The sequence below is a fragment of the Aplidium turbinatum genome, chromosome 5 (assembly GCF_918807975.1).
Source record: "Aplidium turbinatum chromosome 5, kaAplTurb1.1, whole genome shotgun sequence".
In the NCBI taxonomy this organism is placed as follows: Eukaryota; Metazoa; Chordata; class Ascidiacea; order Aplousobranchia; family Polyclinidae; genus Aplidium; species Aplidium turbinatum.
In genome coordinates this window covers 32,446,675-32,509,284 of record NC_137476.1, presented here as the reverse complement: position 1 = coordinate 32,509,284, position 62,610 = coordinate 32,446,675, and the positions used below count along the sequence as shown (strand labels likewise).

General features: G+C 37.3%; 3 protein-coding genes across 3 annotated transcripts; 2 read left to right on the top strand and 1 right to left on the bottom strand.

The window, feature by feature from the left end:
* The first annotated feature begins 1,982 nt into the window (after positions 1 to 1,982).
* Positions 1,983 to 9,607, top strand: LOC145771142 (microfibril-associated glycoprotein 4-like). Its single transcript, XM_082582879.1, has 7 exons — positions 1,983 to 2,166; positions 4,088 to 4,198; positions 5,113 to 5,252; positions 6,516 to 6,612; positions 7,448 to 7,544; positions 7,890 to 7,957; positions 9,357 to 9,607. The coding sequence occupies exons 1-7, from the start codon at positions 1,983 to 1,985 to the stop codon at positions 9,605 to 9,607; spliced, it is 948 nt and encodes a 315-aa protein (XP_082439005.1).
* Positions 9,608 to 15,647: 6,040 nt separating this feature from the next.
* LOC145771140 (microfibril-associated glycoprotein 4-like) lies at positions 15,648 to 23,854 on the bottom strand. The gene is made up of 6 exons (XM_082582878.1): positions 23,674 to 23,854; positions 21,317 to 21,456; positions 19,486 to 19,582; positions 19,304 to 19,400; positions 16,267 to 16,334; positions 15,648 to 15,895 (listed from the first exon to the last, which is right to left on the bottom strand). Exons 1-6 carry the CDS (start codon positions 23,852 to 23,854, stop codon positions 15,648 to 15,650), a joined length of 831 nt encoding a protein of 276 aa, XP_082439004.1.
* A 9,482-nt stretch (positions 23,855 to 33,336) lies between these two features.
* On the top strand, positions 33,337 to 44,104 carry LOC145770191 (fibrinogen-like protein A). The gene is made up of 7 exons (XM_082581779.1): positions 33,337 to 33,566; positions 35,929 to 36,039; positions 37,781 to 37,920; positions 39,920 to 40,016; positions 40,761 to 40,857; positions 41,183 to 41,250; positions 42,324 to 44,104. The coding sequence occupies exons 1-7, from the start codon at positions 33,383 to 33,385 to the stop codon at positions 42,569 to 42,571; spliced, it is 945 nt and encodes a 314-aa protein (XP_082437905.1). The 5' UTR covers positions 33,337 to 33,382; the 3' UTR covers positions 42,572 to 44,104.
* Positions 44,105 to 62,610: the final 18,506 nt, after the last annotated feature.

Below are 62,610 nucleotides of genomic sequence, written 5' to 3'. Positions count from 1 at the left end.
ATCTGACATTTTGAGAGGTTAAAAATTTATTTATTTTTCAAAACAAAATTAAATAAAATTTAAATGAAATATTTGGCAACTCTTGTAACTTTTGGCATGCAGTAACTCTTGGACTGCTACACCGAGAATGGAGAGCAAAGTGAGAAATTGATTGTAAATGTTAAAGTCTGGCTTAACTCTCCCTGTAAACTCAATTAAATGCTCTGTATCCGTAGTGTAGGAAAACGTTATTATGAGGCACTTTTTGCTAACACTTACGTTATGTAATGACCTCGTTTTCTCGCTGATTGGGGCAGCTATTCTGAAGGCCGCAAGAAGAATAGTTGAGGGCGCATGCAGCCCAATGGGCAGCGGTAAAGTATCGTCGCTTCCACTGAAAAAGGTTCTAGAATTTCGCATCGAGATAACCGTTTGGCCGTGAATTTCCTGCCTTAAAACAAGCTGAATTTTTATTTAAATATTTTTTAATTTTAAATAATTTTTTATAAAAAAAATAACCTCTTCACTTAAGTTATAAAATAGAGAATAAGCTACCACATTAAATTGATTCAAGGGTATTGTACAGCTTTTGTCACACAATTACAAGTTTGGATTTTCTGGCACACCCATCATTCTTACAAAAGTAGAACTTTAAACCTTCTTTGATCAAATAGATATGTAGGCACTAAAGAAGCCACAATTGTGTGACGAAAGCTTTGCAATACACTTGAATTTATCAATTTAGTGCGGTAGCCTACTCTCTGTTTCTTTGATTAGTATTGATCGCCGTGAGCATCCATTTGGATTATTGATAAATTTAGAAGAAGATTGAAAAGTTGATTCACAAAATTTTAGTTTCAAATTTTGTATTGTGCTGACTAAACAAATAAAGTAAATGTAACCATATCCACTTAAAATCTATTTCAAAGCTTTACAGGCTTTTTGCTCTTTCTTATAGTCTATGGATATTTCTGTAGGCTTATATTATTTTTTATAGTTTCATACCAACTAGCACATAATCATGTAAATTGGCGTGAAACGGGGAAGGCTTACGCTCTGCAGTAGGCTCTCACAGGCTGAAAATGATGAATGATGATATTATTTTTGTGCGAATAAGCTACATGTAAAAATCTACTCCAGATCAAAGTTCCTGATGGTAGCCTAACATGTGTATAATAGGCAGAGCCTATGTAGCTTTTTCTCCAGCCATAGAAATAACCCTTTCGGGTCCCAAATAATTTTTCGTACAACTTCATCGGATTTTCCATGGAAACATTTACGAGGAGATTTTTTTAAAAAACTACAGTCCTTTAATTATGTTATACATTATATATATTATTGTATATGTTATATATTGTATCATAGAATTACTTTTTTAGACGCAGTGAAAAGTTTAATGACAAGATCCGCCGTATGTCATGTCCAGGAGTAGGCCTAATGTATGTGAATTATAGTGATGGTTGCTACAATTGCCAGGACATAGAGTGATGGCAATCGCCTACTTATCATTATGAAACAAGTGAAATGTGTATTCTATAGATATACGTCGTAGGCAATATCCATGGATGACTGAGCTATAGATGCACATTTCACTTCACCTCAGTACAGGTGGCAGATGACCAAAATCACTTTGAAAGAGGATTTAGGCCTAAACGCCACTTTTAAGACACCTGGTTTTTTAAATGAAAAAAGAATTTGTTTTTCATTCCACTTCCACCCAAATAGGCAAACTGAAATTTATTGAAAAAAAATTGGACCTCTCCGAACCAAAACCGGAAAAAATTTGGACCTTAAAAGGTTGTTTGAAGTTTGTCAGGGTAAATTTGAAGACAATTTGCCAAAACTCAATTTCAGGTTTTTTGTATTTTTTTTGATATGAGCAATAAATAGTCTTTACTGAATCAGACGATAATTGCAATATTTTTAACAGTTATAATCCTATGGCAGGAGCAAAAGCAGGGTTTGAATTTTATTGTTTTTACTACTTTGATTTCAAAACAAACATGGACAAAGCAGTAATCTTAATCATCCTGAGCATTTTTGCCATGTCATGGTCGATTGCGGACACTTCACGTGAAATGACTTGTTGTTCTTGTGGTGCTACTCCTAATATTGATGATGTCAATGAAAGGGGTTTGCCTGGCCCCCCTGGCAAGAGGGGTGTGACGGGTTTGCAGGGAGTCAAAGGTTTGATTGTTTGTTATTTGATGTGTGTAGTTTTCTGTAGCCATTCAATCAGCTTGTTTGAATATCTGTGAGTGGCAAGCCTGCACTGCTTTACGTTTATAAAAAAAGCATTGCCTAAAAAAACTTCCGGGTTCCGACACGCAAGAGACGCAGCATTTTACTTATTTCTCATAAAACTAACATAACGTGTTGTATATACGTCAATGCAACACAATTCGATATAAACGATGCGGTTAAGTAAACATATGCAAAAATACATCTAATAAAATTTCGGAACTAAGAATCAGGGCTGTGAACTGTGAAGTCGGAGATTAGGGATTTTAGCTTGTCAGGAGTCGGCCAGTTATAAACTGAGGAGTCGGAGTCGTATATTTTTGTGTCAGATTTCCAATTAAGCATAACAAGCATGTGCAGTTGTGTACCGCTTTTAAAAAGAGACACAAGTGTTTGTCATGTCACTTGTCACATGTTTGTCAGTTTTGATTCAAAAAAAGACGTTTACTGGCAAAGTAACGCCAACTTAATCCATCACATTTGAAGTGTACGTCAAAGTGTAAAGAGACAATTTAAACCAGTGATGAGCAACCTTTTTGTGACTGTGGACCATAATTTTTTTTTTAGAAATCTCTGTGGACCATAGCCTTTTTTGTATATCAGATTTATAATTGTGGCTTAAGTTTAGAAAAACAACATATTTATAAGTAATAAATTTAACCAAATATTTATAAGTAACAATTAACCAAATAAGTTTCTGGGCAACCGATTGTAGCATCGAATAGACAGCGATAGACACGTGTTTCGCCTATGAGGCTGGGCTCATCAGTATCGCACAGTATTCTTGCCACTTGGGTAATCGACCGCCGCTTTGTGGCAAGCCGCCGCCGACCGCCGCTTTTACCCAAGTGGCAAGAATACGGTGCGATACTGATGAGCCCAGCCTCATGGGAGAAACACGTGTCTATCGCTCTCTATTCGATGCTACAATTGGCTGCCCAGAAACTTATCGTTTATTGGAGGTCTTAATGGCTAGCGTGGAAGCTACACCGTTATGGTTAGCGAAGCGTTACTGCTGCTCGCTGTACTAGCGAGTGAGCACCCTTGTGCTGATGGCCGGGAAGAACACCCCTTCTTCACAATTGACCAAATATCATAAAATTTTACGTCAGTGACTGCCTTATTCTTGCTGTTTGTCACACATTAAGTCATAATTACAAGTAAAAGTTTGATTCAATCTTAATCTTACTGTAGCCAATGGTATGTCACAAGCACATTGAATACGGAGTTAAATTGCTAATAACTTAGCATTGGTACAATACCATAACAATATGGAAATAACTTTACCGAAAGTGTGTGTGTCTTGAATTATTTTATCCGTGGACCACAGAAAATTCTCTGTGGACCACTTGTGGTCCACCTGGACCACGTTGCTCTTCACTGATTTAAACAGTCACTGATTACTTTTTGCGTTGATCCATTCTGTCGCATGCAGTTTGTGCTGATTTTATTAAGGGAGACGACACATGCGTAGGTTCAACGAAAGGATACGTAACTATAGAACAGTTTAATCACCCCTGATTCCACCGAATCAAACCGAATCATATGAAATGGCGTGTCACATAAAAGTTTTGTGGCCAAAATCCATATATCCATTATCTGGATGATTTTAACTATTTGTTTGGTCACAACTGGACATGAACTTAAACTTTTACAAAATCTTTCTATACTAGTCATTAGTAGGTCTAATGCTTTTTAAAGTAAGTCAGTGACCGTTGTAGGTATAACGATAAATATTCGCCAATTTTACTTACAGCATCATCTCAAAACGTTTTTCTGTTAATGTTGATGTGATAATGTAGCGTTTAAAAACGTATAGTCTCACTAAAAACATAAAAAAGCCGATTGTATTTTTTTACCAATACAGGTGACCAAGGTATGAAAGGTGAAAAAGGACGAGCTGATGACACCAGTGCTGAGTTGGAGAGGCTGCAGAACAAGTTGTCTGCACTGGAACAGAAATTAGAAAAATATTCAGGTAAAAAAGACCATGACTTTATTCAGAAATTCAATGCTATATTATCCATCGCGATGTTAATATTGACCAAAATTTTTAAAAGACGATTTTTTTCTTTAAAGTATATTTTCATCGTTGGGATTAAAAGCAGCACACAACACTGATACATTTTAAGATCACCATTATTGGATTTAAAACGTATTCTAAAGATAGCGCATGACTAAGCCAGTTTCAAATTTCTATAATTGGATTTAAAAATGTATACTATGTGCACTATTAAATATTAAGCTATTTGAAAAATTTTGTTTGAGCAAGTTCCGCTATTGAATAACCTTTTTATTAATGCTTCACCTTGTAATATCAATGTTCGATCTACACTCGTTTTGCAAAAATATTTTTAAAACTGAGATAGGGTTAATATTGAGTGCTGAATCCGAAATGTCGAACTTCTTTTAACACGCAAGAAAAAGATATGATAACAAATAGCAATTATTTTTAGCAAAGTAATTCATTGATGTATTGTTTATTAAATATGCATATAGCAGCGTATGGAATACTTTGTACCAAGGGCGAAAAAAGACCGAACAAGCTTTTGTGAATACAGATTTGATGCCAATATGTTCTTGATGCAAATTATTAATAAAGAAGAAGTGAAAGCTTGAAAGAAGTAATAGTCACTTTCTTACTGTTTTGCTTCAAAATTACAAAGTTTGCATCAAAATTAGAACCAGTGAGCATATCTTAAAACTACCTTCCTCGATTAACACTTTGCGAAGCCTTCATGAGCAAAAAAAACATCGTAAATTATTTATTTACTTTGTGATATAACTGTAACATAACTAAGTATTAATTAATTACCACAAGTGATTTCCAATAGCCCATGCTTTAACACAAGCAGTTTTTGTTTCTTATTGAGTGTGTTTTGATTTTATCAGAAACGAATTTCCAGCAAACAAGTGACTGCAATTATGTTGCCAAACAAGGACACAACAGTAATGGAATTTATCCAATTTTCATAAAAGAAAAATTTCTTGACGTGTACTGCGATTTAGAGTCTGGTGATGGCAGTTGGTTGGTAAGTTAAACTTTCATACGTTTATGTCAGTAAATTTTTGATACTTTGCTTTGCCTTGTAGACGCTTATTGTATGCTCAGTAGTTTTTGCATGGCACGAGCAAACGCTTTATTTGGATCACATGCGATGCTACGTGCTGTGTTAGATAAACCGTAAAAGTTTGCTAAGCAATTCCATAACTAGCCTATGCTAAAGATCTAGCTTTCTATTAATACAATGATCTAATACTCATGTCCATCATAATGCGGTGATTGAAACTTCATCTTGTTGGTATGACGTGTATAAACAATATTGTGAATGAGTTATATCTAGATGCTATTTCAATTGTCTTAGAGTGCCACTATAATGTTTTAATGGAACAATCGTTTCCAAAAGAAATTCTGAATTTTAAGTGATGTTACTTGAATTTCATCATCTTAAATGTAATAATTTCCTTTTAAACAAGAAATAATGTGTTTGCATTTAGTCTTTTTGTTATGTATTTTCTAATTGAATTGAATCACTTTTATGCTAGTTTTTCAAACCATGTTTATGATTTGCTTTGGTGAAATTGTTTAGCTTCAACTTGGTCTCTTTGTTTAATGTTGTGATGTGCAGTTTTAGTCAAAGTATCATTTGCCAAACAAAAGAAATTTCTAACTGTTTCTTCTTTATGTGTAGTTGAAATGTTTTGTTCTAACGTAAGCGTAGTATTGCAACAAAAATGTTCGATTTATATCTTGGTTGTATTTGTGTGTTTCAGTAAATTAACGTTACATTCAATTTTATTAATTAATTTTCTACAGTATGTTTTGAGCTCAAATTTCTAAAATTTGAAAAAAATAATTTTTATACCTTGGCTATTTTGTTGTTCAATATTACAAACGAAGATCAGAAATTCAATTTTTAAATGACTTATATTTTTAACATAATTCAACAGAGCCTATAAAACTATTTTTATTCTGTCAATACTTTAATTCTGCAGTTATATTAAGCCCAGTTAGACCGTTCAAGGTAAGCTGTTTCATCTTGGCAAAACTTGTACATAACATGTCTAATACCTATAAAATCACCAAATTGTTTATTGATAAACACTACCTTTATATCCCGTTTTTGTAAATTCAACCAATATCAATTGCAGCGGGTTTACTCTATTTAGGCATGCCCGAAAGTTTCCCAATATTTTCAAATCTACTTTTGTCGTGCTGGAAGCATTTTTGTTATTTGAGCAATTAATTAAAAGACATGAACAATAGACAAGTGCTCACATCTCCACTATTCCAGGTGTTTCAAAGAAGAAACTCAGGAGAAGTTGATTTCTATTTGGGCTGGTCTGATTATCAAACAGGATTTGGAAACAAAAGTGGCGAATTCTGGTTGGGTAGGCCTATGTCACATGAATATGACATAAGCATGAGTTGTGATTCACCAGTTTACGTGTTAGGCTTCTTACATCATACCGAACCTTTGTGGTGGCTTGAAGCAACAATCATTTGGCAAGAGAATAAAGTATTTCCACATCACAACCTTTCAAAACCAGAGTTGATAAAAACATTCGTTGAGCATCAATACCCTTGTAATATCTAGCTGCAAATTTGTTTTCCCAAAAATTCTAAAGCAACACGAGTGCCGAACTAGACAAAATCTTAACAGCAACCTATTGGTGTGGCTACTGTAGTTTGCTCTGTGGCTTATCAGGACAATAATAGGAAAATTACAATAGTTTAAAACAAAATCGGCAGTTAAAAAACCCCACGTAACCATGTTTAGATGTTCCTATTATTCAATATCTTATACACTGTTTTTGTGCATTGTGAAAGTGAAAAATTTGAGAAAACTTTTAATAACACATCTTTTACAATTTTTATCTCAAGTAAAAACTCTCAATCTTCACTGAGTGATGTGTTTTTTACAAATTGCAAACTGATCTCTATAAACAAAGGTATTTAGTTTTTATCACTCCAATGTTGCCACGATTTTTTAAAACAAGCGTTGTCTATATTTTCCTTCTTCAGAAGTTTGAATATTTTTTAGACGCAAATTTGTTTTTTCATGAACCTTAACGACCTTCTAATTTTTCCAAATAGACAGAATTCTATATCCGGCAACACTGCGTGGATGAGACTTTGAGATCGAAGCGGTGTAGCATTATCTGCAGTGGTATTTTATAATTTATATTTTGATTTGTCATGCATTTTGAGTTTTTTGTTTTTCAGGCTTAGATAATCTCCATGCCATTACCAGTTCTGGTTCATATAAACTTCGTATTGATCTTGAAGACTGGGAAGGAAACACTGCGTATGCTGAGTACAGGCGAGTACTTAATTTTTCATCACATATTGTTTGTTCAACGTATAGTCTGGTTGTTTCAAATGAAATCTTTATGCATTCTGCTTTTGAAAATCTAACTTTGAGGTTTACCGAATAATTACAATCAAAACTACAATCGCTGAGAAGTTTTATTCATCGAAGAATTCAACTAAATTTCGTTTGGGCGTCTATATCTCAGTTAACGAGTTTTTAAACCAGTTGTTGGTTTACGTATTATTTCTATGCCATTCCAATGCAATTGAAACGTATCTTGTGATATATATAATGTATTTTTTCATTGTACACGCCAACTATTAACGGTTTATCCGAAGTTAAATATTTTTTCAGCAACATGACTGTAGGAGATGAAACATCCAACTATCGATTGAATATTGGAAGTGAGAGCGGAACAGCAGGTGAGTTAGTGACTGGTTGAACTAATCGTTTTGAACAGAAACAAGTTTGACAAAAGTGAGGATTGCATCTAAACTAAACCTAAATAACTACAAGGACCGTTTTTTTTTTTGGGAAATTGATTCATTCATTTTCGAACAATCGAATAAAATCACGTTATCCATTCAATATTTGGAAAAGAAGGACGCGGACATCAACATCACATACAGAGAGTGATGGAGATATTTTCATTATTTGTTTGGAAGCTTTACTTCTACGTTGGAAAGAATATCAGCCTAGTTATTTTCATAAAATAAATTTATAAAGTTTGAATCTTGACGCCACCTTAAAAAAGTGACTTACGATTTCAATTTTTTTTATGAAGATCTACTTAGCTTACCTCTTATCAAATTAAATGATAGTTTACGTATTTACAATAATTACATGAATGTTCTAGCTACAACTTGGTGCTTCAGTGTACATTAGGCTACTGTATTTTAAAAATTTCAATATTCGCTTTATGAGTTAGATTATTTGGTAATCCAATGCCTCAAAAGTTTTTTTTTAAATCTTTTCTTTTTTTGATAGTTCTGTTTTTTCTTGTGTAGTTTCCTCCTTTTCTGAACCTAAATAAAGTAAGAAAAGATTTCTTTGTTTTGTCAGTCATGTTCCATTTACTCTGAAAAGAAACTTTAAAACTTGAGCAACTATTCAGCAAGGTTTCACTGCTGCAATGTACATTGCTGTTTAAAAAGTTTAAAGCATGTCAGGTTGATCAAGTTGCAATACCGATAAAATAGTAATTGTGACATCATTGACAACCTCATATTCATGACAACTCTATCTAGAATCATTAGAAAGTGTAAAATCATAAACTACGTTTAATAATCAACAATTTTGCTATGCATTGTTTTCCGCTAGCTCCAACAGGTAAAGCGCTGGAGTGAATTGAAATTAATCAATCTAAGTGCCGAGGAACGCGCTTTCGATAATTGACGTCGCACGCAACGGGTTAACGCCATGAACATCTGGCAATTTCATTAGGCTAATCTGTGGATTATTATCAAGATTATTAAGTAAAAACAAAACAATTGCGTGAATAATTAAGCAAAGTATATGAGACAATGCACCCATCCAACTTCTAAGCTTGATCTATTTCTAAAATTTGAAACCTTAAATGTCATTTTTACACTTTTACAATGGAACGCTTACGGTTTTTGATTGCAGACCGGGTACTATTAAAATTGTATACAATACATAATCAATATTCACGAAAATGATGTTGAAAACGAAATTTAATCTCTCTCAATAATAATTCAAATATTTTTGAAAAGGTTACAGCAGTTGAGGGCTTTTGAACATGAATTGAATATTTACTGACAAGTCAAGTCGTTTGCGTAAGAAAAATCATTTTTATTGAAGGTGATTCATTGTCCTACCACAATGGTCGGCCATTCACCACAAAAGACAACGATAATGACGTGTCGGTGAGCAGGAATTGTGCAGTGACATATCCTGGTGGGTGGTGGTTTGGTGATTGTCATCATTCAAACCTGAATGGGGAATACATCGATGGATGGCGTACGAGTGGTAGGAGAGGAATCATATGGCGTCATTGGAAGGGAGACAGATATTCGATGAAAAAGGCAGAAATGAAGATCCAGCGGATTTGATTTAATTTAAAAAACAAATTTGTTAAATCCACAAATCTGTAGAAAAAAATAGTTTAAAATTTTCTTGTAGTGTTTTTCTAAATCTGAACTTTGTGATCCATGTGGCACAAAAAGCATTTTTGATGGAACTCAAACAGATTTAAAACCATCAACGACACCGTATCACAGGGTCATTGATATGTATATTATCATTGTAACATTAATTAACAATCGACTTTGCAATACTATCACGCAACATTGCATTGCCATCATGCAACGATATATTTTCTACTTTAAACTTGTGAAAACCTTGATCCACTAGAACATCTACTTTCAAACAAAGTGCGTGGGTCAGTAGGCGACTTAAGCCGAGACAATTTTAATTTTCGCTTCAAAAGTACTAACTAATGTTTGTATTTTTATAAAGTTGATGAGTGTGAATTCAATGCAGCCATTTTTTCTGCTGACTGCCAGTCCAAAGAGGTAGCTTAATTGACTTACCTTCCTGGACTGAATTACTGGGAAGCTTAAGGTGGCTGCATGAACATTTGTCGCGATGAACATTAACCTCACAATAATTTCTGACAAAGTGTGGCCCTCGGTTCATCGTTACAAGTATTTATTTGGACAGTGCGGCAAGTTTGCACACCTCTTTTTTATACTACTCGCTGTTAAATCAATAAACAGTTGAAGTACATTAGGAAATATGATCTACTGTAAGCACAGCCTTTAGAGTTTGATAAACTTTTGAGACAAGTAGCCTAGTAGACAAGTGAGACAAGTAGGCTACATTCTATATCCACAAGAAAGAATACTTCATTACCATCATTAACTACTTCATTCTTCTTCTTCAATTGCCTTGCCTGAACCAGGCATCGATGGCCTCAGATGAATAATTAGACCAAATATTCCTATTATTTGTTGCATAGATGATTGTTTCTGCCTTGTTGGTAAATTCTTTCAGATGTGATTATCTTTGTCTGCCAAGTGCCCTCTTTCCAAAAAATTTACCAGTTGAAGAGAGATACTCCAGTTTTTGCTTTCTCATTACATGGCCGAGAAATATATTTTGTCTGGTTTTCATACTTTTTAACCGAGATCTGGTTTGGTTCACTTGGTGTAAAATTTCTTTATTTGTTTTCTTTGCCAGCCATGAAGTGCGTTGCATTCTACGGAAACACCACATTTCAAAAGCATTAATCTTTTCTGCCATTTTTGTTGAGATATTCCACGTTTCAGAGTTGTAATGAAAAACAGGATAAATGTATCATTTTAAAACTCTAGACCTTGTCTTAAAGGAGATATTTTCATTGCAAAGAATTGGTTTCATTTGTTGGAAGCTTGCCTTTGCTTGGCTGTTCTTATGTTGAGCTCTGTTTCGTCCCTTGCATCCCAATTCACCATAGTACCGAGGTATTTGAATTTTTGGACCTGCTTAAGAATCGTTCCATTAACTGATAAATTACAAATAGGAGTTTCGGTTGCTTTTTTATTTGTTATGACCATTGTCTCTGTTTTCTTTTTATTTAATTCCATGCCAAATAACTTGTTTTTCGTACACGCAATATCTAAGACGTTCTGCAGTTTTGCAGTTTTACGTCCGAGTCGGCTATTTCACTACTTCATTAAGTTCTCCAAAAATCTGAATCCAACTCTGGTTGCATTGTGGTAATGCCTAAATAGAACATTTCGACAACAGTAATTCAGGTGAACTCATTTGATTCGTGGCAATCCATGCAAAATGAATGATTTGTGTAACGTTTAGTGAAAATTGGTGTTTTGATAGAAAATCATTGTTAATTTTAAGGTGGACTGTTTCTCGGCAGCCGATTTGTAGAAAGAATTGACAGCGATAGACACGTTTTTCGCCCATGAGGCTGGGCTCATCAGTATCGCACCGTATTGTTGCCACATGGTATTCGACAGCCGCTTTGCTTAAAGGTGGACTGTACGTCACTGCATGAAAACAGCCGTATTCAAAGCCTTTTAAAAATTTCGAGACTCATTGGTTTAGATACTGAGAAACAATTGGTTGTACATATTCGCTGAAGTTTTTTTGCGCATATAAACAGTTGCATGCGATAACGCTATTTCGTTGTTTTCTGGTTTCGCAGTTAGCTGGTAGGTTTTACATAAAAAGGCATCGCAATTACAAAAAAGTAGGCCTGACAGGTCTAGATACTAGCTTTTTGAGAGAGAGAGAGCAGTGAAAGTATCTTAATTGCTATCAAGGGCATTTGATTGGGTTAAACTGTTTAACCCTATTGTTTATAACTGATATATTTGTAGCTTCTTGCAGAAAATTAGATTTTGCTTTGTTTTTTAAGATATCAGTTAAAGTGTTATATTCTAATACTGAGGATCAAGTATCTTACACAATTGCAAAACGATTTTACGGTAATTCGTTTAAGAACTCCTGGCTGCGTTACTTGTATAATCCACAAACTCTGGATTAAACTGTCAGGAAAAATTTCGTGATATTATGATGCTGACATGTTATTTGATTTCAGTTAGTGGTTAGCGCGTGACTTCGTGAACGAAGAAGCTTCAAGATTAAGCGGCACTGGTTCGACTCTCGAGGTGTGCGCTTGAGCAACGCATTCTAAGGACTGCTCTCTATTCAGCGACACCTAATGGATGGAATAATTCCCTGGCAATAGCACTTCAACAATCGGAAACTTCACCCTGTCGATCTCGGTCCTGCGTCAAAAGCCTCTATAAGTATATGAAACTTCCAGGAATAACCAATCAAAGCTTTGTCAGTCTGAAGATAAAGATTTAAAACCAACTAACCAAGTGCTGTTATTCTGAATTATATTCAACCCGAACAGCCGCTTAATCTTTTTCAAATATTAATCAAATTGAGTTAAAGAGTTGCAAAGCTTGTGGTGATAAAAATCGTGATCAGACCAACTGGCTGCCGAGTTTTGTTGCAGTTAAAAATGAGAAATTTGCACCTATTTTTAAGGAATGTTGTAATAAACTGTTGCGTAACCAAAGTTTGCGTAACCAAATGTACAACGCAGTAGCCTGCTTTGTACATTTGGTTTATCTACAAAAACCTTTTGGATGTATCTGAACGTTTTGCGTCGAAAAACGCTGGAAAAATATTTGATTTGGACATTTCTGCGATCGCTATTAGGCTATACGTCTTTATTTCGCTAAAGCAGATGATACTAATGTAGTCTTATCCCAACTTGATTTTGTAAAATTCAAAACAAAACATTTTCGTTATTGCTTTTTGTTTGTGCACAATTCTTAGAAAAGTTGCAGTTAAAAAAATGCAAAAAAATTTACATTATAAAACTCTTGAACATAATTCAAAATAAGTGCAGTTCATTTAGGGAGCTGTTTGAAGCTATAAAAAATTACAAGTTGCTAAAATCTGCTCTAGTTATTGATGTACATGACTGGATCAAGGCGGAGGCTGACAGAGTAACAGCCCCAAGTTCAAAACATAGACTCACGTCATATTAGATTAATTAAGTAATGTGAAGATTTGTTAAGTCATTACGACCCCGATTGAATGAAAATGGAAGATGTCATATTCGAGTTTCACCTTTGTTTGTGATCATCAGTGGTGGATATCCATGTGTCTTAAGATGGAATCGAACTTCTAACTTGATAGGAATTGTGGACTTCACCGACCTGAGTGAGAATCTAACCTACGTGATATTAAACTACAAGAAAAACTATGGGGCTGAGAGCCTGGGAAATCTAGGAACTTTAATCCGTTTTTTTTTTTTTTTTTTAAATCTTCATTCAGGAATTAATTTTATTTAAATGGCGGGAATTCAAGCATTTTTTTTTATAAACGAGGCAATGTTGCTTTATTTAAGGGTTATTTTCATTTCGGAAAAAAAACTTTACCGGCAAGTTATGTACGGTAATGTATTGCAATGTGGCAAATAGCTTAATACTGAGGTCCGCCCCGATAGCTCAACTGGCTAGCAAGTGACTTCGTGAAAGAAGAAGCTTCAAGACCAAGTGGCGACTGTCGAGGTATGCGTTTGAGCAACGAATTGCAATGACTGCTCTCCATTTAGCGGCATCTAATGAATGAAATAATTCCCCGGAAACAAAACCTCAACAATCGGAAAACTTCACTCTGTCAATCTCGGTAACCGGCCCAGTGTCAAAAGCATCTGTAAGTATGCGAAACTACCAACAGCTACCACGCTTTGTCAGTCCGAGGATAAAGAGTCAAAACCAACTAACCAAATAGACTACAGTCTTATCAAAAGAGCATAAATGTAGTGTCGAATCGCAACTGAAACATTGAAGACAAAGACATCAAAGCGAACCAAAATCAAACTCCTCTCGATTCATGGCCACTTTTAAGCGCACTTATTTACTTGTAATTTTTTAATTTCAAGTCGACTTTTAAAGTCAAAGTCTTAAACTGAACCACACCCACTCCAGTGAGATTTATTTAGCTGAAGCAGAGTTACTTGCGGAATGAGGTTAAAAAAAAACATTGAGCTGGATAATGTCTAAACGGGACCCGGAGCGAACCGTAGTCTATAGCTTCAAATGCTTAAATGTTAAATGTGTTAAGCGATTTAAACACAGACTTAAACAATTTAAGCACGATTTAAAACTAAACTTTTAACCGCTAAAATATTTTTTCAAGTTGATGTATAGTTGAATCGTTGTCAACTGCGATTCGACTCCTAAGCATAAAGTTTGTAAAAATGGTTTCCACTGCACAAGTCTCCGCACGACTAGTCACAACGAAATTACAATGTTGTAATATGACATTCTAGTTGTTGGTTAACTTTGTTTCAAGCATTCCCAACGCGTCTTCACTGCACAGTATGCACAATTGGTTTAGTAAGCCTAATTGACAGTTGTTATCAAGCACAGTACCGGCTGTGTAGCTAAATGCCAAGTTTAATCCGGTGATTCTCATACTGTGCGTCGCAACGCCCTTGTGCGTCCTTTTAAATTTTAAGGGGCGTCCAATATTATTAACTGATATTAAAGAAAAAATAAAAGAGTTGTGTTAAATGACATCACTTTGAAATAATTTGACGATTTAGATGGAGGAATAATATTTCCTTCTTTTTCTCGTGGCCAGATAAGTGACATGCACGACTGTAAAACGTCGGTTGTATTTTGCAGATCATAGAATTTGGTGTTTTCTTGAACGATGATGATGACGATGAACTTTTCTAGAGCATTTTGTTATAAAATGTATTGTCATAGAAAATTATCATTATCATAGAATATTCACCTGCTAACTGTTTAAAAAGCGGCAGAAATAAAAAAAATTCAACACTTGCTAACAGGCTACACTCAATAGTAGCTACTCTCTAAAATTTCTCTGGCTAAAACAGTGCTCAAGATACTTTCTTTGTTGTCTGATTTATGCAAAGTAAGATCTTCTGTAGTGACTGTGATTGAAACGAAATATCGATTAGAATTGTATCTCAAAAGACTATGTGAGTAGCAGTCTCGCAACTTCTAATAAGAACTGATACATTTTATATAGCTCAGGAAGCTTGCACATCATATCTCTTCAGTGTGCTTTGCTACTGCAAAGTAACACTGGTTAATATATGAGTTTCAAAAAGTTCGTTTTTAATGCGTCACCAGACCAAAAATATTTTCGAGTGCGGCATCGTAAGGAAAAAAATGGAAAACCACTGGAATTGCCATCATGTTTATTGCTCAAACAATAGTATTCCCAAAGAGATAGGTAGGTATAGCTTTTAGGCTGAATTAAATTTCAGATAAAGAGGTGAAAAAGTGTTATACTATGCCCTTTTGATTGTGCTAGGTACAACGAACAGAATTAATTTTAGGGCTAAAACTACCATAGATCTAAAAATTCTGATATCATTGTAAGCAGCCATGATTGTAAGCCTATCCATTGTCTTCGATGTCGGTGTTATTGGTTGGCTACGCTAGACTCTCTGTATAAAAAGTACATAACACGATGACTGGTAAGCTTGGCGATTGTCAAATATACAAAAGCATGATTGGTTTGTAGTTTTGCCAAGAACAAGATAAAATTTGTTGCATTGTATCCCAGAAAGTTTTAACTTCAATTGTTGCATCACATCCGTTGAAGTTTCATTTCTGTCTTCTTCATTGAATATCTTTTTCCTTTCCATTCATACCAAAACAGTCCCCTCCAAGCACTTGCACGCCCGCCATTGACATATTGACCATTGAGGTTTGAATTGGAGCAATCTCTATACCACCATGCTCCAAGAAAATCCGTAGCACAATTGCTTCTATGTATGTCATGATCATTATCTTTCGTTGTAAATGCTTGGTTATTGAGAGCAGTAAACGCATCACCTTAAGTGAAAATGTTAATAATATTAATCATAGGTGCTAGAAACGAATTGATAAAAATGAGGTTGTTTGTCATCAAAAAGTTAGTGGATGTTGTCAGTTGTTTGCAATAATAAGGGAGAAGCCTTTTTTTAACAAGTGAAAACGCTTGAAGTGCTAACGTGACGTAATTTTTCGCACCAATAAGCCTTCTTTTACTTCGACAACACCTCATTGGCCTGATCTATTTTCACTTTGCGAAAAGCAAACAACTGCTGTAGCCATGAAGACTAATATTTCCATGACAACAGATTGATTCACGACCTGGTGCTCTGCTATTGACATGTTTCAACTACCTTTTAAATCAATAGTCAACACTGGGTCAAACATCTCACCTGCTGTTCCATTGTAATTACCGATATTCAGCCTGTAGTTAGTGGTAGCGTCTCCAACGTTTATGAAGCTGAACAAATGTAAAAACTCTCATGGTCAGCACACCAAACAGAAGACGTGAAGAGTAGAATATTGCTTTGCTTGAATTCAGGGGAGGCTCGTTCTGATAAGCTGCAAAGGCTGAAGCCTACCCTTGCAAATTATTGGTAATTGGGGTTAAATTTTCAGGTCAATAAAAAAGAAAAAATATCAAAATCCTAAACATTCTGTTTATAGTTTTGCATTATCTTTTCAACGTGTTTTGGCGACATCGCTTTAAGACGATGTTTCTTTGTCCTCAACTCTTGAGAAATGCTTTCTTTCAGCTTTTATGACTTTACAACAGGAATTGTTATCTTTCCTTCACTCTCACTCTCTCGCAAATTTGAAGTTAGATTTAGGCTGCATGCGTGGACACCTACAGCAAGTTGTTGTAAATAAGAGAAAAAGTTTATGTCAAACAGTAGGCTACCAAAATATCTTTATAATGAAGTGTTCGGCTTCCACAGCCAATAAGCAGAGATTATTAAAATGGCTTAAGTATATTTTAAGTTTATTTATTGAAAATGAGATGATTCAGCTAAAATAAAAGATTTTAATGAAAAAGTCATTAAACGCTTTAATTGAAGCAAGAACCGAAACATGGGCTTTATATTAAATTAAATGCTATTACAAGCAAGACATTTTTGTTCCAAGTTGTTTATTTTAATTCAGCGCGGTTTCACAAAACGAAAACGAGTATTTGTTTTAATTTTTTATTTTTCTAGGAAGTACAAAAGCGCAGCAGCAATATTGGTTCTTATGCGACTTAATTATACACAAGAATTCGATGAATTGCCTTAGCGGCAGTTTAAAATAGCTTGGTTAAACTTGGGTTAGGAGCTGAGGATTAATTCAATGTCTTTTGTCCGGCGTAGCCTTGTATACCATCATGATAACAGTGCGCAATCCAGTGACCAATGATGCTATTCCTTAGTAGTAGGTTTTGAAACTGTTTCATTGAAAGATTTTTGCAGCTTATCCAATAAAAATAGCCACGACCTGCCACTGCTAAAATTTCACGATCAGTAAACATCATTGCAGTATGATAAACTAAGTTATATGATAGATGGAACACCTTAACGTTTAACACAGTGGTTCCCAACCTTTTTGACCTATCAAAGAGGTAAATAGTTTGCGGCATCCTGATGGCAAAACTGGATCAATTTGATGAGGTTTCTGTTTTTCAAATAACTGTATGGAATAACACAGAATCAGTTCTACTGTACAATATAGCTCGCGTACGTAAATGTATTTATTCAAAAGTCAGTGTGAAATTTGGGTTTGACTTCTTGCCGAAAGTCCCTTAATATCTGGGGGCACTATTCGATAAAGCCACCCGCATTTCTTCCTCGACTATAAGCAGTCGTTCGCGTTTTTTAGTTTTTATGTTCGTTTATACGGAAAATCCACTCTCACATAGGCATGACGTGGAAAACTGCAGAGAAAGCACAATAGCTTTCTTTCCAACGCAAGGATATTCATTTTGAATTTTTATCCAGAACTCGTCGAGAGGCATCTGTTTGTGCATAAGCTTAAAATTTCCATCGTTACGAATGTCAATTAATTCTTCTTAAAGATTTCAAAACAATATGAGAGTCCAGTAAAAGTGGATTTCTCACCCATGCGTAATTTTCTAATTTTTTTCTTCCAATGATTTTAGGTGCAGCTGAGTTATTAATGAGACAACTTCTTTCATCTTCATTTCAGAGAAATGTGAAAGCATGTAAAAGTTTTCGTTCTCCACTTGGAGACCCAATAGTAGGCCTAATCGCAAAGCAATTCACAAAAATCCTTTTGCTTTTCAAGGTTGAGAAAAGAGAGCATTTCATCCAACTCATATAGCCTAGTTGAGAAGGAGCGATCTTCCTGGCGTCAGCACTACCTGACTACTCACTATAGAACAACGAGCATTGTGTTTGGCTAACCATACCGGTGTAGCCTCCACACTAGCCATCAAGACTTTTCCAAAAAACATGTGTTTCTCAGCAGTCGAGTGTAGCAAGAACTCAGCGATAGACACGTGTTTCGTCCATGAGGGTGGGCTCATCAGTACCGCACCACTAGTTCTTGCTACACTCGACTGCCGAGAAACTCATTAGCCTAGGCTACTCTTACTTGGGACGGTATGCAACAGAAGATTAGCATAGTTTGCTCTCATTTCCTTACAAAGCTTGGCAAATAGACGTCGTTTAAGTGGTCTATTTTGAATGTAGTTGACCATTTTGACAACTTTTGTTAACACTTTTTTAAGTCTGAACCTAATGTTTTTCCGACAAGAACTTCGCGATGTAGAATAGAGTGTGTTGTTATAATATCACTATTTTGCCTTTTTGCTAACGATACGAATCCTTTAATTGACCTTGACCCATCCATCGGTTTACAATGGTTCGCAAACAATCGTGCAATTTTATAATCGTGCTGGGTCACACAATCCAATAATCGATCACTGCAATTTGACTTTGTGCGCGTGAAACGCAAAATAAAATCATGAAACCTGGCAATAATGATGCCTTTCAACGTTTTTATGGAAAGAACAGCAACGCGTCAAAATCTCTTTCACGCTGATTTTCCTAGGCGAGAAAACGAAGGCTTACCGCCAGCCCAGCGACTTCCCCACTAAGCGACTCCCCAGAAAGGAGCTGCGAATAACTACAAGGCGCGAAACTTAATACGCACTTAAACTCGGTTAGAAATAAATAAATTCCGCACTACACGGGAGTTAAAATAAAGAATGGGCCGCACTACTGCAATATCTCGCGGCACCCTTGAGCATTGCATTGCAATTTGCAATTGGGAACCACTGGTTTAACAGATTAGCAAAACGTCAACAAGCTTAGAAACTCGCACAATTATATACAAGCCCCAGTTGAAAACATAAAGTAGTGATGGTTGTGACATGAGGATCAAATGCAACAAAGGTTTGCTATATCAGACAACTGAGTACAATGAAATATTCACCTGTACTCAGCATAAGCAGTGTTGCCTTCCCAGTCTTCAAGATCAATGCAAAGTTTATATGAACCAGAACTAGTGATCGCATGAAGATTATCCAAGCCTAAAGCGTATAAATTAAAAAAATTAAATATGCGTTTGTGTATTTTGCAGACTAGCGTGTATTTCATTATTGTTGTGTAACCTACCAAGCCAGAATTCACCACTTTTGTTTCCAAACCCAGCTTGATATTCAGACCAACCCAAATAAAAATCAACTTCTCCTGAGTTTCTTCTTTGAAATACCTGAAACCGTTGAAGTTAAAAGTAAACATATTGATATAAATATCTGAATGGCGATATTTATGTTGAAGTTATTCACATATTTGCAATATTATAGGCTACATGTGCTTTTAGATCTGTTATATTGTAGTAACTTTGAATTTTATTCAAATTATGTTAGCTCGCTGAGCAGATATGGTTCTGCAGTTTTTATCATCGTCCTTGTGCTTTGTTGCAATTTAGCATTTCTGAGGATAGCTGGTCACTGCGCAGGCTCAACAATATTTTTATTTTCACCAAGTCCAGCAGAGCAAAGATGTTAAGATATTGGTTTTACTATTAATTCCTTAGTCATTAGTACTTTGGTTAGCATTGTCACCAGAGCTTTCAGAATAGAAAAAAATGGAGTAGGCAATGTAACGTATTAGAGAATAACTGCACGCCCAGTCAAGCCTGTGCTAGAGAGCAACCCAATTACGGATCCAAAGATGCCTGGAAATTCTAAAGTAAATGTTAGACAAAGTCCAAGTCGAAATTGTCATGTTACATATCGCGATTTCGAGTATTTCACTCTCTTCGGCGCATCTTTACAATCAGCATAACAAAATTTACAGCACTTCAGTTAATACAGTAATGCAGTTTAGAAATAAAATGCTTCTGCAGTTGCTAATAGATACAAATACATTTAGTCTCCGACTTGAGAAGAACTTTTAGAATAGCTGAGTTTTATGTTCAAGAATTAAAAACTAATACCAATTATGTTTTGTGTACAGAACTTTTTCTTTCTGCTTTCTTGCGTACTGCTGCAAGATAATTTATATCAGTACATCATGGAATATATGTAAAAACATTCTGTGTTAATGAACAGACAGTGCAAATATCGCCACCACGATAAGCCGTAACGAACAAAACTAAATATAATGACGTTTATTCGGCTGTGAAAAATGAACGAGAATTTGAAAGTAAACTACTCCAGACTCAAAACTTCGACAACGTAATACTGTGTAGCTACTAAGCAATTAATTGAAAATATTAGATATCTTTAATTGGTAATGAAGATGAGAAAAAAGAAAGCTTGAAAAAAGATGAAGAGACTGCATCCGAGAGAATATGGAAATTGTGGGATTGAAGGAAGATGTGAACAATAGAGCATAGTGGATATAAAAATCTACAAACCAAGACGATATGTTTTCTTCAAGCAATACACTGATATTGTTATTATACACTGAACTTGGTCTAGGAACATCTATAAAGTTTGTCGCTAAATATTATGTCCCAGCTTTAACGTATGTGCATTGGGCATCTTGCAAAAACTAGATTGAGAGCCCAGAGATATCGTAAATCATTTGCTTTTCTCCACTTGTTATCACTAACTCATACGAAAAATTTATTTATTTTCATACACATTACACAGAAAGCACACTAACCATTTTTATACTATATATCAGCCTTTCGTAACGTTTTCTGACTGTACCTGGACAGTCTATAGGCACCTAACCTTTAATGATGTTAATAATTATTGTAGTTGATATGCAACTACAATAATAGACCACCTGTTGCTTTTATGAAGTGGATTTATAGTGGAAATGTGGCTATGCTGCCACGGTTTTGTCACTTCTCAGCATCTTTTCATCACCTTCTCAGTCGATTCCAGCACCATTAGAGCTGCCACTACTCCCAGTTGAAAAATACTGCTGTAGCAATACCAGTAATCTACCTACGTTAAAGTGCAAACAACCCTTCCAGGAATTAACTCACCAACCATTTTTTTTCATCCGACTCTAAATCACAGTACACTTCGATGAATTGTGTCTTAACGAAGATTGTGTAGATCCCATTTGTAACATGTCCTTGCTTTGCAACATCATTGCAGTCGTTTTGCTGAAGTGGATTCTTTTCTAGAGTAAGATGAATAGAATAAACCAGCGTTTCTTAACCGGGGGTGCTAGCACCCCTTGGGGGTGCTGGAATAGTCTGTAGGGGGTGCTAAATGCATGCAGTATAATATCAAAAATGCCATTTTACTTTTCTGCATTTTTTTGTCTTTCTGCCAGTATCAGCAGTTGTCATATCAATGGTTGCTGTTTCGAAGTAGCCTACATGATTTGCTGTTATTGTAGTCACTAGTCATCTCCCAGTCAAGTACGCAAATTGATCCTGACTAGTTTGTGCGACTGGTGGGTGCTTTGTTGTAATATTGTTGCTCACCACTCGCTTCTAGAAACCACCATGGCAAAATACGTTCCCACAAATCACTCATATCCACTATCCAGAGTGGATACAGCAGCCCTTCTTGGCAGACATGAGTGATCTTCTTCGTCGTATGAGCTTTCTTTCGGACTATATGTTTGGGCATGAGGTCATCAGCCACTCGACTCTCATCATCCAGGGCCTTCAGTCCAAGCGTTCCATGTGGTGGTTGATGGATTGGGCAGTCATGGACGACATGGTCTACTGTCTGGTCTGTGGCACCACATCCGCATCCCGGTGAGGGAGCCAGGCCCCATCTGCACATGTCTGAACAAAAGCGACCGACGCCGGTTCGTAGGCGGTTTCGTCGGACCCACGTAAGTCTTGCGAGGGACATTCCATGCGAGTGATGATAATATATTAAAGGAGGAGCTGATTGACATCCAGGTGAATCAGAGTTGTCGGACAAAATTTCGTCCTTCCGCTTGCTGATTTCTGGTGTAATCAGTTGACAGCATATCCTGCATTGGCACGGGCAGCATTGGAATTGATCGTTCCATTTCCGACTACCTGCCTGTGTGAAAAGGCGTTCTCCACCATGCACCAAATCAAAACAATTGGCCGGAACCGCCTTCAACATGGGTTGCTCCACGATATGAGAGTGGCTTTGACCAACACGAAGCCTCGAATAGAGACATTGGTCACATATAAGCAACAACAGAAATCACATTGATTCATGTGTAACTAGTTACCCAGCTGAGTAACTTAAGTATGCTAAAGTTTGCCCATGTTATTTCACTATTCTCTGGTTTTCCTACTTCTTTTATCACCAATGACAACAGTAGTTTTGAAGAATAAACAAAATGATCAATTTGTACATGGCTTTCAATTCAATAGTGTAGGCCAAAGTTTAATGGCGGCGCTGAAATGTTGACATGCTTTTTGATCACTGGCGGTATATTTTTTATTTTTTGTCGCCTAACAAACTGTGCTGTTGTTTTAAGAGAGTTGATTCGCTTGCATATGGTTATAATTGAATTTCTGTTGGTGAATGAAAGTAAAATACCAAATCCTGAATCAAATTCGTTAAAACAACTGCACAGTTTGTTAAACAAGAGACTTCAATTCACTTCATTACAAAATATATTGCCAGCTATCTGAAGGCATGTCAAAATTTCGGCCTCTAGTAAACTTTTGTCGGCACTATAGTAGTCGTATGTCAACGATAGTTAGGGGGTGTTAGACTGTTCACGCCTGTTTACAGGGGTGCTAGAGTCAGAAAAGGTTAAGAAACGCTGGAATAAACAATTAAAAATTTTCAAAAAGGAAAAAGCTAGTGATTCTTTGTTAGTTATTCTTTCAGTACATGACCAGAACAAAAGCGTTTCAAGCGTTTGAAAATTGTTTGAAACAGCTAGTTCAAATACAAGCAGCACTTCTTTGTTGATGAATGATTGTCTAAATAGAATGTATACTATACTGTTTAGTTTGTGCATTTTTTAAACTGAAGTCGCTTAGTTGGTATAAATTTATGATCGTAGAATTCGCTTAAAAAGTGTTAATGCAAAATTTATTATACAGTAACTATTAATTCAAACTTTCAAAAATTGTCATCTGTTTTCCAGTTCAAGCAATTTCTTCTGCAGCCTCTCTATTTCAACACTGGTGTCATCAGCTTGTCCCTTTTCACCTTTCATACCTTGATCACCTATGTCAAAACAATCGTTTCATTGTCTCATCAATAACGCATCCTTAAAATTACGGTATAATATACCTACCATAAAACAACGTTGAATTTACAAAACAATTGTAATTTATTGATCGTATTTAAAAAGCAAAAACTTGTTATAGGTCGCAATTCTTAGTCGTTATAAATCATAAAACGACGTGTTTTGCCTAAACGAAAGAAATAACATAAAACATACCTTTCGAACCCTTTAAACCCATTGGACCCCTCTTGCCTGGGGGTCCGGATAATCCCCTTTCCGCATTGGAGCTATCATCTGGTTTAACTCCACAGGAACATGTAATTTCAGGCGTGGCCTCGACAACTTGCCAACAAATAACCAAAACAACTACGACCAAGAACACTTTTATTATCTTCATCTTTTTTGGAGATGCAGTAGAAATATTAGAAACGACGTACAGTTCAATAAAACAGCTTTTCATACTAATCAACAAAAATAGTAATAACAGTTTACTTCACATATGTTAATACAAACGGCCTGTTTTAACCTAATGCTGCGGGTTTACTGTGGTTGTAACCAGGGCTATGGAGTCGGGTAAAAATTATACGACTCCAACTCCTCTGTTTATAACCGGCCGACTCTGACTTCAGTGTTGCCAGATTCCAGAGGATTGCCAGTTTTTTATAAATATATATTCTTTTTTACTTTTTAAAAAATTAATTTCATTAAATTTATAACCAAAGTTTGAAACAGCGACTTTCACAAAACTAACAAGAACCAACACTTTTATTTTTGGGTAAAGGTTTGAAGCACAAAACAGAAAACAAGAAACAATGTCTTGAAAAAAATTATTTCAAACCGTTTTTTTAACGAATCCGGATACGCAAAATCTCACCGTCTTCAAACACGCCAAAATTTCACCGACTCCACGACTCCGACTCCGACTTCACATCCCTGGTAGTAATAAGTTTCAGGCTAATGCAGATCGTTTGTATCTACATTTGTGAAGTAAACAACGATCATGCTGCTAAAAACGAAGCTCAATCGTTTGCGTCATAATTTTTTTGCTTTGCGCATAACAGGAAGGAAATATTTGACACGAACTGGATTGTACCAATGATTGTAATCTATTTATTATGTTTTTGATCTCTTTAGTCTTTTGGTTTGAATAGTTTTCCCTTGAGCCGTTTTTTGTCATGTTAAAAAAACACCCACAATTACTTTTGTTACAAAAAGCTATATTGACATTTGTATTACTTAAAACATTTCTCAGAAGCTGTATGCGTTTTTGAAATGATAATAGGAAGGTTTCATAGCTGATAGAAATTTCTATTTTTGCAGTTTAGATTTTTTTTCACACAACCTATTGCTCCGCTCTATATTTTTTGACTTCTTGTATAAACCTAACTAATATCCTACATCTACTCCAAAACATCTTTTGTGAAGTCGTTTTGGAAAGATCTGAAAATTAAATAAAAAAAGATCAATGTGCAATGTGACATAAATATTTCATTATTATTTTTTTATTTATTATTATTATTTTATTTTTTTATCTAGACATTGGTTTCTTTTGCAGAGATGCCACAAAAGCAATTCCACTTTTTCTGCAGATGTTTTTCACGCTCACAACATCTTCTGTCGAGATTTTCCTGATTTTAGTTATATCTAACAACAAAGCTAAACTGCAATGTGTATGGCTTGAACAAAAATGCTGAACATAACGATCATAATGTATTTCTGCCAATTTATGCAAGCACGTTTCTTGGGAGATGTAATTTAATATGCTTCTACAGAATATGTTTGCATGCGAAAGTGATTGCTAGCTTGACAGTTTTACAATGTAAGCTGGAATAATTTTAATAGTTTAGTTTTTTCGTACAAAATCTCTGTACGATGCTAAAAGAGCTTACAAGGCATTATCCGAATTGGAAAAGGCTCTCTATTCTCAAATACTCCAGCTGATTAAGATCCTCTTAGTTTTCCCGGTAAACTCTTCTGCTTGTGAGAGGTCGTTTTCCAATCTTCGGAGATTGAAAACCTGGCTGAGAAATACTTTCGGACAGGAAAGGTTGAATGCTAGCATTTTTTGCAACATTTGCCAAAATATTCTTAATAACATCAGCATATAGGCTAAGTGACAGTGCTAATGACTCTAATGAGTTTTCAATTCGCATTACCGTAAGACGCAATATGGTCGGTTGCAACAAGTTCTTATGATGTGTTGCAAAGTTATTATTTTTGTCATAAATTTGCTGATGTTCTTCTGTAGCTTCGATTGTTTTCAGTCTCCTGACTAGTGACTTTGTCATATAGTGCACCAAGTGTACGGTGGTGATTCGAGTAAAGGAGAGGACAAGAAGAAAAGTATAACTTTTTTGTTTGGAAAAACTAAGTATTTATTGAAAAGTCATAGGTTCGAATCCCACTGGAGGTATCAATTTTTCTTTGCTCGTTTCTTCATCTTGCAGCAGTCATTCACAAGAGCACTGGTAGCACTTTTATCTCCATGATTTCTTAATTGTATAATATGCTGTTAGCAACTAATTTGCCGAGGTCCGGTGATTGTTTAATAAACTTAAGTTAATACTGGTACCACTAAAATTGTGTGCGCGGACATTTTGCCGAAAGGACTAAGTAGTGAAATCTGTTTGTGAAAGATATGTATGTGTTATTAGGTTATGATAATACATAAGTTATAAAAAATACATTTGTATAATTTCGCATTTTTTCCAATCGGCATTTTGTCCATTCGGTAAAATGTCCATTCGGCAAAATGTCCGGGTACGTAAAATTGTGTATAAAAATATGCATCCCCCAAATGTTCAAAATCGTCAAAAAATTGATAAAATGTTGATTTATCCTCCCAATCCTCAACTAACTTTGGCACCACTGCTAGGCATGGTAACGTACATCGGATAAAACCTTTTGTGATCTGCCCCGCTTTCCTTGTTGAGGTGGCTTTCGATGTTGTGACAAATATATTCTGGCAACATAGCCTATGTTTGAAAAGAAAGCAAATCCATTGAATTGCCTCTATTGCAAGTTTCTTGCAGTTGCCATGCATTGTTGACAGAAATATCGAGCATGTATGAAATCAAGCACGAATAACATTTTTTACCTCTCATTGCGATGCGATAGTTCGAAATGTTCTTGTCCATTCTATCAACGTTCCCTCCCCATATGTTCGTAATAGAGCTTGATCAATCAAGGTTGTTCAATTTGCACACGCTTCTTTTCAGAGGATGAATATCGAGAGGCTTTAGAAGTTGGGTAAACTCTAACCGTATTCGAGCATAAATTTACCACACTGTTGTCATTCCATTTGCAAACCAGCACGCCGTTGTCGGTATCGGTTCTAAAATCGAACTTGTCTCTTCCTTGTTGTTTTCAGAGCATCTTTAGCTATCAGCGGACATTTTTTGGTGCTGTTTTCACGAATTGTAGCTGTTGCTTTCAATAATTTTATCCTCCAGCGTCGTAGCCAATTTCACACTACTGAAACAGTTGTAGCAGAAGTGGAAAAGCTTTCTGCCGCAGCTGGCGAGGACATCAGTAAAATTGTTGACAAGGTTTCCTCCATGGCCTAAACTACTTTGTACTTGCCAGACCCTTACTTACTTCGCTTACGTCACGATGCGCATGTAAAAACGCCAAGAGAAAACTAAAAATTAATCAAAAAATTTCAGTAAATTTCGATAAATATGCTATTGTTCTAAAAACAAGCACAACTACTTTGTTATACAGCGTAGAAATCGTAGGGAATCGCTGTTTGATACCGCTTGATGCGTGGGAATTGATTGCCGCTTTTGCTAACACGTGTGCCTAGCGACCTATATATAGGACAAGGACACCCATCTTTTGAACCAATTTTCTCAAAAAATTTTACTGCCAATTAAATTTAAACATTTGCTGTAAAATGTGTTGATACATAACGAATAAAGACAGTGACAAAGATTTTTGGAAGCTTATTTGCATATGCGGATTTATTATCATAATTCGACATGCACCTTCAAAATTTCAGACTTGGCAAAATCGGGAAAATTGAAAATGATGTCAAGTCTCAACCAAAAAAGAAATTTTTGAAAAAAGTTGTGATTTATGCTGCAAAAATACTCATAAATGTATTTTGACTTCGTCTAAATCTAAAAATTAAATGTGCAAAGAAAAATTTTAGTTTGAGTAGGTGTCCTACATATAGGACGCTAGGCATAAATGGGTTAAAGCGGAAGCGGACGAAGTAACAGCCCCAAGTCCTAAACATTGACTCATCGATAAAAATTACTAAGAGGAACTGACGTGATATTAGATTAATTAAAGGATATGAGAATTTGTTAAGTCATAAAGGCCCGGATCGAACGAAAATAGAAGATGCCATACTCGAGTTTCACCTTTGTTTGTGACCATCAGTGGTGGATTTCCATGTGTCTTAAGCGGGAGTCGAACTTCTAACTTGTTGGGAATTCTGGACTTCACCGACGTGAGTGGGAATCCGACCTGTGTGATATTAAACTACAAGAAAAACTATTGGGTTGAGAGCCCGTGAAATTTAGGAATTTTAATCCATTTTTTAAAATCTTGTTTTAGGAATTTATTTTATTTAAATGAATTTCAAGCATTTGTTCATAAACGAGACGAGACAACGTTGATTTATTTAAAGGTTTATTTTCATTTCGGAAAAAAAAATTTTACCGGCAAGTTATGTAATGTATTGTAATGTGGCAAATAGCGTAATACTGAGGTCTGTCGCGATAGCACAACTGAATAGCGCGTGACTTCGTGAACGAAGAAGCTTCAAGACCAAATGGCGACTCTCGTGGTGTACGGTTGAGCAACGCATTTCAATAACTGCTCTCCATTGAGCGGCATCGAATGAATAGAATAATTCCCCGGCAACAACACTTCAACAATCAAAAACTTCACTCTGTCAATTTCGGTAACTGGCCCTGCGTCAAAAGCCTCTTCAAGTATGCGAAACTACCAGGAATAACCTATCAAGGCTTTGTTAGCCCGAGGATAAAGATTCAAAACCAACCAGATAGACTACAGTCTTATCAACAGAGCATAGATGTAGTGTCGAATCGAAAGTGAACCATTGAAGACAAAGACGTAAAAGCGAACCAAAGTCATCTTTTCTCGATTCATGGTCACTTTTAAGCGCTTTTTATTTACGATTCATGGCCACTTTTTATTTACTTAAAATTTTAAGTCGACTTTTAACGTTAAAGTCTTAAACTGAACCACACCCACTCCAGTGAGATTTATTCAGCTGATTCAGAGTTACTCGCGGAATGAGCTTGAAAAAAAGCATTAAGGCAGATAGCGCTCAAACGGGACCTTACTTTGAAATGTAAAAACGCCTAAAAATGGCTTATATTTATGAGCAAAAGTAATTTTTTGTTTCGTTTAGCATTACTCTATGAGTCTATGTTATAATTCAAAAATTTCAATTTCGAAGCTATTTTCGAGAAATTAGAATAAAAACCGATTTCTGACGTTTTTTCATCTCAAAAAAATTTATTTCTATAAATTTGTTGGGTAAAAATTTAATTTCTATACGTACGATACACATGGCTATTAACTTGTAAAATATTTTGGCTCTGTGATTTTCATAGCTCCCGTTATTAGCGATTAATTAGCACGGGGTAAGATACTAAGATAGCCCATGACGTGCTTTCCGCGTACGAAAACAGCTCGTATTAAGACAGGGTTAAGCGTTCCCAACGCGTCTTCAATGCACAGTATGCACAATTGGTTGAGAAGGTCTAGTAACTAGTTGACAGTTGTTATCAAGAACAGTACCGGCTGTGTAGCTAAATAAAAAAACCTTTTCAATAGTTTAATCCGGTAATTCTCATATTGCGCGTCGCAACGCCCTTGTGGGTCGTTTCAAATTTTAATGGGCGTCCAATATTATTAACTGATATTAAAGAAAAACTAAAAGAGTTGTGTTAAATGACATCACTTTGACGATTAAGATGCAGGAATAATAGTTCCCTCTTTTCCTTAATAAGACGCCAGATAAGCGACATGCAGGACTATAGAGTGTGGGTTGCATTTTGCAGATCATAGAAGTTTGTTGTTTTTTTGAACGATGATGTGGCTTTTTCATGAGTATTTTGTTATAGAATATACACCTGCTAGCTGTTTAAAAGGCAGCAGATTTGAAAAAATTCAACGTTTGATAACAAACTACACTCAATAATAGCTACTCTCTAAAATTTCTCTGGCTAAAACAACGCTCAAAATACTTTCTTTGTTGTCTAATTTATGCAAAGTAAGATCTTCTGTCGTGGCTGTGATTGAAACGAAATATCGATTAGAATTGTATCTCAAAAGATTATGTGAGTAGCAGTCTCGCAACTTCTAATAAGATCTGATACACTTTATTATAGCTCAGGAAGCTTGCACATCATATCCCTTCAGTGTGCTTTGCTGTTGCAAAGCAACACTTGTTGATATATGAGTTTCAAAAAGTTTATTTTTAATGCGTCACCAGACCAAAAATATTTTCGAATGCATCATAGGGAAAAAAAATTAAAAACCACAGGAATTGCCATCATGTTTATTGCTCAAACAATAGCATTCCCAAACTGATAAGAAAGCTTTTAGGGTGAATTAAATGTCAGATAAAGAGATGACGAAGTATTATACTATTTCCTTTTGATTGTGCTAGGTACAACGGACAGAATTAATTATGTAGGGTTCCATTTACCATATATCTAAAAATTGTACTATCATTGTAAAAGCCTATCCATTGTCTTTGATGTTGGTACTATTGATTGGCTACGCTCCCTCTCCTTATAAAAAGTACATAACACGATGACTGGGAAGCTTGGCAATTGTCAAAATATACAAAAGCATGATTAGTTTGTAGATTTGCCAAGAACAAGATAAAATTGTTGCATTGTATCTCAGAGAGTTTTAACTTAAATTGTTCCATCACATCCGTTGAAGTTTCATTTTTGTCGTCTTGATTGAATATCTTTTTCCTTTCCATTCATTCCAAATCAGTACCTACCAAGCACTTCCACGTCCGCCATTGACATATTGATCATTTAGGTTAGAATTAGAACAATCCCCATACCACCATGCTCCAAGGAAATCCGTAGCACAATTTCTTCTACTGTATGTACGTCATGATAATTACCTTTCGTTGAAAATGCTTGGTTATTGAGAGCACTAAACGCATCACTTTAAGTGAAAAAGTTAATAAACATATTCATAATCATAGGTGTTGTTGGCAATGAATTGATTCTACTAAACGCATCACCTTTGGCAATGAACTGACTAAAATGAGGTTGTTTGTCATAAAAAAGTTAGTTGATGTTGTCAGTTGTTTGCAATAATTGGTGGGTAGCATTTTTTTAACAAGTGAAAACGCTTCAAAACCTACCTTAACGTAATTTTTAGCACCAATAAGCCTTCCTTTACTTCGACAACACATCATTGACCTGATCTATTTTGGTTGAGTTTTATATTCATTATATTCAAGGCATTGTGAATCATTTGCTTTTCTCCACTTGTTATCACTAACTCTTACGAAAAATTTATTTATTTTCATACACATCAAACAGCATGCCCACTAACAAATTTTTGTACTACATTGCCGGCAAAAAAATCTTTACATTCAGTCACCAAAAAAAGATTTACATCTAAAATCTGCACAAGTTCTTAGCTTATTGTTCCCGCCAAAAGCATTGCGTCAGAAAAACGCTTATAGTTACATCATTAGCTACTCTCTGGCAACACTTCACCGTAAAGCCATTGTTCTGCGTGCCTAATGTTGCTTTCCAGCTTCGTGAGTAGTAAGGTCGGTGAAATCGCACAGTATTTTTCATTTTCTCAAAGTTTCGAGGTCTTGCAAAAAAATTTTCAAAAACTAAACTGGGTCGAAAGAAGAAGTAAATGGAAGAAAAACCTCGTGCCTTGACTTTGTTAGAGAATGGAGATTCTTTGATTGCTGTAGCCAGGGATATTGGGGTCTCAAGAGATGCAATGATTTTGCCGGCACTGTATACTTCAGCGTTTCGTAACATTTTCTAACTGTAGCACCTCTATACGCAGACCTAGACAGTCGGCACCAGTGCCGGTCTTATGGTATTTCGGGCCCTGTGCGGAATATGCTTTGGGGGCCCCAATGACAATGATCCAATTTAGCAATTCAGTAACTATAGTGTTTATCTGTGTGACCTCGGCATTGGTCAGGAATACTTCCAGCATACTTCAAAGCACGTTAATCATGAGGAAAACGTCTAACGAAAAAAACAGAAACCCATCTGCTGCAATTCAACACAGCTTTGAAGAACGTGCTTCTACAAGACTTGAACGAAATTTACGAAACATGCATATTCCTTTTGATGTGACGGGAATGGAGCGCAAAGTGAGAAATTGCTTGTAAATGTTAAAGTCTGGCGTAACTTTCCTGGTAAACTTAATTAATTGATCTGTATCTGTAGTGCAGGGAAACGTTATTATGAGGCACTTTTTGCTAACACGTACGTTATGTAATGACTTCGTTTTCTCGCTGTTTGGGGCAGCTATTCTGAAGACAGCAGGAAGAATAGTTGAGAGAACTTCGCGTGGAGGAAACTGTTCGGTCGTGGGAAAATTTTTCTACCTTAAAACAAGCTGAAATTTTATTTAAATATTTTTTAAGTTTAAATAAATTTTCATAAAAAGAATAACTCAAGTTATAAAATAGAGAATAAGCTACCACATTAAATTGATTCAAGGGTATTGTACAGCTTTTGTCACACAATTACAAGTATGACTTTTCTAGCACACCTATCATTCTTACAAAAGTAGAACTTTAAACCTTCTTTGATAAAATAGATATGTAGGCACTAAAGAAGCCACAATTGTGTGACGAAAGCTTTGCAATACACTTGAATTTATCAATTTAGTGCGGTAGCCTATTCTCCATTTATTTGATTAGTATTGATCGCCGTGCGCATCAATTTGGATCATTGGTAAATTTAAAGGAAGATTGAAAAGTTGATTCACGAAATTTTAGATCCAAATGTTGTATTGTGCTAAACAAATAAAATAAACGTAACCATATCCACTTAAAGTCCATTTCGAAACTTTCACAGGCTTTTTGCTCTTTCTTATAGTGCATGAATATTTCTGTAGGCTTATATTGTTTTTGTGTAAATAGGCTACATGTAAAGATCCACTCCAGATCAAAGTCCCTGACGGTAGCCTAACATGTATATAATAGGCCTTACTTTCGGGCCGTAAATAAATTTTCGTACAACGTCGTCAGATTTTCCATGGAAATATTTACAGGGAATTTTTTTTAATTATGTTATATGTTGTATCATAAAATTACTTTATAGACGCTGTGAAAAGTTTAATGGCAAGATCCGTCATGATAGGTCATGTCCAGGAGTAGTAAATTAGCCTAATGTATGTGAAAAAGTAGTGGTTGCTACTATTGCCAGGACAGAGAGTGATGGCAATCGCCTACTTGTCATTATGAAACAAGTGAAATGTGTATCTATAGATATACGGTCGTTGTCAATATCCATGGCTGACTGAGCTATAGATGCACATTTCACTTCAGTTCATTTCACTTCAGATGCACATTTCACTTCATTTCACTTCATTTCACTTCATTTCACTTCATTTCACTTCATTTCACTTCATTTCACTTCATTTCGCTTCATTTCACTTCACCTCAGTACAGGTGGCAGATGACCAAAATCACTTTGAAAGATGTTTTTAGGCCTAAACGCCACTTTTAAGATATCTGTGAACAATTTTTTTTTTCATTCCTGCCAAAACTCAATTAGAGTTTTTTTTTGTATTTTTTTCATATGAGCAATAAATAGTCTTTACTGAATCAGACGATAACAGCAATATTTTTAACAGTTATAATTGTACGGCAGGAGCAAAAGCAGGATTTGAATTTTATTGTTTTTGTTACTTTGATTTGAAAACAAACATGGACAAAGCAGTAATCTTAGTCATCGTGAGTATTTTCGCCATGTCATGGTCGATTGCGGACACCTCACGTGAAATGACGTGTTGTTCTTGTGGTGCTACTCCTAATATTGATGACGTCAGTGAAAGGGGTTTGCCTGGCCCCCCTGGCAAGAGGGGTGCGACGGGTTTGCAGGGAGTCAAAGGTTTGATTGTTTGTTATTTGACGTGTGTAACTTATTAAACGCTAACCGTGGTTTGCTGAGACTTTTCCTTCACTGAAATTTATTGTCATCGAGTTGGCACACTTTCTGTAGCCATTCAATCAGCTTGTTTGAATACCTGTGAGTGGTAAGCCTGCACTGATCGACGTTTTTAAGAAGTAGCATTGCCTCAAGAAACTTCCGGCACGCAAGAGACGCAGCACTTTTACTTATTTCTCATAAAACTAACATAACATGTTGTATATACGTCAATGCAACGCAATTCGATAAAAACGATGCGGTTTAGGTAAATATGTGAAAAAAATACATCTAATAAAATTTTGGAACTAAAAATCAGGGCTGTGAAGTCGGAGATCAGGGATTTTAGCTTGTCAGGAGTCGGCCAGTTATAAACCGAGGAGTCGGAGTTGTATATGTTTGTGTCAGATTTCCAATTAAGCATGACAAGCAGGTGTGCCTCTTTTAGAAAGAGACACAAGTGTTTGTCATGTCACTTGCCACATGTTTGTCACTTTTGATTCAAAAAATGGTTTAGCCTATTTGCAAAGTAATGCCAACTTAATCCATCACATTTAAAGTGTAAAGAGACAATTTAAGTAGTCACTGATTACTGTTTGCGTTGATATATTCAGTCGCATGCAGTTTGTGCTGAATTCTTTTAAAAAGGAACGGCAGTTTGATCAGTTTGATCACCTCTGATTGCACCAAATCACGTGAAATGGCGTGTCACATTAAAGTTTTGTGGCCAAAACCAGTGCTTCCACTTCTGACAACTGATAAATCCTCTTCAATTTCCTTTTTTGTCCTGAAAAATCCCTTTTTTCTCAGTCGGAAATCTTTCAAAATTTCCTTCATAAGCGAGGTTATTTTTGACGTTATTTAGGTTAAAAAAGGTGCTAATACAACTTTAAAGTTATTACAATCTCAGTTAAAGCCATTGTAATCTCAATTTTATTCAGTAGCACCGGTATGTCGAAGCAACGTTGTTTTATTAGAACAGTAGGCTGCACAAAAGCAGCATATATTTTACAATAACATGGTTTATTTCCTTTGTTCACTGTCCATCCAAAAAACTGCTTGTCAGTTAGTCGGTTCTGGGACATTTACCACCTGGTCCTGGACATCATTTAGGCCTACCAATTACCAATCTCATATTTCCTACCCGGACTCCTAACCTATCCCTAACAGCGAAAATGTACAGGTGGTAAATGTCCAGTTTCAACGAATTATCCATCCATTAACAAATTTATTTTTGTGTTTAGTTTTCCTTGATGCGCTAAGCCGCTAACTTAACACTATTGGCTAGGTTATCTCTTTTTTCTCCTTGTCAGTAACGTCTTCACAATCATCTGAGACTGACGAAAAACTCAAGGATACTAGGCCTATTCATGATACTAACTCAGTCTGACTGTGTACACTATACATGTTGTATACACACTACATAGCCTAGCCTCTATTATTATGATACCATATTCGGTTAGCATAGGCAAAAACTAACTTTTATAAACCGGAAGGATATCTCTAGTCTAAGCTTATCATACCTAACTCTACGTCGAAAGTCGAACCTCAGTGAACTTTGTCATTGCTACTCAACTTCAACTGTAAATCAACGGATTACCTAATTTTAACTAAAAGAACTGAAAACTAACTCACTCACTGCAGTCTGCAATCACGTCCAATTCCCAAAATGGCGAGAAAAAAATCAAGCGACAAAGGTGAGGATGGGAAAGAGAGTAAGAGGGGTTCCGGAATTACGAGGGACGACGGAAACCAGCTGATCATCGTTATTCCAGTCGTTGTTAGAATTTTTGAAAGAGAACATTAAAAAGTTTTTCTTTAAAATTGCTAAAAACAACAATTTCCTTTTTAAGACAAAATTTCCTTGTAAAATGGTTAAAAATCCTTAAAAAATCCTTCCTATCTTCATTTCCCTTTTTTATCCTTCGAAGCGTTGAAAAATCCCGATTTCGGGATAAAATCCGTCAAAGTGGAAGCAGTGGCCAAAACCAAACATACATTGTCAGCATGATTTTAACTATTTATTTGGTCACAACTGGACATAAACTTAAACTTTTGCAAAACCTTGTTTATTTGGTAATAAATAAGCAAACATTCAACAAAATTAGGGCTTGTGTTTGGTGATGATCTACACTAGTCGTTAGTAGGTCTAATGCTTTTTAAAGTAAGTCAGTGACCGTTGTAGGTATATGGTAAATATTCGCCGATTTTGCTTACAGCATCATAAAACGTTTTTCTGCTAATGTTGATGTGATAATGCTACGTTTAAAAACGTATAGTCTCACTAAAAATATAAAAAAGCCGACTGCATTTTTTACCAATACAGGTGATCAAGGTATGAAAGGTGAAAAAGGACAAGCTGATGACCCCAGCTCTGAGTTGGAGAGGCTGCAGAACAAATTGTCTGCACTGGAACAGAAATTAGAAAATTATGCAGGTACAAAAAGACCATTGCGTTATTCAGAAATTCAATGCTGTAATGTTTTAGTTTTATATTTTTGATCTATCGCGATATTCATATTGACCAAAACGTTTTGGAAAAGCCTTTTTCCAAGTATATTTTCATCGATGGGGTTTAAAAGCAGCATGCAAAGTTGATACATTTCAAGATCACGATTATTGGCTATAAAACGTACTCTAAGGATAGCGCATAACACAGCTAGTTAACTGAGGAAGCACATTGTTTCAATATATTACATCATAATAGCACTGCTCGATCCATACTTTTTCCGCAAATATATTTCAAAACTGAAGTAGGGTTAATATTTAGTGGTGAATCCGAAATGTCAAACTTCTTTCAACACGCAAGAATAAACTATGATAACAAATAGCTGTTATTTTTGGAAAAAGTTATTCATTGATGTGTTCTTTATGAAACATAGTTACAAATTTAATTTTGTTGACCGAGTTAAGTACTTAGATGTGCATCTAAAAAGCGACTTGCTTGGTGATTTTGATATCACTAGACAAGTTCGTTTCTTTTATTGCTCTGCAAATAAATTAAGAGCTAGATTTTCAATGTATTCTCAACTGGTAAAAAATGTCTTATTTCGGTCGTATTGTATGCACATGTACAGAAGCCAACTATGGAGTGAAATTTTATGTTCTAATATTCATCGTCTTCGCGTGGCGTATAACAATTCGTTTCGTATTTTATATGGACTGCCTCGTCACATCAACATCAGTGAGTTTCAAATCTCTTGTGGTATAACTACATTTGAGGCCTTGATGAGAAAAGATGTTTTTGCGTTGATCAAACGTTGCAAAACCTCAGCTAATAGTAAAAGGGGATGAGAGCTTTATCAACGCCATCAGAACATCATCATCTTATCTACTGGCTCATCCATTCCACTACCCACCAGGACAAGAAACAATAACTTAAACTGGATCTCGAACCTCAATCGTCGTAGACTACTCTGTGATGTGCAATCTGACCATAGAAAGAGCTCAACACCTTGCTTTCCTGGGCCACATGGAAACAGGCTTTTGCCTGAGGATGGGTTTCTTTTATGTCCAGTTTTCTTTCTTCATCCTATTATTATTGTGATGACTGCTCATCCAAATCAATACAGGAACTAGCAAATTCAATCTACAACACTTTTCATTAGGCTGTCATTCATTACCACATGTGTGCTTCTCTTTGTTTTTGTTTTATTTGTTGTTGTTTGTTTTTTGGCCTTTGTGGCCATGCGAACTACAGACGTACAGCCTACATGATTTACTATTCAGGCAACTTTTCAAGGTTTTGCCTCCTTGGTGAGTTTGTTAAATTGTTCTCTTCCCTTCTTATGAATCGCAAGATCTGAAGCAAACATTCTATAAATACGTCATCGAATAGTTTGTACCATGGGTACATAAAAGACCGAATAAGCTTTTAAAAAAATCTATCACTTTCTTTCTTCTTGTTTTGCTTCAAATTACAAAATTCGCAACAAAATTAGAACCAGTGAGCAACTGAGCATATCTTAAAACTACCTTCCGCCCAATCAACACTTTGCTCTGCCATCATGAGCAGAAAAAACATCGTAAATTATTTATTTACTTTGTGATAAAGAAAACATTTGTTGACTTTCTGTTTAAAATAAATTCGGAGTTAAAATATTACCAACCATTAAAGAATTACCCAAGTGATTTCTTAAATTTTTTGTTTCTTGTTGAATGTGTTTTAATTTTATCAGAAATAAAACTCTTTCAAAGAAGTGACTGCAATGATGTTGCCAAACAAGGACAAAGCACTAGTGGAATTTATCCAATTTTCATAAAAGGAAAAATTCTTGACGTATACTGCGATTTAGAATCTGGTGATGGCAGTTGGTTGGTAAGTTAAACTTTCATGTTTTATGTCAGTCAATTTTTGATTCTTTGCTTTACCTTGTAGACCAGTGGTTCCCAACCTTTTTTGTTGCGTTCCTCCCTTTGCCTATTTTGGAATTATTCATTCCTCCCCATATTACTAAAAACAAAAAAGGGAGTCCTAAATTTTAGAAACCCTAGAATTTTAACTAAAATGGTTTCTCTACAATTCCCCCAGATTGTAATAGACACCATTATGTTAGGGTTCTAAAACTCCTTCCTCATTCCGATCGGAAGTAAAAACGGGATCAGGGACCGCACAGCCGGCGGTCTATAAAAATTACCGGATAAGCCAGTTTTCGGTTTGGCTTCTCAAAACCATCGTGTCGATCATCCTCATTCTGCGCGAGCGGAACCCAAGGTATGTGAAGGTTTTTTAGTGGGGTGTTTGGCCAGTGGCGTAGCTAGAAATGTTTTTTTGGGGGGGGCAAATATTTGATGGATCAAAGAGAACGACAAAGTGTTTGATTAAAGACATCGCTACCTCATGTGCAGTGGCGTATCCTGGTGGGTTGAGCAAGGGAAGCAATAAAACTGGTGGGGGGTTAGAGCGTGCCAAAGGCACGAGTATTCTAGGGGGGTCCGGGGGCATGCTCCCCCGGAAAATTTTTGCAAAATTACACTAAAATAATGGATTATAACGCTTTCTGGAAACACTTTTAGGGTAATATTTGTATGAAATTTATTAGCAAATAATCAGTTATTAACTTATTAAAGGTAGCTCTTGCACACGAACGGGCAATAACTGAAATTCCTCCCCTGAACTCATGAAATTCCTCCCTAGGGAGGAATTCCTCCCCGGTTGGGAACCACTGTTGTAGACGCTTATTGTATGCTCAGTAGTTGTTGCATGGTACGGAGCAAACGTTGTATTTGGATCACATGCGATGCTACATGCTATGTTAGATAGGCCGCATAAGTTTGATAAACTATTCCCAAACCAGCTTATGCTAAAGGTCTTGTTTTCTATTAATGCACTGATCTAAGACTCATGTCCAATATAATACAGTGATTGAAATTTCTTTGTTTTGGTATGACGTGTATAAACAATATTGTAAAGAAGCAATTCTGAATTTTAAATGATGGTACTTGAATCTCATCATCTCGAACGTAATAATTTCCTTTTAAAGAAAAAATAATGTGTTTGGAATTACTGTAGTCTTTCTTTTCATGTATTTTCTAATTGAATTGAATCAATTTTATGCTGTTTTTTTCAGACCATGTTTATGAGCCGTTTTTGTTGAAGTTGTTTAGCTTCAATTTGCTCTCTTTGTGTCTAATGTTGAGGTGTACAGTTCTAGTCAAAATATCATTTGCCAAACAAAAGAAATTTCTAACTGTTGTTTCTTCATGAGTAGATGAAATATTTCGTTTCTACAAAAGCATAGTACTGCAACAAAAACGTTCGATTTATATCTTGGTTGTGTTTGAGTGCTTCAGTTAATTAACGTTACAATCAAGAATCATTTTTTACAGTATGTATTGAAATCAAATTTTTAAAATTTGAAAAAAATGAGTTTTATGCCTTGGCTATTTTGTTGTTTAATATTTCAAACTAATATCAAAAATTCCATTTTTACATGACTTATTATAAACATAATTCAACAAAGCATATAAAATTCTTTTTATTCCGACAATACTTTAATTCTGCATCTATATTAAGCCTAGATAGCCAGGTCAAAATACATTGTTGCATCTTGGCAAAACGTGTACATAACATGTCTAATACTTATGGAATCATCAATTGTTTATTAATAAGCACTGCCTCTATATCCCGTTTTTTGAAATTCCACCAAATCAATTTACTCTGTTAAGCGGTTTACTCTATTTAGGCATACCCGAAAGCCGAAAGGTTCCCAGTATTTTCAAATCTAGTTTTGTCTTGCTGAAAACATGCTTGTTGTTTGAGCAATTAAATAAAACACCTGATCAATTGACAAGTGCTCCCATCTCCACTATTTCAGGTGTTTCAAAGAAGAAACTCTGGAGAAGTTGATTTTTATTTGGACTGGTCGGAATATCAAACAGGATTTGGAAACAAAAGTGGCGAATTCTGGTTGGGTAGGCCAAAACTTTGTGGTGGCTTGAAGCAGCAATCATTTGGCAAGAGAATAAAGTATTTGCACAGCACAACCTTTCGAAACCAGCGTTGACAAGCACATTCGTCAAGCATCAATACCCTTGTAATGTTTGGCTGCAAACTTGTTTTCTCAAAAAGCAACACGAGTGCCAAAGTAGTGCAAAATCTTCACAGAACCCTATTGGTGCGGCTACTGTAGCTTGGTATGTGGCTTACCTGGACAACATAGAAAAATTGCAATAGTTTAAAACAAAATCGGCAGTTAAAAAAGCCTCGTAACTCCCTGTAGATGTTCTTATTATTCAATATCTTATCCACTGTTTTTGTGAATTGTAAAAGTGTAAAATAAATTTTAATAAACATGTTTTACAATTTTTGTCGCAAGCAAAATGTATCAATCTTCACTGAGTGATGTGTTTTTCACAAATTGCAAAATGATCTCTAAAAATAAAGGTATTTAGTTTTTATCATTCCGATTTTGTCGCGATTTTTTAAAACAAGTGTTGTCTACCTTTTCCTTCTACAGAAATTTAGACTTTTTTAACCCAAGTTTGTTTTCCTATGAACTCAACGACTTTCAGATTTTTCCAAATTGACAGAACTTTATACCCGGCAACACTGCATAGATGAGACTTTGACGTCGAAGTGGTATAGCACTATCTGCAGTTATATTTTATGATTTATACTTTGATTTGTCATGTATTTTGAGTTTTTGGTATTTTCAGGTTTAGATAATCTCCATGCCATTACCAGTTCTGGTTCATATAAACTTCGCATTAATCTTGAAGACTGGGAAGGAAACACTGCCTATGCTGAGTACAGGCGAGTATTTAATTTTCATTACATATTGTTTGTTCAATGTATAGCCTGGCTGTTTCAAATGAAATCTTAATGCAATCTTAATGCAAATAATTACAACCAAAACTACAACCGCTAACAAATTTTATGCATCGAACAATTCAACTAAACTTCGTTTAGGCGCCTACAAGTTAGTTAATGAGTTTTTGAACCGGCTGTTGGTTTACGTATTGTTTCTATACCATTTCAATGCAATTGCAACGTATCTTGTGATACATAGGCCTATCATTTCTTTTTTCATTGTATACCCCAAATATTAACGGTTTATCAGACGTTAAATATTTTTCAGCACCATGACTGTGGGAGACGCCACATCCAATTATCGATTGAATATTGGAAGTTATAGTGGAACAGAAGGTGGGTTAAGGACTTGTTGAACTAATCGTTTTGAACAAAAAAAAGTTTTCATTTGAAAAAAGTTGGATTGCATCTAAACTAAACATAAATACTGTAACGACAAGGACCGTTTTTTTGGCAATTTGGCAATTCATTCATTCGTCTTCAAATAATCGAATAAAATCACATTATCCAATCCATCCTTGGAAACGAAGGGCGAACATCAACATCACATAGAGGCCAGAGGGTATAGATATTTTCATTAATTATTTGGAAATTTTACTTCTACGTTGGAAAGGGTATAAACCTAGCTACTTGCATAAAATAAATTTGTAAAATTTTGATCTTGGCGCCACCTTAAAAAAGTGTTTTTCGATTTCAAATTGATTTTGACTAAGATCTATTTCGCTTACTTACTATCAAATGAAATGGTAGCTTACGTATCTACAATAATTACGAACTGAGCATCTAGTTCATCAAAGGCCGCATCGGCTATGATGCAAACATACACACTATCAAACGAACACTTGGCTACATGTAAAAAATGAATATCTTGGAAAGGAGCTTTGTCCTGAACATCTGTCAATTTTATTACGCTAATCAGTGGATTATTATCAAGATTATTAAGCAGACACAAAACGATTGCGTGAATAGTTAAGCAAAATATATAAAACAATACACCCATCCAACTTTCAAGCTTAATCTAATTCTAAAAGTTTGAAACCTTAAAAGTCGTTTGTTCATTTTTACAATGGAATGTTTACGGAACAAACGCTTTGGTTACAGACCGGGTACTATTAAAATTGTGCTGGTTACTTTGGTTACAGACCGGGTACTATTAAACTTTGGTTACAGACCGGGTACTATTAAAATTGCATACAATGCATAATCAGAATGAATCAGAATCACAATCATAATACAAAATGATGTTGAAAACGAAATTTAATCTCTCTCAATAATAATTCAAATATTTTCAAATAGGTTATAGCAGTGGAGGGCTTTTGAACATGAATTGAATATTTACTGACAAGGCAAGTTGTTTGCGTAAGAAAATAGCATTGTGACGTAAATCACTTTTATGATAATTATTGAAGGGAATTCATTGGCCCACAACAATAATCGGCCATTCACCACAAAAGACAATGATAATGATGCGTCGGGGAGCAATTGTGCCGTTGAACGTCGTGGAGCGTGGTGGTATGGTGCTTGTTCTAATTCAAACTTGAACGGAGAATACATCAATGGAGGGCGTACGAGTGGTTATAAAGGAATCAATTGGTATCATTGGAAGGGAGACAGCTATTCGATGAAAAAGGCAGAAATGAAGATCCAGCGAATTTGATTCAATTCAAAGAACAAATTTGTTAATCTCCACAAATCTGCCAAAAAAAAAGAGTTTAAAGTTTTCTTTAAGTGTTTTTCTAATTCTGAACTTTGTGATCCATGTGGCCCAAAAAGCATTTTTTGTGGAACGCAAACAGCTTTAAAATCATCAACGACGCCGTACCGCATGGTCATTGATATGTATATTATCATTGTAACATTAATTAACAATCGACTTTACATTACCATCATGCAACATTGTATTACCATCATGCAACGGTATATTTTCTACATCAAAGTTGTGGAAACCTTGATCCACTAAAAGATCTACTTTCAAACAAAGTGTGGGTCATTCGGCCGTTTAAGCCGCGACAGTTTTGATTTTCGCTTCAAAAACAATAAACGTTTGTATTTTTATAGAGTTGATGAATGTGAATTCAATGCAGTCATTTTTTCTGCTGACTGCCAGTTCAGGGAGGTAGCTTAATTGACTTACCTTCCTGGAGTGAATGACTGGAAAACTTGAGGTGGCTGCATGAACATTTGTCGCAATGAACATATGACGTCACAATAATTTCTGACAAAGTGTGCCCCCCGGTCCATCCGGTTATAAGTATTTATCTGGACAGTGCGGCAAGTTGGCACACTCCTGTTTTATACTATTCGCTGTCAAATCAATAAACAGTTTAAGTGTTAATTTAAACGTGGACTGTATGTCACTGCATGAAAACAGCCGCATTCAAAGCCTTTTAAAAATTTTGTGACCCATTGATTTAAATACTGAGGAACAAATGGTTGTACATGTTTGCTGAAATTTTTTTTTGTGTGTATAAACAATTGCATGCAATAACGCAATTTTGTTGTTTTCTGGTTTCGCAGTTAGCTCGTAGGTTTTACATAAAAAAGCATCGCAATTACAAACAAGTAGGCCTAACAGGCCTAGATACTAGTTTTTTGAAAGAGACAGCAGTGGAAGTATCTTGATTGTTATCAAAGGCATTCGATTGAGTTAAACTGTTTACAGTGTTTAACCCTGTTATTTATAATAGATATATTAGTAGCTTCTTGCAGAAAATTAGATTTTGCTTAATTTTTTTAAATATCAAAGTGTTATATCCTAATACTGAGGATCAAGTATTTTAAAAGCTCTGGTTAAAACTGTCAGCACAATTTCGTGATATGATGCGGACATGTTAGTTGATTTAAATGTTGTTATTCTGAAATATAGTAAACCCGAACAGCCACTTATTCTTTTTCAAGTATTAACCAAATTGAGTTAAAGTGGTGTCTTAGCTTGTGTTGGTAAAAATCGTGATCAGATCAACTGGTTGTCGAGTTTTGTTGCAGTAACAAATGAGAAAATTGCAGCTGTTTTGAAGGAATGTAGTGGTAAAGTGTTGCATCTATGCACGAGCATTTCAAACCGCATTAGCCTCTTTGTTCATTTAGTTTAACCACATGCACTTTTGATGCATCTGATCGTTCTGCGTTGAAAAACGGCTAAAAAAATATTTTGATTGAGATATTTCTGCGATTGCTATTAAGTCTTTATTTAGCGCAAGCATATGATCCTAATGTAAACTTATCCCAGCTTGATTTTGTAAAATTCAAAACAAAACATTTTCTTCATTGCTTTTCGTTTGTGCACAATTCTTAGAAAAAAAAACAATTAAAAAATGCAAGAAAAAGTTACAATATAAATCTCTTGAACATGACTTAAAACAAGTGTAGCTTGTTTAGGAAACTGTTTGAAGCTACAAAAAATTAAAACAAGGTGCTAAAATCCACCCTAGTTATTGGTGTACAGGGCCGGATAAATGCGGAGGCTGACGGAGTAACAGCCCTGCAAGTCCAAAACATAGACTCATCGATAAAAATTACTAAGAGGAACTGACGTGATATTAGATTAATTAAGGGATGTGAGGATTTGTTAAGTCATAAAGACCCCGATCGAACAAAAATGGAAGATGCCATACTCGAGTTTCACTTTTGTTTGTGACCATCAGTGTGGATGGGAATTGTGGACTTCACTGACTTGAGTGGGAATTTGACCTATGTCATATTAAACTACAAGAAAACTATTGGACTGAGAGCCCCGGAAATCTAGGAATTTTAATCCTTTTTTTTAACATTAATTCAGGAATTCATTTTATTTAAATGGCGGGATTTCAAGCATTTGTTTATAAACGAGTCGAGATAATGTTGCTTTATTTAAGAGTTTATTTTCATTTTGGAAAAAACTTTACCGGCAAGTTATGTAATGTATTGTAATGTGGCAAACAGCCTAATACTGAGGTCCGCCCCGATAGCTCAACTGGTTGGGGAGTGACTTTGTGAACAAAGAAGCTTCAAGACCAAGTGGCGCCTCTCGGGGTGTGCGCTTGAGCAACGCATTTCAATGACTGATCTCCATGTAGCGGCACCAAATGAATGGAATGATTCACCGGAAATAACACTTGGACAATCGGAAAATTTCACTCTGTCAATATCGATAACCGGCCCTGCGTCAAAAACCTCTACAAGTATGAAACTTCCATCAGCTATCAAGGGTTTGTCAGTCCGAAGATAATGATTCAAAACCAACCAACCAAATAGACTACAGTTTTATCATAAAACTTAGATGTAGTGTCGAATCGAAACTGAACCATTGAAGACAAAGACATAAAAGCAAACCAAAATCAAACTTTTCTCGATTCATGGTCACTTTTAAGCGCAGTTATTTACTTAAAATTTTAATCATGTAATTTCAAGTCGACTTCTAACGTAAAAGTTTTAAACTGAACCACACCCATTCCAGTGAGATTTATTCAGCTGACGCAGAGTTACTTGCGGAATGAGGTTGAAAAAATGCATTAAGCTGGATAATGTCTAAACAGGACTTGGAGCGAACCGTAGTCTATATTAGCGCGCTTGCTAAACCTCAAACTGGAGCGAAGTAAATGTGTTAACACGATTTAAACCTAAACCGGTGGAAAACCGCTAAAGCTGATGCATAGTTGAACCGTTGTCAACTGTAATTCGACTTTTTAGCATAAAGTTTGTAAAAATGGGTTTCCACTGCACAAGTCCTCTCACGACTAGTCACAACGAAATTACAATGTTGAAATATGACTTTCTAATTGTTGGTTAACTATGTTTTAGTCATTCCCAACGTGTCTTCGATGCACAGTATGCACAATTCGTTTAGTAGGCCTAGTTGGCAGTTGTTATCAAGAACAGTACCGGCTGTGTAGCTAAATGCAGACCTTTTTAATAGTTTAATCCAATGATTCTCATACTGTCCGTCGCAACGCCATTGTGCGTCGTTTCAAATTTTAAGTGGCGTCCAATATTATTAACTGATATCAAAGAATAAATAGAAGAGTTGTGTTAAATGATGTCACTTTGAAACAATTTGACGATTTAGATGCAGGAATAATATTTCCTTCTTTTCCTTAATAAGTCGTCAGATAAGCGATATGCACGACTATTGAATGTGCGTTGCATTTTGCAGATCATAGAAGTTTGTTGTTTATTTTGAACGATGATGTTGCTTTTCTTGAGCATTTTGTTATAGAATATAAGCCTACACCTGCTATAGCTGTATAAAAAGCGGCAGAATTAAAAAAAAATCAACATTTGATAACAGTCTACACTCAATAGTAGCTACTCTTTAAAATTTCTCTTGCTAAAACAACGCTCAAAATACTTTCTTTGTTGTCTAATTTATGCAAAGTAAGATCTTCTGTCGTGGCTGTGATTAAAACGAATATCGATTAAAATTGAATTTCAAATGAATATGTGAGAAGCAGTCTCGTAACTTTTAATTAGAACTGATACAGTGATACACTTTATTACAGCTAAGGAAGCTTGCACATCACATCTCTTCAGTGTGCTTTGCTGTTGCAAAGTAACACTTGTTAAGATGTGAGTTTCAAAAAGTTCATTTTTAATGCGTCACAAGACCAAAAATACTTTCAAGAAAAAAATTACGTAATTAAATTAAGTAAAAACTTATGGTTTTTGTTTGGAAGTGTTTACGTAATTTAACGTGGAAAGTAACTGCTCACACATCATTGGCCAATCTTTAAACTATTGTGTGTCTTTTTTATATTTTTATATTTTTCCTTGCCTTCAATCGCACTGCAGTATATAACCTTGTGAAATTTTATTTTGTACGTATGTTATTCGCTCTGAGGATGCGCATTGTCATGGTGCGCAAAACGTCAGTGAAGCAATAAACCATCCTGTTTATTGTTGCTTTTACTTTCAATTTCATCAGATGAACGTTGCAACTAGTGCTAGAAATCCATTGGAACAAGTAACTTCAGGTGTGGCCTCGACAACTTGCAAACAAATAATCACAACAACCACGACCAAGAACGCTTTTATTATTTTCATCTTTCTTGGAGATCCAGTAGCAATATTAGGAATGACGTAAAATTTAATAAAACAGCTTTTTGTACTAATTAACAATAATAGTAATAACAGTTTACTTCATACATGCTCATACATGTAAATACAAACGGCCTGTTTTAACCTGATGCTGCGGGTTCACTGTGGTTGTAAGCAGGGCTGTGGAGTTGGGTGAAAAATATACGACCCCGACTCCTCTGTTTATAACGGGCCGACTCTGACTTCAGTGTTGCCTGATTTCAGAGGGTTGCCATATTTTTCTAAATATGTATTGTTTTTCATTTTTTTAAAATTAATTTCATTAAATTTGTAATCAAAGTTTCAAACGGAGACTTTTGAAAAAATTAACAAGAACCAATACTTATATTTTGGGGTAAAGGTTTAGACCAGGGTTACTCAACTAATCTTAACCAGGGTCCAGTTTGACAAGTTGAATATTTTAGCAGTCCGGTGAATAAGTTATTTCACACGCAACCAAGAAAGTTAAACTATCTGTACCAAACCACTTTTTTAAGTAAAATGTAACTCGAATTGGATTTCTGAGAAAGTGTTGGGGAGTCTGGGAGTCGAAGCCCCCTAGCAACTATAGGATAATCACAGTAAAAATTGCTTCCTCCCAGTAGAAATCTGTTTAAAGAAGCCCTGAAACGCGGCAAGGAGGTTATTCTTCCAAAAGCTCAAGGTCCACCATCAATACCCAGAAGGTCCGGATTCGGACCGCGGTCCGCCAGTTGAGTAGCCCTGATTTAGACACAATACAGAAAACAAGAAACAATATTTAAAAAAAATTATGGCAAACCGTTTTTTTAACGACTCCGACTCCGGATACGCCACAATCTCACCGACTTCACGACTCTGACTCCACAGCCCTGGTAGTAACAGGTTCCAGGCAAAAACAAATGGTTTATATCTAGGCTACATTGTGAAGTAAACAACAATCATGCTGCTAAAAAGAAAACTCAATCTACAGCGACATAATACTTTTTGCTTGCTCATAAAAGGAACGAAATATTTGACACGAACTGGATTGTAGCAATGATTCTAATCTACAGTGTTTATTTTAGTTTTTGATCTCTTCAATGTTTTGGTCTGATTAGTTTTCCCTTGAACCCGTTTTTTGTCATGTTGAAAAACCACCCACAATTGCTTTTGTTACAAAAACTATATTGACAGTTTTACTGCTTCGAACATTTCTCAGAATTAAGCTATTTGCGTTTTTGCAATGGTAATAGTAAAGTTTCATAGCTCATGGAAATTTCTATTTTCGCAACTTGCCACAACATGGTTTTCTATTGCACAGAAAACAACGTAAACTAGATCGGAATATCAAATGGTTTTATTGGTAGCAGAAAAACTTGTAAAATAAATGTTTTGCAGTCCTATTGATTTTTCAACAAAACTGTTTGATTGTTGAATTGAATACTTGAGTTGCAAAATTGCTTAAGTCCAAAATACAACTTTTGAGGTAAAGGAAATTAAAGTTCTTTCGTCGCTGTTTATCCCTTTATTCTATGCAGTAATAAAATTAAGTCGTTTTTTTTTTTAAATTAAATGTCGGGCAAGGACAAGCACTGACCATCAAACAACATGTTGATGTTGTGGATAACTTAATTTCCACAAAGTGTGACTTAAGTAGTTCTACAACTCTGGTATTCTATTAAGAAAAAGTCCTATTGGAAAATCTAAATTGCGTTATACAGACTTGTTTTAATTTTTTCTCAAATTGGCAACAACATATTTGGCATGACCAGATATAGCATGTTCCAAACTGCTAATATCTATGCTCAATTATTGGGACTCATATTTGTGTGGGAGAGGTTTTGGAAGCAGAAGAATAGGTAGAAGCATGAAAGTAGAAAATAAAAGTGAACAAACCATTTTTTCCTTCAATAAATGACTTCTATTTGACTATTCCATGTCAGTCCAGCCCTCTAACTCTATAGTTACATCGACGTCGAGATACAGAAACCTAATTGGTTTAATGAAAGGTGACTTCATAATCACACCCGAGTACCAACAGGACTCAACATCAATAAAACTGTTTGATTCTTCATGGCTACTAAACATCTGATGAAACAAGTTTCTAGGTTTTTTATAATATGAATTCAGTCGTAACATTAACAAAAAATGTTATTAATAAATAATCCTTTAAACTGACTGGTAAAGCGGTGGTCGAATAAATTTGTGGCAGAATACGGTGCGATACTGATGAGCCCAGCCTCATGGGCGAAACACGTGTCTGTCGCTGTCAATTCTTGCTACAAATCGGCTGCCGAGAAACATATTGTTGATTGGAAAGTCTGAATGGCTAGCGTGGAAGCTACACCGTTATGGTTGGCGAATCGCAGTTGCTCGCTGTACTAGTGAGTGCTCAGCCTTGTGCTGATAGCCGGGAAGAACGCCCCTTTCTTCACAATGTCCTCTGCCCTGGCGCCTGCTGGTTTTGTTGGCTCTTTCTTTGTTTCCACAAAGATAAGAGTTAAACTGACTGGTAAAGCGGTGGTCGAATAAATTTGTGGCAGAATACGGTGCGATACTGATGAGCCCAGCCTCATGGGCGAAACACGTGTCTGTCGCTGTCAATTCTTGCTACAAATCGGCTGCCGAGAAACATATTGTTGATTGGAAAGTCTGAATGGCTAGCGTGGAAGCTACACCGTTATGGTTGGCGAATCGCAGTTGCTCGCTGTACTAGTGAGTGCTCAGCCTTGTGCTGATAGCCGGGAAGAACGCCCCTTTCTTCACAATGTCCTCTGCCCTGGCGCCTGCTGGTTTTGTTGGCTCTTTCTTTGTTTCCACAAAGATAAGAGTTAAACTGACTGGTAAAGCGGTGGTCGAATAAATTTGTGGCAGAATACGGTGCGATACTGATGAGCCCAGCCTCATGGGCGAAACACGTGTCTGTCGCTGTCAATTCTTGCTACAAATCGGCTGCCGAGAAACATATTGTTGATTGGAAAGTCTGAATGGCTAGCGTGGAAGCTACACCGTTATGGTTGGCGAATCGCAGTTGCTCGCTGTACTAGTGAGTGCTCAGCCTTGTGCTGATAGCCGGGAAGAACGCCCCTTTCTTCACAATGTCCTCTGCCCTGGCGCCTGCTGGTTTTGTTGGCTCTTTCTTTGTTTCCACAAAGATAAGAGTTAAACTGACTGGTAAAGCGGTGGTCGAATAAATTTGTGGCAGAATACGGTGCGATACTGATGAGCCCAGCCTCATGGGCGAAACACGTGTCTGTCGCTGTCAATTCTTGCTACAAATCGGCTGCCGAGAAACATATTGTTGATTGGAAAGTCTGAATGGCTAGCGTGGAAGCTACACCGTTATGGTTGGCGAATCGCAGTTGCTCGCTGTACTAGTGAGTGCTCAGCCTTGTGCTGATAGCCGGGAAGAACGCCCCTTTCTTCACAATGTCCTCTGCCCTGGCGCCTGCTGGTTTTGTTGGCTCTTTCTTTGTTTCCACAAAGATAAGAGTTAAACTGACTGGTAAAGCGGTGGTCGAATAAATTTGTGGCAGAATACGGTGCGATACTGATGAGCCCAGCCTCATGGGCGAAACACGTGTCTGTCGCTGTCAATTCTTGCTACAAATCGGCTGCCGAGAAACATATTGTTGATTGGAAAGTCTGAATGGCTAGCGTGGAAGCTACACCGTTATGGTTGGCGAATCGCAGTTGCTCGCTGTACTAGTGAGTGCTCAGCCTTGTGCTGATAGCCGGGAAGAACGCCCCTTTCTTCACAATGTCCTCTGCCCTGGCGCCTGCTGGTTTTGTTGGCTCTTTCTTTGTTTCCACAAAGATAAGAGTTAAACTGACTGGTAAAGCGGTGGTCGAATAAATTTGTGGCAGAATACGGTGCGATACTGATGAGCCCAGCCTCATGGGCGAAACACGTGTCTGTCGCTGTCAATTCTTGCTACAAATCGGCTGCCGAGAAACATATTGTTGATTGGAAAGTCTGAATGGCTAGCGTGGAAGCTACACCGTTATGGTTGGCGAATCGCAGTTGCTCGCTGTACTAGTGAGTGCTCAGCCTTGTGCTGATAGCCGGGAAGAACGCCCCTTTCTTCACAATGTCCTCTGCCCTGGCGCCTGCTGGTTTTGTTGGCTCTTTCTTTGTTTCCACAAAGATAAGAGTTAAACTGACTGGTAAAGCGGTGGTCGAATAAATTTGTGGCAGAATACGGTGCGATACTGATGAGCCCAGCCTCATGGGCGAAACACGTGTCTGTCGCTGTCAATTCTTGCTACAAATCGGCTGCCGAGAAACATATTGTTGATTGGAAAGTCTGAATGGCTAGCGTGGAAGCTACACCGTTATGGTTGGCGAATCGCAGTTGCTCGCTGTACTAGTGAGTGCTCAGCCTTGTGCTGATAGCCGGGAAGAACGCCCCTTTCTTCACAATGTCCTCTGCCCTGGCGCCTGCTGGTTTTGTTGGCTCTTTCTTTGTTTCCACAAAGATAAGAGTTAAACTGACTGGTAAAGCGGTGGTCGAATAAATTTGTGGCAGAATACGGTGCGATACTGATGAGCCCAGCCTCATGGGCGAAACACGTGTCTGTCGCTGTCAATTCTTGCTACAAATCGGCTGCCGAGAAACATATTGTTGATTGGAAAGTCTGAATGGCTAGCGTGGAAGCTACACCGTTATGGTTGGCGAATCGCAGTTGCTCGCTGTACTAGTGAGTGCTCAGCCTTGTGCTGATAGCCGGGAAGAACGCCCCTTTCTTCACAATGTCCTCTGCCCTGGCGCCTGCTGGTTTTGTTGGCTCTTTCTTTGTTTCCACAAAGATAAGAGTTAAACTGACTGGTAAAGCGGTGGTCGAATAAATTTGTGGCAGAATACGGTGCGATACTGATGAGCCCAGCCTCATGGGCGAAACACGTGTCTGTCGCTGTCAATTCTTGCTACAAATCGGCTGCCGAGAAACATATTGTTGATTGGAAAGTCTGAATGGCTAGCGTGGAAGCTACACCGTTATGGTTGGCGAATCGCAGTTGCTCGCTGTACTAGTGAGTGCTCAGCCTTGTGCTGATAGCCGGGAAGAACGCCCCTTTCTTCACAATGTCCTCTGCCCTGGCGCCTGCTGGTTTTGTTGGCTCTTTCTTTGTTTCCACAAAGATAAGAGTTAAACTGACTGGTAAAGCGGTGGTCGAATAAATTTGTGGCAGAATACGGTGCGATACTGATGAGCCCAGCCTCATGGGCGAAACACGTGTCTGTCGCTGTCAATTCTTGCTACAAATCGGCTGCCGAGAAACATATTGTTGATTGGAAAGTCTGAATGGCTAGCGTGGAAGCTACACCGTTATGGTTGGCGAATCGCAGTTGCTCGCTGTACTAGTGAGTGCTCAGCCTTGTGCTGATAGCCGGGAAGAACGCCCCTTTCTTCACAATGTCCTCTGCCCTGGCGCCTGCTGGTTTTGTTGGCTCTTTCTTTGTTTCCACAAAGATAAGAGTTAAACTGACTGGTAAAGCGGTGGTCGAATAAATTTGTGGCAGAATACGGTGCGATACTGATGAGCCCAGCCTCATGGGCGAAACACGTGTCTGTCGCTGTCAATTCTTGCTACAAATCGGCTGCCGAGAAACATATTGTTGATTGGAAAGTCTGAATGGCTAGCGTGGAAGCTACACCGTTATGGTTGGCGAATCGCAGTTGCTCGCTGTACTAGTGAGTGCTCAGCCTTGTGCTGATAGCCGGGAAGAACGCCCCTTTCTTCACAATGTCCTCTGCCCTGGCGCCTGCTGGTTTTGTTGGCTCTTTCTTTGTTTCCACAAAGATAAGAGTTAAACTGACTGGTAAAGCGGTGGTCGAATAAATTTGTGGCAGAATACGGTGCGATACTGATGAGCCCAGCCTCATGGGCGAAACACGTGTCTGTCGCTGTCAATTCTTGCTACAAATCGGCTGCCGAGAAACATATTGTTGATTGGAAAGTCTGAATGGCTAGCGTGGAAGCTACACCGTTATGGTTGGCGAATCGCAGTTGCTCGCTGTACTAGTGAGTGCTCAGCCTTGTGCTGATAGCCGGGAAGAACGCCCCTTTCTTCACAATGTCCTCTGCCCTGGCGCCTGCTGGTTTTGTTGGCTCTTTCTTTGTTTCCACAAAGATAAGAGTTAAACTGACTGGTAAAGCGGTGGTCGAATAAATTTGTGGCAGAATACGGTGCGATACTGATGAGCCCAGCCTCATGGGCGAAACACGTGTCTGTCGCTGTCAATTCTTGCTACAAATCGGCTGCCGAGAAACATATTGTTGATTGGAAAGTCTGAATGGCTAGCGTGGAAGCTACACCGTTATGGTTGGCGAATCGCAGTTGCTCGCTGTACTAGTGAGTGCTCAGCCTTGTGCTGATAGCCGGGAAGAACGCCCCTTTCTTCACAATGTCCTCTGCCCTGGCGCCTGCTGGTTTTGTTGGCTCTTTCTTTGTTTCCACAAAGATAAGAGTTAAACTGACTGGTAAAGCGGTGGTCGAATAAATTTGTGGCAGAATACGGTGCGATACTGATGAGCCCAGCCTCATGGGCGAAACACGTGTCTGTCGCTGTCAATTCTTGCTACAAATCGGCTGCCGAGAAACATATTGTTGATTGGAAAGTCTGAATGGCTAGCGTGGAAGCTACACCGTTATGGTTGGCGAATCGCAGTTGCTCGCTGTACTAGTGAGTGCTCAGCCTTGTGCTGATAGCCGGGAAGAACGCCCCTTTCTTCACAATGTCCTCTGCCCTGGCGCCTGCTGGTTTTGTTGGCTCTTTCTTTGTTTCCACAAAGATAAGAGTTAAACTGACTGGTAAAGCGGTGGTCGAATAAATTTGTGGCAGAATACGGTGCGATACTGATGAGCCCAGCCTCATGGGCGAAACACGTGTCTGTCGCTGTCAATTCTTGCTACAAATCGGCTGCCGAGAAACATATTGTTGATTGGAAAGTCTGAATGGCTAGCGTGGAAGCTACACCGTTATGGTTGGCGAATCGCAGTTGCTCGCTGTACTAGTGAGTGCTCAGCCTTGTGCTGATAGCCGGGAAGAACGCCCCTTTCTTCACAATGTCCTCTGCCCTGGCGCCTGCTGGTTTTGTTGGCTCTTTCTTTGTTTCCACAAAGATAAGAGTTAAACTGACTGGTAAAGCGGTGGTCGAATAAATTTGTGGCAGAATACGGTGCGATACTGATGAGCCCAGCCTCATGGGCGAAACACGTGTCTGTCGCTGTCAATTCTTGCTACAAATCGGCTGCCGAGAAACATATTGTTGATTGGAAAGTCTGAATGGCTAGCGTGGAAGCTACACCGTTATGGTTGGCGAATCGCAGTTGCTCGCTGTACTAGTGAGTGCTCAGCCTTGTGCTGATAGCCGGGAAGAACGCCCCTTTCTTCACAATGTCCTCTGCCCTGGCGCCTGCTGGTTTTGTTGGCTCTTTCTTTGTTTCCACAAAGATAAGAGTTAAACTGACTGGTAAAGCGGTGGTCGAATAAATTTGTGGCAGAATACGGTGCGATACTGATGAGCCCAGCCTCATGGGCGAAACACGTGTCTGTCGCTGTCAATTCTTGCTACAAATCGGCTGCCGAGAAACATATTGTTGATTGGAAAGTCTGAATGGCTAGCGTGGAAGCTACACCGTTATGGTTGGCGAATCGCAGTTGCTCGCTGTACTAGTGAGTGCTCAGCCTTGTGCTGATAGCCGGGAAGAACGCCCCTTTCTTCACAATGTCCTCTGCCCTGGCGCCTGCTGGTTTTGTTGGCTCTTTCTTTGTTTCCACAAAGATAAGAGTTAAACTGACTGGTAAAGCGGTGGTCGAATAAATTTGTGGCAGAATACGGTGCGATACTGATGAGCCCAGCCTCATGGGCGAAACACGTGTCTGTCGCTGTCAATTCTTGCTACAAATCGGCTGCCGAGAAACATATTGTTGATTGGAAAGTCTGAATGGCTAGCGTGGAAGCTACACCGTTATGGTTGGCGAATCGCAGTTGCTCGCTGTACTAGTGAGTGCTCAGCCTTGTGCTGATAGCCGGGAAGAACGCCCCTTTCTTCACAATGTCCTCTGCCCTGGCGCCTGCTGGTTTTGTTGGCTCTTTCTTTGTTTCCACAAAGATAAGAGTTAAACTGACTGGTAAAGCGGTGGTCGAATAAATTTGTGGCAGAATACGGTGCGATACTGATGAGCCCAGCCTCATGGGCGAAACACGTGTCTGTCGCTGTCAATTCTTGCTACAAATCGGCTGCCGAGAAACATATTGTTGATTGGAAAGTCTGAATGGCTAGCGTGGAAGCTACACCGTTATGGTTGGCGAATCGCAGTTGCTCGCTGTACTAGTGAGTGCTCAGCCTTGTGCTGATAGCCGGGAAGAACGCCCCTTTCTTCACAATGTCCTCTGCCCTGGCGCCTGCTGGTTTTGTTGGCTCTTTCTTTGTTTCCACAAAGATAAGAGTTAAACTGACTGGTAAAGCGGTGGTCGAATAAATTTGTGGCAGAATACGGTGCGATACTGATGAGCCCAGCCTCATGGGCGAAACACGTGTCTGTCGCTGTCAATTCTTGCTACAAATCGGCTGCCGAGAAACATATTGTTGATTGGAAAGTCTGAATGGCTAGCGTGGAAGCTACACCGTTATGGTTGGCGAATCGCAGTTGCTCGCTGTACTAGTGAGTGCTCAGCCTTGTGCTGATAGCCGGGAAGAACGCCCCTTTCTTCACAATGTCCTCTGCCCTGGCGCCTGCTGGTTTTGTTGGCTCTTTCTTTGTTTCCACAAAGATAAGAGTTAAACTGACTGGTAAAGCGGTGGTCGAATAAATTTGTGGCAGAATACGGTGCGATACTGATGAGCCCAGCCTCATGGGCGAAACACGTGTCTGTCGCTGTCAATTCTTGCTACAAATCGGCTGCCGAGAAACATATTGTTGATTGGAAAGTCTGAATGGCTAGCGTGGAAGCTACACCGTTATGGTTGGCGAATCGCAGTTGCTCGCTGTACTAGTGAGTGCTCAGCCTTGTGCTGATAGCCGGGAAGAACGCCCCTTTCTTCACAATGTCCTCTGCCCTGGCGCCTGCTGGTTTTGTTGGCTCTTTCTTTGTTTCCACAAAGATAAGAGTTAAACTGACTGGTAAAGCGGTGGTCGAATAAATTTGTGGCAGAATACGGTGCGATACTGATGAGCCCAGCCTCATGGGCGAAACACGTGTCTGTCGCTGTCAATTCTTGCTACAAATCGGCTGCCGAGAAACATATTGTTGATTGGAAAGTCTGAATGGCTAGCGTGGAAGCTACACCGTTATGGTTGGCGAATCGCAGTTGCTCGCTGTACTAGTGAGTGCTCAGCCTTGTGCTGATAGCCGGGAAGAACGCCCCTTTCTTCACAATGTCCTCTGCCCTGGCGCCTGCTGGTTTTGTTGGCTCTTTCTTTGTTTCCACAAAGATAAGAGTTAAACTGACTGGTAAAGCGGTGGTCGAATAAATTTGTGGCAGAATACGGTGCGATACTGATGAGCCCAGCCTCATGGGCGAAACACGTGTCTGTCGCTGTCAATTCTTGCTACAAATCGGCTGCCGAGAAACATATTGTTGATTGGAAAGTCTGAATGGCTAGCGTGGAAGCTACACCGTTATGGTTGGCGAATCGCAGTTGCTCGCTGTACTAGTGAGTGCTCAGCCTTGTGCTGATAGCCGGGAAGAACGCCCCTTTCTTCACAATGTCCTCTGCCCTGGCGCCTGCTGGTTTTGTTGGCTCTTTCTTTGTTTCCACAAAGATAAGAGTTAAACTGACTGGTAAAGCGGTGGTCGAATAAATTTGTGGCAGAATACGGTGCGATACTGATGAGCCCAGCCTCATGGGCGAAACACGTGTCTGTCGCTGTCAATTCTTGCTGGGAAGAACGCCCCTTTCTTCACAATGTCCTCTGCCCTGGCGCCTGCTGGTTTTGTTGGCTCTTTCTTTGTTTCCACAAAGATAAGAGTTAAACTGACTGGTAAAGCGGTGGTCGAATAAATTTGTGGCAGAATACGGTGCGATACTGATGAGCCCAGCCTCATGGGCGAAACACGTGTCTGTCGCTGTCAATTCTTGCTACAAATCGGCTGCCGAGAAACATATTGTTGATTGGAAAGTCTGAATGGCTAGCGTGGAAGCTACACCGTTATGGTTGGCGAATCGCAGTTGCTCGCTGTACTAGTGAGTGCTCAGCCTTGTGCTGATAGCCGGGAAGAACGCCCCTTTCTTCACAATGTCCTCTGCCCTGGCGCCTGCTGGTTTTGTTGGCTCTTTCTTTGTTTCCACAAAGATAAGAGTTAAACTGACTGGTAAAGCGGTGGTCGAATAAATTTGTGGCAGAATACGGTGCGATACTGATGAGCCCAGCCTCATGGGCGAAACACGTGTCTGTCGCTGTCAATTCTTGCTACAAATCGGCTGCCGAGAAACATATTGTTGATTGGAAAGTCTGAATGGCTAGCGTGGAAGCTACACCGTTATGGTTGGCGAATCGCAGTTGCTCGCTGTACTAGTGAGTGCTCAGCCTTGTGCTGATAGCCGGGAAGAACGCCCCTTTCTTCACAATCTCTGATCAACCAGTTACTATAAACATTCTCAAATGGCCTTCCTGATTTGTCACATTTTGATTACAGCTACTGCTAGTGTTTGAATGACATTTTCAGAGATGTTTTTACTTTTTGTTGTCTTCTAATGATATAAAAGCTTTTTGTTGCCTTGGGGAAGCAGTAGAAAATGAGAAAAAGTAAGTTGAAAAACGCTGAATCAGACTGTCATTGAAAAATGAACAGTCTGACTAAAATCTTTGAAATCAAATGTTCTTTGTTTTTCAACATCTGAGGATGTTAAATCTATTGTGTCATCTGGGGAATACAGTAAAGAAAGCGTAAAAATATAGTTTTTAGAAAAATTCATTTAAACATTCGCCAAAGGTTAGCAAAATCTGAAAATTTTTGCAAAGTGTGACAAATCCGGCCGTATCTTTAGGTAGCCATGCTATAAACATTCTCAAATGGCCTTCATTTACAAAGCTTAACGAAAGCTGCAGTATCCCTGTTGAACATAAAAGAGGCTGTGACGATATAGGTCAAAGTAACTTAAATTCTGGTAAACACCCAATGATCTCAACAGCACCAGCATGGGTTATTTGCTTAAATGTTTTATGTTTCTTATGTGCAAAGAGTGCAAATAAACATTGCCATTGATATAGATTTACTTACTTACAAACAATAACCATGAATTAGAAAAAAACACAAGAAATTCAGTATTTTCTTCCGCAAACTGCTTTTCTCGCCTGCCATGTGTTTCTCAACAACACACCCTGGGGGTTGAATACCGTGACCCGACAGTTTATCGAAAGACAATTTATCGAACGACAGTTCATCGAACGACAGTTTATCGAAAGACAGTTTATCGAACGACAATTCATCGAAACGACAGTTTATCGAAACGACATTTCATCGAAACGACAGTTCATCGAACGACAGTTCATCGAAACGACAGTTCATCGAACGACAATTCATCGAAGGGGCTAGGGGCTAGAGGCTAGGAGTTAGGGGCTAGGGGCTAGAGGTTAAGAGTTAAGGTTAGAATTAGGGGTTAGTGGTTGGGAGTTGGAGTTTAAGGGTTAGGGGTAGGGGTTAAGGGTAGGGTTAGGGGTTGGGGGTTAAGGGGTAGGGTTAAGGTTAGGGGTTAAGGTTAGGGGTTAAGGTTAGGGGTTAGTGGTTAGGAGTTAGTGGTTAGGAGTTAGGGGTTGGGGGTTAAGGGTTAGGGGTAGGGTTACGGTTAGGGGTTAGGTGTTAGTCGTTAGTGGTTAGGGGTTGGGGGTTAGGGGTTGGGGGTTAGGGGTTAGGGTTAGGTTTTAGGTTAGGGGTTAGGTTTTCGATTAACTGTTGTTCCAGGCCCCTAGCCAGCAGGGAGCCAGGGAGGCCTCGCCCCTCCCTAAAAGCAAATTCGCCTCCCCCTGGCAAAATCCAAACATTTAAGAGCAACAGCTACATTTATAATGATTTTGCCCTTTTAAATTTTTTCGGCCCTCCTTAAAAAACGTTGGCCCCCCTTGCTCTGCGGTCTGGCTACGGCCCTGTGTCGTTCGATAAATTGTCGTTCGATAAACTGTCGTTCGATAAACTGTCGTTTCGATAAACTGTCGTTTCGATAAACTGTCGTTCGATTAACTGTCGTTCGATAAACTGTCGTTTCGATAAACTGTCGTTCGATAAACTGTCGTTCGATGAACTATCGTTCGATAAACTGTCGTAGTACCGTTGAATACAATCGTTGCTTGAGTGTTATGTTTCATCGTTTGAAGAGTTGTGTTTTACTGGATTCTGCGGACAAAGAATAATCGTTGAGGCCAATGCGTTTTTGCAAGGAAATTTAGATTTATATACTGTATGACAAAATAAAACTTTTTTTCACACAACTTATTGCTCCTCTCCATATCTTTTGTCTTCTCGTATAAACCTAACTTCTTCTTCTGACCTAACTAATACCTAACACCTACAGCAAGACATCATTTGTGAATTCTTTTTTAGAGAGATCTGAAAATTGAATAAAAGAAAGGCCAATGTGCAATATGAATTAAATATTTTATTTATTTGTTTGACTACAGATTGGTTTCTTTTGCAGAGATGCCACAAAAACAATTCTATTTTTATGCAGATGTTTCTCACGCTCACAATATCTTCTGTTGAGATGTTCCTCATTTCATTTATATCTAACAACAAAGCTAAACTGCAATGTGTAAAGCTTGAACTAAAATGCTGAACATATCACGATCATAATGTATTTCTGACAATTTATGCATGCACGTTTCTTGGGAGATGTAACTTAATATGCTTATTCTGATTATGTTTTCATGTTAAAGCGATTGCTGGCTTGACAGGTTTACAATGTTAGCTTGAATAAATTTAATCGTTTAATTTTTTGATGATTGTTGGAGCACGGGCCCTTTGATCATAGAGCAAGCAAAGGAAGCATGTGATAAAAGAGTAACTAATATTTAAGTTATAAAATTACTTTATGATGAACGAATATGATAAGTACCATGAACCTCCTACTTGTCACAGATTAATGATTTCACAGATTATTGATAGTACGGCACAAGCTCTTCAATAAATGTTGTTTTATCGCTTTGATGTTATACTTTCTGCTTTTTTAATTGTGTAATATATTTTATAAATACAGTTTTTTGTGATTAAAAAAACGAAGTACAAAGCCCCCGAAAGTACATAAAAACATGGAAGCTTTGTTTTCAAATATATACAGAAAAGATAGGCTACAAAATGTTGATAGCAATACTAACCAAAATCAGCAATAAAAGCAAATTTATGTCGTATCTTTTGTTTGTGAATTTACGGAAAATGAAGTTTTTTATTGAAGCATCAAATTAATTGGATCTTCATTTCTGCCTTTTTCATCGAATAGCTTTCTGCCTTCCAATGATACCAATTGATACCTTTATTACCACTCGTACGCCCTCCATCGATGTATTCTCCATTTAAGTCTGAACGATGACAATCGCCAAACCACCACGCACCAGGATAATTCACTGCACAATTGTTCACCCACGCATCATTATCGTTGTCTTTTGTGGTGAATGGCCGATTATTGTGGTAGGCCAATGAATCACCTTCAACGATAAGAATAAAAATAGTTTGAAATCAAAAGGAAATTATTTTTAATTTTTATTAATTAATCATTAAATAAGAATTAATTTTTATTTCATCAAATTTCTTTCTTTCCAATAATACCAATAGATTCTTTTCCAAGCACTCGTACGCCCTCCATCGACGTAATCTCCATTTAAACTTAAATAAAAGCAATGACTAAAAACTTTCAATAAAAGCATGACTAAAACCACAACGCTTCATAATACTCCACAGCAGAATTGCTCGCCCACACACAAATTGTCGATTATTATTTTGGCCTTTTATCGAATTACCTTTAATTGTAGGAATTAAATGGTTTGAAATCAGAATGAATTTAGCTTGAACACACTAATTACTGTAATATTTGTTAATGAGTTTAAACATTCGCTAACAAAATTTATGTTTGCAAAAATCATGTTTAAGAATGTTTCAAATAATATAATATCATGTTTTCTGGAAGGATTTTGTTCTTGTTATGTCTCATTTGTATATTACTATTGGTAACTAACATAAACGTATATAACAGTATGCATTTTTTTTAACTAAATGAAAGCATTTTATTTTAAACGTAACCATAATTAATACTTAGTATGTTGTTCTTCTTTACATATACTTTTATTTGGTAGTCTAAAATTTTTGTGCTGTCGTTGCTTGTTTGGTTGGCCAAAACAGATCAGCCAATCACTAAATAGCTGTAAGCTATACTAGCAACCTTTTTCTAATAGTTGAAAAGATGGAATAGTTTAAAAAAAGCAAGCATGTACTGTACCACCTTATTTATACTGTAGTTTGTAAGTTATCTCTTGCAAATAGCACGCAGTCAACATGATAAAAATTTGTGACAGGTGGACTTTAAGCAAACATTTGTGACTGGTGACAGCAATCATGAATGTTGTCACTATGGTGAACCGATCTGTACGTTTACAATTTATGACTGAAGACAATTTTAACAAACTTGTTTCACTTTTGGCTGTAAATATAATTTTGTTTGAGAAAAAAACATTCAGCCGTTTTACCCCGGCTTAGAGGGAAGCCAGTTATTTGATCTTTAATTAAAAATGTTTTTATCAACAGTCAACACCAGTAAATCACATTTACTCAGTCAGCTTGTGGAAGGAAACCTTACCACAGTTGTTTAACGCCGAAAACATAAATGTTTTTAACCTTTTGGAAAGATATACACAATACTGTAATACAAAAATACCCTATGACTAGTTTTGCCTCTCACTACTCTAGATACTTTATTTGGTATAAATAGCTTACTTAGTCATAGACCTATGCAGTTTTAAAAACATCGTCAATTTAAATACAGTTGAGCACGACTAAAATCAAATCAAACTTGACATGGTGTTGGGCCATTATTACTTCTATTTCGGTGGAAACTTTTAAACAATAAACAATAAAAAACTCTCCATGAAATAACTGTACTAAAACAGACAAAACAATAACGCTGAAACAAAGCGATGTTTAGGTGGTTTTAAGTAATTTCTGAAATAGCCTACTTTTGTTTGCAACACACACTCTCCACATCTTATTTCAATCACTAAAAAACATTTTGTCCACTTGTAAATTTTTTCAAAGTTTTCATAACACAACTTTCCATAGAATTTACTTATGCAGCTATTAAGCGTCACTAAAATTATAAAATGCAACCACCAGTGACCATAACTATAAATAGTTTCAAATCCTTGTTTCAAGCTGCCATTAGGTCTAGTAATAATAATTGTATTATTTTTGATTTGCAAATTTTTAAAGTGTCTATGATCATTTTACACGTAAACAGGTTTTTTTTTAAGGTTTGGTTTGGGTGTCCGGTAAGTAGTTTTAAGAGACCGCAATTGTTTCATTTAAATACCAAAAAATAGCCATATTTGCTTAAACGAATTATTAAACGCACAGCTTAAACGCACAGCTTAAATGATTGTGACAGCGACCAAACAGCCTGCCCAACACGGCCGCCAAACAAGTTTGCAGCACAATCAAACAAAGTGTGCTTGTTGGCTTCTGCTGGTTATGT

Excerpts from the sequence above, each read along its gene's own strand:
- LOC145771142 (XM_082582879.1), top strand. The coding sequence starts at position 1,983 with ATGGACAAAGCAGTAATCTTAATCATCCTGAGCATTTTTGCCATGTCA. Across the intron at positions 5,253-6,515 it reads CTGGTGATGGCAGTTGGTTG|GTGTTTCAAAGAAGAAACTC; the intron begins GTAAGTTAAACT and ends CCACTATTCCAG. Across the intron at positions 6,613-7,447 it reads AAGTGGCGAATTCTGGTTGG|GCTTAGATAATCTCCATGCC; the intron begins GTAGGCCTATGT and ends TTTGTTTTTCAG.
- LOC145771140 (XM_082582878.1), bottom strand. The coding sequence starts at position 23,854 with ATGAAGATAATAAAAGTGTTCTTGGTCGTAGTTGTTTTGGTTATTTGT. Across the intron at positions 21,457-23,673 it reads GGGTTTAAAGGGTTCGAAAG|AAAAGAATCCACTTCAGCAA; the intron begins GTATGTTTTATG and ends ATCTTACTCTAG. Across the intron at positions 19,401-19,485 it reads AAGTGGTGAATTCTGGCTTG|GCTTGGATAATCTTCATGCG; the intron begins GTAGGTTACACA and ends TATACGCTTTAG.
- LOC145770191 (XM_082581779.1), top strand. The coding sequence starts at position 33,383 with ATGGACAAAGCAGTAATCTTAGTCATCGTGAGTATTTTCGCCATGTCA. Across the intron at positions 37,921-39,919 it reads CTGGTGATGGCAGTTGGTTG|GTGTTTCAAAGAAGAAACTC; the intron begins GTAAGTTAAACT and ends CCACTATTTCAG. Across the intron at positions 41,251-42,323 it reads AAGTTATAGTGGAACAGAAG|GGAATTCATTGGCCCACAAC; the intron begins GTGGGTTAAGGA and ends TAATTATTGAAG.